Raw genomic sequence first — 72,089 nt, 5'->3', positions numbered from 1 at the left:
GCCATTTACTGAACTGATGATTAATAATTGACTGGTTTCAGTTTCAATGTACTGAAATTATTCATCATCACAGGTTTTTTTTTTTTTATCAATTAAAAGGAACACGTTTTTACCTATTTTCATATAAGTACATATTTGACCTCTGAAGGATTAAACAACAAAAGAAGGCTGATTTAGAAAAAAAAAAAAAAAGAAAGAAAGAAACTGGAAATGCTTGATTTTCAAATTCACTGATTAAATGATATTTTTCTCCATCTTTTCGGTAAGGCGAAATTTGGTTAAATGAGATTTCATTGTATTTCCATTCACATTCGCACATTACAACCTAATTTATGCGAACATGAAAAGGTGAAAGAATTTGAGATTCTGCTTTAAAAGATTATCTCATAAAAATGAGCCGAAGTATATTCTTGAATGTGCTGCTTTCTAAAATATCATTTTTAATACTTTTTCATAAATTAAATTTTAAAATATATGTTTTAGATTTTTCCTGTTTTCGTTTAAATTATTCTATTATGAATTTTGTGCGTAGATCGATAATTTTAGTGAAATTATATGTGAAACAGTGGTACTCTGTGTAATGTAACATAAAAGGCTTGAGAGAAACGAAGATGTGCCGGAAAAATAAGAATACAGGGGCAAGTCTACTTAACATGAGTGCATGGCTATCCGCCGAGCTCGCAACTGTTTTGAAAACTAGTTTTTGTGGCCAAATTTGGCGAGAAATCTCAAAATGTTGCCAAATTTGGAGGCATTTTGTTTTGGACCCTGTATAAAGTATTTTCTTCCTTCTTTCCACATGTCTTCGTGGTGTAATTGGAAGCATACTCGACGCATATTCGAGAGCTCCAGGGTTCGCGTCCCGGCGAGAGCATTGCTCGTTTTCACTTCTACACAGCATCAAAATAGCCTAATGACTCTACAGGTGGCGCCCGAACTAAAAGGTGATGGACGATAATTCATCACCACCAGAATTGGGTCCCTTCATTCTCAGTCCTTTAAAAGGGGGCGTATATCTCCCTTCTTTCCGCATGCGTTCGTGGTGTAATTGAAAGCATACTCGACGTGTATTCGAGAGGTCCAGGGTTCGAGTACCGGCGAGGGCTCTGCTCATTTTTCAAAGTCGCCAACTCGCACCCGATGAGCACGTCTCCAACATCAAAATAATTTTCACGTCTTTACCCGATTTTCACGTCTGCAGCATCAAAATAACCTTATGACTCTATTGCTGCATAACTGTAATGGCTATTATAATTGAACAATTGTAATTGATTCCTATATTAGCTGTAACCGTATCCGGCCCTCATCTGCTTTTCAGTAATTTCGAGAAGCAAAAAGTGCTAGAGCTTTCTCACCGGTTGGGAGAAAACTATATAAGACCGGACAGAGCATCAGTTTCTCAGCTGTTGTTAGTTCAAAGCGATTTCGAAGTAATGAGATACCCTTGGGAGCTTCATCTTTTAGATGTAATTTGCATTGCATCCTGTTTAACGCTCTCAGTAGGAATCTGTGATATTGTGAAGAGCTGAACGAGCATTTTTGTGGAAAGTTACAGAACTGTAAAATGTTTCTTTGGATAAAATAAATTTTATCAAGCTATCATCGGCTCTGTGGGCATTCAATCTAGTGTTACGAATGCGGTGCAATTTAAAACCTAAGTATTTACAAAAAGTGGCGTGTTTTAAAAAATACCTGCATGAAAAGACTCTTAATAAACTACATAATAAAAAAAATGTTTCAATTTTAGAAATCATTTTCTATTATCCCACTGGCAAGTTTCCCCACAAAGTGGGAAGTCTCTTAAACACAGTAAGAAGTTTCTTTTTTAATTAATTAACTGGAACTTTTGTTGTTTCCGTATCTAGTAGTTTCTTAACTTCACTAATAAATAATGGGAACCTCTATACAGCATTCAAACTATAATTGATATAAATCCATGAGTGAATATAAATATTTGAATGTATTCCTTTAACAGGAAATTGTGTATAAAATACGCAATTACGTGAAAAGAATGAAACAATAAAAATAATTGTCGACTGAGCTCGAATCCTGCCAAACAGGCTGGTTTCATGGGCATTTAATGTTATTTTTTCCAATGTAAATAAAAGCCAGTTTTTATTGGGAGACATTCCCTTTCCATGGATAGATAGCCCTCTTGTAAACTGCCGTATTTAATTAAAATAATAAAACATGTTCTTTTTTTTTTTTTTTTTTTTTTTTTTTAACGTTCTAGTTACGCGGAAGACTGACAAACAGGGTTTTTACTAAGCTTAGGTTTTGTATATGAAGAGTTTTTATTATTTCAGAATTCTAACCTAAATTATGGGCCGCAAAATTAATAATTGATAAAAATTATTATAACTGAAATGTAGCTTTAAATATTTTATTGTAACATGAAATAATTTATTCTTGTATATTATTACATGAAATATAAATTAGTTTTTTATTTGAGGGAAATAGCCCCCCCTCCTCAGATTTCTCCGCCTTTCTTTATAAAATTCTTTTTAGCGCTAATTCAGAAGTCATTTTGATTTTAAATCTTCAGAGTCTTATAAATATCTATCACCACTTTGCTATAAATTTTAAGTTTCATAATTTGTTATTCAAATCTTATTTGAAAATTACGGGAATTTTTGCAAGAAATATGGAAGTTCTAATGATGAAAAAATATGCATCATTTACAATAGAATCTTGAAAAGCACTGTGCAACCAGATATCTCTTGAACATTTCGTGAAGATATTTCACGAAACCTATCTATGTTCTACCTATGTATCTGTTTCATAGCTTCAATTTAAAAACGAATCGAATAAGGCAGGGTTTCAGAATATGACAGTTTTTTCATGTGACACACTTTAGTAAAAGTAAATAAAGTTTTACACTTTTCCTTTACGAAGAAAGTTCCAGTTAATTGGTAGATATGGATAAGTTTTTCACTACAGGCGTTTAACCAATACAGTCTTCCTTATCTACTAAACCAATGTTCCGAGTAGGGAAGAGAAAAATGTGATGAAACTGATCCAGTGTATGTAAAATTAGTATTGTATTTAAATTATTATTAATACTACTATTAATAATTACTACTAATAATTACTATTACTATTATATACTATACTCACTATTATAATAATTACTAAGTACTATTAATAATTATTAAAATTATATGTCGTAATTCGCTTTCATCGATTAAAAAGAAAAGTGAAAAACCTCTCTTCTGTGAGTCGAATAAAATTAAATTAATACAAAATTTCGGATTTAATTTTTCGACAAAAGGGAATTTGAAAACAGTTCTAAATTTAAGTTTCTTTAGCGTAAAAGATAGCTTTTAGAATCACGAGTTTGAAAATTTGAAATGCATAGCAAGCCCTTAGCAATATCTCCCTCGCATTCAATAATTATATCTCAGGAAGTTTTGATCACTTCGAAAAGAACAAACATAAATTTTTATTAAAAAAAATTCAGAACTCAAACCGAATATTGGTGAAAAATCAGGAACAATTTTTAGAAATTTAATTGAATTTTACATATAGCTTAATTTTCATCTTTATTTTAAAAAAAAGGGTTTGTTCCTCTCTCTCTCTCTAGTTTTTTAGTGTGTGTGTGTGCTGGAAAGAGATAGAGAGATGGAGATGCACGTGTATGCAATGCGTGTTTAAATTCTCGAATACAATGGCAGGCCGTCACTTCTTGCTTTCCTTTTTACATAAAACTGGCATTTTATGACTTTTTATTAGGAAAATATAGCGTTATAATGTAAAAAGGTATTCTATCCTATACCTTTTATGAAAATATTAATGGCTCGAAGCCATATAGTATTAAATAACATCTTTAAATGCCAGTAGACATTAAAACCGTTATCGAAGTTCAGATTCTTTATATATGAAATTCTAGGAAAGTACAATGCTTTGACCCGCTGCTCAGACGGATCCAGTTCAAAGCAGGTAAGACTGAGTTCGCCGTCAGCTCTTTTTGGCGCCTTCAGGTCTGGTAGAATTGCCTTTCTGGTCCGCTTTCCTTTCTTTGGATCTTTCATGCGTGCCTGTCTCATTTAGAAACAGCATTTATAAAAATAGTGTCATCGCTTGGCAACGATTGCTTACCTCTTCTTGGAAAACGATCACAGCCAATAAGAGAGAAGGTGCTCATGGCAATTGAGTTGACTAAAAGTTTCAGGATTAATATCGCCGAGTAATTATACATTACTCAATAGTCGCGACGAATTTGATGATACATACGAGGTCTGGATGGAAAAAATAAATTAACTAGCATTTAATTAGATTGAATTACCTGGTATATATGCTACAAATGAAAAACGCATATGCAGTCTTTCTTTTTTTCTTTTTTCTTTTTCTTTTTTTTTCTGATTATATCCTTCCTATCTCACATGCAATTAATGTCATTCATGTTCTTAATTCTTCAGTGGCAAAGCATTGTTTTCAGGAATATATCTCGCATAACTCAAAAATGATTACCTTAGAACGTTGAAATTTTGTGTATGGGACAGCTATAACATCTAGTTACGCATTTCCTTTTTACTTCCTTGTACGAAGTAAAAAGGAAGTATTGTAATCGCGAAAAGTTTCAGGAGCATATTTCAACGAAAATATCCATTTTGACCGTTATCGAATGCAATTTAACGATGTTTTTGCGTGATATCTGTACGTAAGGACAGAATAAAAGACTCGTTTCCTCCAAAAAAATTATAAAACTGCTTTAAAATGAATTCTGAAGAGAAGTTTTCGTGGCATCTGTACGAACGTATGTACGTACGTATCTCGCATAACTCAAAAACGAGTAGCCTCAGAACGTTGAAATTTTGTATATAGGACTGCTATAACATGCAGATGTGCACCTCGTATTTTGGTTGCAATCGGCCGCACCAAACGTATATAAATATATTTATGTATATATCCACTCTGTTACCCGGCTCAGTGATCTCAGTTTCTTTACTCTTATATGTTTGTAAGCTGTACATTTTTTGCTTTAAACATGATTGAATTATGTTGTTTTTATCTTCTGGTTAAGGTTTTTATGCCTTAGTTTAGCAAATCTGTATGCAATATTTTTAGAATTATCAACAATTTTAAAGTTGTTTAATTGCCGCTAAGCCTTCTTCTTTTTTTTTTTTTTTTTTTGATGGCGGCCATTGATTGTTTACATTTGAAACAACAGCAGACTAGTGGATTTGTTGCCAATCTAGAGAAACTTAGCTTAGAAACTGCAAAAACAAAGATAACGCCTTCATTTATTTTTGCCAATTAAATCATGCTTAATCATTTCTAGAATTTTTTCGAGGAAATAAGTGTTTAAGATTTACTTCGTAATTTTTAATATAGATATTTTGAGTTTTTATGAATTTTTGCCTTCTCGCGAAGTGAGAACTGAATTAATTGAATGAGAAATACTCAATCGTCTGTGAAAAACCGTTTCTTTTTTGTTTTGTTTGCTTAATTTCTTTTATACATCATTCTAGCTTTATTATAGTATTTGAATAGAACATGTGGCAACGATTAGATAATTCTATTCTTTAAATGATATAAATTTTGTGCATTCTGAGTTATAATATTAACGAAATATAATACTGTTAAGTGAATCTAGCCCCAGGGTGTCGCTATGGTAAACAAATACTAGGGTGAATTTTAAAGAATGCATTTATTCTATTGTGGTTTATGCGCTGTCGGCGAAGTAGATTTAATTCAGTCCAATAAGTTTAAATGAAATGCAAGAAAAAATGCGTATAATTTAACATTCCGTACAAGGAAGTCATGTGGTGTACACATCAGATTTTTTTATTTCAATCGACAGAACCAAATATATGAATTTAAGATCATACAAAATATATATATACTATATATACCTATATCCAATCACTTACCTGGCTTTATTTTCGCAATTCTTGGCCGTAGTCATATATTTCCAGTTACAAAAGTGTTTTAAATGACAAAATATTCATGTTTTGGCAATTTCAAATTAAAAAAAAATCTTCGACATACAGCGATGTCTAACTTTTAATGTGGGTCCCAATTCCTATTCCTCTCTTTCCCGATCCGCCTCGACTCGGGGAATCCCCTCGTCAGATCACTCAGTGTTCTTTGATCTACGGGTTTGTGGGCTTGTGAGTTAATTGTTTTTTTTTTACTTTTAATGTAAAAATAATTATTTCACGATGACTCTCGAGAAGATTGTTGCCTCAGATAGTGCTTCAAAGGAAAAGAAGGAAGCCATAGCCTTTGAAATTAAGAAAGAAATCATAAGCATACGCGTGGTGTGAGAGTGACGGAATTGGCTAAGATTTACGACCGTTCGACATCGACGATCTGCACTATTCTGAAGAAGAAGGAAGAAATTAAGAAACTTGATGTGGCCAAAAGAGTTACCGTTACATCCAAGCACCGTCCAGATATTGGGAAGCTGTTGTTGGTGTGGATTAACGTGATTCAGTTAAAAAGACATTCGGTGTCGGAAGCTATCATTTGCTATAAGGCTAAGAATCTATACTTGGATCTTCTCCGAAAACACCAGGTACGTCGATTGAAGATGAGATAACAAGAGATTTTTTGGAGGTTCGGAACGGATTAACTGGATTTCCGGTATTTTCAATGGGGAAATTTGTGTCTAGATACGAGAAATCTGCTATACGAGTTCAATGCTGGAACAAATTAAACTTGCATCTCGAGGTTCCACTGTACTTATGAATTTCAATTTTTGGTCTGTGTGAAAAATTAGTTCAAAATTTTTTACTTTATGTCTTTATATATATATACATACACACTCTGTTGGCTCGGTGAGCTCAGTTTTTTAAAATTCTTTTATGTTGATAAATTGTGTATGGTTTTTATGTCTTTTGTTAATCTGCATGCAATATTTTAGAACTATTAACAATTTAAAAGTTGATTATGTGCGGTTAAGTCTAGTTCTTTTACCATAGCAGCCATAATTGTTTACATTTGAAACTTAGAATAGTGAATTAATTCTTTCTGCACTTCGTTTTGCCAAGCGGTGTCGTTTTGCCAAGCGGGACCAAGAGGAAACTTTTAGTTTTGTGCACTGAAAAATCTGCCTTCTTGCCTACTGGCCGAAATGCTTGTTTTTGCTCAGAAACTGTAATTTTAATTGTAAAAATTGTTTTTAATTGTTTTAACTGTACTTGGTGTTTTATGTTTTTCTATATCTCGGAATTTTTAACGAAAATATTTCGAATTTTTATGTATTTTTGCTTTTTCTGGAAGTGAGAACCGAATTATTTGAAAGAGAAATAGATCTCTAATGAAACTCGAGGAGATAAGTATTCCGTATTAGCAGCAAATATTCTCGCCAGTCTGTCTCGGACAGAGGAGAATGTTTACGAGTAGCGCATGCGCATTAGGTAAGCGTCTGTAAAAAACTGTTTCTTTTTTATTTGTTTAATTTCTTTCATGCATCTTTTTAGATTTATTACAGTATTTGAATATAGTATGTGGCAACGATTAGATAATTCTTCAGATGATATAATTGTGCACTCTGAGTTATAAAACGAATGAAATGTAACGTTGTTAAATGAACTTAGTGCCATAGTGTCGTTATGGTAAATAAACATAGTGAATCGTAAAAGTACATTTATTCTTTTGTGGTTAATGCGCTATTGACAAAAAAGATTTAATTCAATTCGATAAGTTTAAATGAAGTGCACGAAAAAATGCGTATAATTTAATATTCCGTACAAAGAAGTCATGTGGTGTACACATGAGCATTTTTTTTTTTTTTTTTCTTAATTTTCACTTTTGGCGGATGCATGGTATTCATCGCATTGTCTGAGTAGTTGACTGTTAATAGAAACTGACGCTTAAAAAGGACGTATAATCGATTCCAATGCATATCAATTCATTTCAGATCCATTACAATATGTTATTTCCTTTTGATTGTACAGTATTTTCTGGATATCAGTTTTATTTAGTATAAATTTTATAGCAAACTCGTCTTTATTTTTGAACGAAACGCACACAGCATTAAAAATGCAATTATATGTACGGCATATTATATTATTTTAGATTAAATCACGTACTGATTTCAGTATATTGTAATTATGACTGTCTTGTATTGTGACAAATTTCTAATTAAAAATGTTATTTTTTGCTTATTGGATCTATTTTTACGACCGATCATCGATAGTTTCGTGTTACGTGACACCTTTTCAATGTTGTTTATATAAAATAATCAAGATTTTATTATGTTTTATGATATACTTTTTCTTTTTATTTCTTGAACACGAAGCTTAGTGCTCTGAAACGTGGATGAAATATGATTAACAAACACGGTTGGACTATCACGATAAATAATAGGCATAATAAAAAACAGTACTGTGCGGAATTTATGAAATAATTAATTATTAAAATAGGATATGTACATAATAAAATTACGATTTTTTGGAGATCTGTCTTAAGGTAGTGAAACCTGGAGTGAAAAAAGACGTTCAAACGGTTTCGGATAAATAATTACGGGTATGGAAAACATTCAGCCGTATAATAAGACAAAATACCCTTTTTATCATTACTTTCATATTTTAATGAATCTGATACTGCAAAACAAAAAATGAAACTATACATTCACACTTACCTTTCTCGCATTTAATGCATTACACAACTGAACAGGTACAGTAGTTTTGAGCAGTGCGTATGTTTAAGTATGTGTTGTTGCAATTATATTTCATTGCGAACAATTTCATGCACATTGAGACAAAATAATGAATAATATTATTAAAATTTGTTTACAGTTTATAAAAACAAAATTATAAAAATAAGTAGCGAAAAAACATTTAAAACGCATATTAAATTGCTATGAATTACCTTAAAATTATCCCTTGGATTTCTTTTAGTGTTGGATTTATTTTAGTCGTTGGTGTTTTAATGCCTGAGATTAAACGAAAGTTGGATGTTGTAGAAAAAATAAAACAAACAAAAGATTTTACACATGCACATATATTTTATTTTATTAGCCCAAACGGGAGTTACCGTAGAAGGGCTATTACTCTCAAAACGTCATTTTGCGTCAAATCTCCCTAAATGTCCGAATCACTTTTCAAATTGTTGCTCCCAAATATTATCGCCCTATATCATATTTAAAGAAACTAAACAATGAAGATTCGACATAAATGTATGTGAAAAAGCTGTGATAAAACAATGGTACCTGGAGTCGTCAAATTTTGAATAACATAGTTCTCCATCCGAGCATCGGCACCTGGTAGCCCGAATTTGGAATTTCAAATTTGTTTTACTGTCTATTTCGTATTTTGTAAAATTTTAACGAATGTTTTATTAAAAACTCAACAATTTCAAGGCGAGCAGGGGCAACACTATAAAACACTTTTATCTCCAGCGTGCGAGACTGTTTGTCGGAAATACTAAAGATATGATGTTTTTAAATATTTCGTGATATTGCTGCTGAATAAATTTTATGTGGTTTAAGTGAACATGATATTTAATAAATAAAGGCAACGCACAAAATGTTAACGCCCCTTTAGGCGTAATATAAAATCTGAAAGTTTTCGGGTTTTACATTACTATTTTCTATTATTATTTTAGATATTTATTTTGTGTGTGTATATTTGCTGATGCGTTCTTTCATCTATCTAATGATAAGTTTAGATTGATTGCAACATTTGTAGTTTCGAAAATATAAGCCTTCGCGCACACCTCAAATAACGTCTTAATTTTTGCCCTCCTGTCCGACCATTATGGAGGAACGTATGTTAAGAAAATGAATAAACAAATAAATAAAAATCTGAAAAGTTAAAGATTTTAAGGGTCGTCCAAAATGCTTATTTAAGGTTTTTCACGCTCTCACTGAGCTCGCAGTCTACTAGTTTGTTGTTACACTCATTCCTACTAACCCATCTTTCTTTGTTAGATTTATTATTAATCATCATTTTCTTCTCACTTATGCCATATACATTCAACACCAAAATTACAAACGTTTTAAAAGCTATACAGCAGTTTAGAATTCCCGATGCACCGTTAAGTGTTGGCATAAAATTTCCCTTTTTTTTTTTTTTTTTTTTTTTTCAGTCTTCTTTCAATTCTTACTAAGATGGCTTTACAAATCCTTTTCTGTCTTTTTATTATTAACGTTTTGTGTGTCTACTTTATATACTTAATATCACATCCCGTGCAGTGTTGCCACCTCTCGCTTTGAGATTTTTTAGTTTGTTAATCGAAAATTCATTAAAGTTTTACAAAATATGAAATAGAAATAAAAGAAATTCAAAATTTGGGCTTTCAGGTGCCCCTGTTCGTGTGGAGGACTACGTTATCCAGAACCGACCGCTGGTGGTAGGAGACCTTGTGTCTGTTCTTAGGAGAAGAACTGCTGACACCTGTCCCGGAGGACGGATGTCTGGAACCGGCTGGAAACCACTGGGAGCGGCGAGAACCGTGCGCGGGAGACCATCGTGAACAGTGGCGGAAGGCAAGAGGCCCAGCGTTCGATCAAAGGGTAGGTGTCGAGAGATGAAGACCTAGTCTCGTCTCCGTCAGTTCAGCATCGGCCTCCTCGTGGCGCCCGCTGGAAACCATGCTGGCATTAGGCTCGATATAGGCTGTCTTCGGACAGCTCTAGGCTCGATATAGGCTGGCTGGCATAGGCTAACGGACGCTGGACAACGTTCTCTGTGGTTCGGCTGGAGGGGATTTCCGGAACCGACCACTTATGGGAGGAGACACGGGGTTCCTTCAGATCACTGGCTAGACTTGTATCTAGACAGCTCTGGACTGCAGAGTAAATAAACAGTCTTCACGCTAAAGACTAGAGCCATGGTTCATTCGGTGGTGGTTCAGGCTTGACAGTGACCATATGGTACTGTCTTGTTGGTGACCAAAGCTGTGGGGACGTTACATGGTGCGGTCACACCATCCACCATGTAACTCCACCTCGGTCGGTGTGGAGGGACGTATGAACTCTGGTTTAAGCATACTGTCCTGGAAATGAGTACTGCGAGAGGGAGTGGTGCCCCGATCGTGGGAAATTTAACTTAGTTTTTCACTGTTACTTTGCAAAGCAGTCGGTGTTGGGATTGGCCCTCCCTTCACTGGCGATTTAATCTGTGAGGGAAGCTCGGTCCTGAGGTTGCGGTTCTATTAAACCTTGAAAGGGAGAATCCTATCTCCCAGGCCAGGGGCCGTATCCTTGATGTTAATGTACTACGTTATTCAAAATTTGATGGCTGTAGGAAACGTTGTTTTACAATGCAAGAAACACGCATACATTCTTGCAGATTCATTTTTTAATTTCTTTAAATCTAATACAGGGCGATATATTTTGGTGGCAACAATTTGAAAAGTGATCTGTCGTTTATAGTGATTCAACGAAAAATGCCGTTCGAGACTAATATCCCATTCTGTATTAGCATTCCTTTTGGGCTAAAAATAAAAGAAAAGAGGAGAAAAAGAAAAAGGAAGAAAGAAAGAAAATCTGAAAGGATTCAGATTTTAACATGGCATCAGAGGATTTGTTAAGGTTTTTTACACTCTCACTGAGCGTTGAAAGTTATCAATTTGCTTCTGAACCCATTCCTCCTAACACAATTTTTTTGTCTTTTTAATTTTATTTCTAAGCTTCACTTTCTTCGCACTTACGCTGTATAAAATTTAAGAGCAAAATCACAAACTATTTAAAAACATCATAACTTTAGAATTCCCCATCGAGTATTTAGGAGTTACTATACTTTTTTTATATTCGCTACATTCTTTCTTTGAAAACTAGACGCTGGAGCAGCCAATCACTTATAAGAGTTACCTAAAAAAATATATATATTGATTTTAATGTGTCCAGCTAGTCTCATTTCATAAAAATATTGAATAGTTCTAATTAGACATTTCATTATTTTAATACATCTTTATTTAAGTCAATCACAATAAAAATAGAAAAAAATATTCTTAAGAAAACTGTGTTTATTGTTTTTAAATCTTTTAGTTTATTACTGAGTATCCTACCAGATAAATCTGAAAGCATCTTAAGCGTTACTGAATGGCAACACGCTTTTGCGTGTAACAAGTGTTCTTTAAGATAATAAATATTCTATTTATGGCAGTGGCAGCACATTGCTTTCATATAACCGAATTTGTGAATTAAAACTGAAAGATAATTGTTTTACATTTTGCCGAATGGCTACATTCTGGAGTGCCATAAATAAAAATGTTTTGCAAAAATTCCTTAAATTTCTTCAAAAATGTGAACTAAATCAAAATTATACTTGAAATTTAGAATTCGGGTTTCGAAGTGCCCATGTTCGAGTCGAGGGCTGCGTGTGTTAAAAATTCACTGGCTCTAGATGTTTTCGTTTTCCCACAAATGCGAGGAAAAGTCAAATGCATATAGATTCTTCATAAAAATTTGAAAAGTTATTCGCACACAAAAGTGATATAAACAAAAGTGAGTTTTGGGACTAATACCACCTTTGCTGGTACTAAAAAGAAAGCAGGAAACGAATATTCAAGCATTAACCTTTCCAAAGACATTTGGAAGCTCGTGCCAAGATATGCACAGAACAGAAAAAAAAAAAAAAAATATCGGAAGACGAACAAATAAGGATAAGCTTCCAAATTCGAATTTGATGAAGTCGGTCTTAGAACTTCGAGCTGCACTGCTTATTTATATAAATTCGCTTATTCACAGAAATATGCAAAATTAATATTATCATGTCAAAAATCAAATAGAAATTGAATTGGATTATTTAATACAGGTAACGGAAACAATCCTAAATTAAAAACTCTAATCCAACAATTAATCGAATATCATACATCCGCTTAAGCTGCATCAGATATTTGATCGACTGCAATTATAATCATGCAAATTAATATTAACAATTGCAAATATGCAAACAATATTAATAATTACAAACATGTAAATTGTTATTAAATTATCAAGTTTAATTACAAGCATACAAGAACATAAATCATTCATTAATCATGCAAGCATAAAAGATGTCGCTCCGCATATGATCGAACAGTTATCAAAATTAACACCAAGCCTTGGGGCTTGAATTCGAATTCCGGATAAGGTATTTCTGATTACATTTCATAAAGGAAGCACTTGAAACCTGCTGATCCAAAAGTCTTCTATAAAAGTTAGTGGTAACGAAAGACAGATATGGTATCTTTGAACTGCACAGCCCCAAGTTTTCTCAATCAAAATTGAAGCGAAGCTGGAACTCAAAATTAAGAGAATTTGCAAATTATGTCTATTTTTATGAAAGTTATTGAACCAGAGGTACTAATTATGCAGCCGAAAATTATTCCAAATATTCAAATACGTAAACGTACACGTGCGTGTCTGCGGAACTATGATCGTGGAGGGGAAATAACCGTACGAGGGGTTTTTGGAGATTTGTATGCTCTTACTCCGACATTCGCCGTGTTTCTCACAAGACTTGTGTAAATTTTATAAGATACCAGGTAAAATAAATAGCTACCAGCGTGTGGATAACGGAATGAGATGGAGAATTGTCAGTAGATCGGAGGCAGGCCAAAATAAAAACGTAGGTGGCTGCTGAGTTCAATATAACTCCCAGTGCCACGTGCAATTTGTAGAAATCGTTTCAGGATATTGGATCCATATTAAGATCTCGAGAAGGTCAACCAATATCCACAACGATGAATGAGGATCGTTATTTGGCACTTTCAGTGTGGCGACACAGGACTGTTACTGGAACCCGACCTTCCCTGTGTACGGAAGGCTTCATGAGATAGAGCTGTATGCCAGAAGACCCCCTGTTTGCATCCCGCTCACTGCAGCACAGGAAAGAACGCGTTTAGCATGGCGCAGACAATATGCGCCTTCCACCAGATTTCAATGGAGCATCGTGCTTTTTATAGATGAGACGAGGTTCAGCTTGGATTCTGAGTTTCGCGTACCTTTATCTGGAGAAAGACTGGAACACGATACCATACCTCCCTCAACAGGGAAAAGGATCATTATGATAGTAGAGTTGAAACTGTTTAGGCGGGAATTGTGTTGGACGGTTACACACCCCTGCATGTGTTTGACAAATGCTCTCTATGAGGTACAGAGAGGCGATCCTACAGAGATCTGTAAGTACAGAGAGGAGATCAATGAATGTGTCACAAGCTGAATGTGATTATTGAATCAATGAATGTGTCTGTCACATTCTTGCCACTAGGCATCTCTTCCCTTACTTTTGCTGTAATTAAGTTCTTAGAAGCAGTCGAGATTGGAACCGTTCGGAGGAGCGTAAAGACTCAGAACTAAAAATGTACTGTCTTAAAATAATTATCACCTACCTTGTAAATAGTGTATATTAGCTTTTCTTTTCAATAAATAATTAAAAGACAAGATGGCCTGCTAATTGTAATAGAAACTCTTACTGGAAAACGTGATTATTAGAAGCCTGGCGTCGAGAACACTGAAGATGCAGCAGGTAAGGAATTTTACATTAATTTTATTGTAAATAGAAGAACCTGATGCAACATTTTTATGGCGCCCGAACAGGGACGCCAGGTTTTTTGAAAAGTTCTAATAAAGTGAATTCAAAAGCTGAATATTAAAATTGAAGATTTTAATACTTGTTCTTGAAGTATTCAGCAGAAGAATAATTTTGTTTTCTAAGTAAGAGTTAAATATTTGTTTTTCATGAGACGTATATTTTTTGTGTAAGTGTTTGAATCTAAGAAAGATAATGGCTGAAGTAGATAAATTAAAAAAGAAAAGAAGTATCTTAAGAACTGCCGTTACAAAACTATTTAAGAAAATCGAAAGTGAATTAAATAAATCTGAATGTAGTATTAATGAGCTCGAAGAATTGTTAGAACAGCTTAATGCTAAAACCGAAACGCTATCTAATGCCGATGTGGAAGTTGAACCAATTCTGAGTGTAGATGAATTCGAAAATGAATTCGAAATTACAGAACAATATCGTGAGAAGATAACGTTATGGAAATTTAGGCTTAAGAAACGGATTAAGGAACTTAATCATGACTTAAATACACCGAACACACAGCAAAATATATAAGATACACCTAATGTTAAATTACCAAAACTTTCGATTCCCGTATTTTATGGGAACAGTAGTCAATGGCTTACTTTTTGGAATAGTTTTGAGTCCTCAATACATAATAACGAATCATTGAACAAAGTAGACAAATTTAATTACCTGAAAGCATATTTAGGAGGAACAGCTGCTAGCTGCGTTCAAGGATTTCCGTTATCGCCAAAACATTATGATTCAGCAATTCAAATCTTACACGACCGTTTTGGAAGGAGAGACATTCTTATTAATGCGCACATGAATAATTTGCTGAATATTGAATCATTAAAAAATGCGAATGACATAAAAACATTTCGTAACTTGTATGATAAAGTACAAACACAGATTAGATGTCTCGAAGCGTTAGATGTTGTATCGGAATCTTACAGCGCTTTGCTGTGTCCGATGATTTTGAAGTTATTGCCTTCAGAATTAACGCTTGAATTTCATAGAACACAAAATGTTGGCACCGATTATAACATAAAAGATTTAATGTCATTTTTACACGCAGAACTTTCATCCCGCGAACGCACAAGGTCAACGGTTTCGCAACAGCAAAAAGTATCCGATCGGCGACAGTCTTCTTTCCCCCCTGCAACGAAAAGCGCATATGGTTTCTCAAATAGACATAATAAACCAAAGATTCCGACCGCTACAGATTTGTTTACAAAATCTGAATGCAGGGAGGAAGATATGAACTGCGTATTCTGTAATCAATTCCACAAGATTCATGACTGTAGTTTCGTTTCCGGCTTATCATTACAAGAAAAAAGGGACATTTTAAAAAGAAAATGTGCTTGCTATAAATGCCTAAAATTACACCATTTGGCTCAAAACTGCAGAACAAAAATAACTTGTTCTATTTGTAAAAAACAACATGCAACTATTATGTGTAATAAACAAAATCCTTCTGTCGAAGTTTCGGAAATTAAAAAAGACAAACAGATAGAAAATAAAGTACTTTCAAATCAAGCAGGATGTTCAGAAGTATATTTGCAAACTTTAGTTGTTCGCATATATGGAAGAGGGAATAACCAATTTGTTCGAGCGATAATTGACACCGGAAGTCAAAACTCATACATAAGCAGGTATGCAGCAGAAAGGTTACAATTAAGAAGCTTAGGTGAACAAAGTGTAACCCACGGACTTTTCGGTGGCATAGAAGTTTCGGAAAAACATAAACGTTATAGAATAAAATTGGGTAGCGTAGATAAACGGTATAATTGCGAAATCAATGTATTGGATGAAAGAAAAATATGTTCTTCGGTCCCTAAAATCAAAAATATACACTGGATTAGGGAACTTAGAAGAAGAGGAATTTACGTCAGTGATGTTTTTGAAAATTGCAGATTATTCCAGGAGAACCCCCAAGAGATTCATTTGTTGTTAGGGGCAGATGTTGCTGCAAATTTATTTACAGGTAAAATCGAAGTTTTTCCTTGGGGAAGATTAGTTGCTGTAAGTACAAGACTTGGGTGGACAGTCATGGGGAAAGCGAACACTGACAATTATGAAATAGAAAATTCCTTTTCCACGCTTTCGTTATCTTTACATATTTCTGATGCCACGCTGTCAGAACTGTGGAGGCTTGATGTTATCGGAATAACAGATCCAGTTACAAAAAAGGCTAGAGAGGAAAGGGATTTGCAAGCAAAATTGCAATTCGAAAATTCTGTATCTCTAAACGAAGAAGGGCGTTATGAAGTCGCACTTCCGTGGGCGGAGAATCATGTACCACTCTCCACCCACAAGGATTTAGCGTTGAAACGTCTACAATCTACCACCCAGAAACTTTTATCTCAAAATTTATTTTCTTCATACAATGCAGTTTTTAATGACTGGTGTAACTTAGGAGTGATCGAAGAAGTTAAAGAAAATATTGCGGTTGACTATGGACATTATTTACCGCATAGACCGGTGATCAAAAAAAATAGCTCAACACCAATTCGACCGGTGTTTGATGCGTCTGCGATGAAACAATCGTCTCCTTCTCTAAATCAGTGTTTGAAGTGTGGACCAAATTTGATAGAACTAATTCCATCTCTTTTGTTGAGATTTCGGGAAGGCAAGTTTGCTGCTATAACAGACATTGAAAAGGTTTTCTTACAGATCAGTGTAAGGCCTCAAGATAGAGACTGGCTTCGGTTTTTCTGGTGGAATGATGTGGAAGAAAGGAAAACGAAAATATTTTGTCATACTAGGGTAGTATTTGGGGTTAAGAGTAGTCCTTTCCTTTTGGCAGCTGTTATAGAATTCCATCTACAAAAGTACATGAAAAATTCTTCATATGATACGGAGATAATAGCTAAACTCTTGCGTAGCTTCTACGTAGATAACGTTGTTGCCAGTTTTGACAAGGAATCCGAGATGATTCAGTTCATCGAAAAATCTCGAGAAATAATGAATGAAGGAAAGTTTAATCTTCGAGGTTTGTTACATAATGGAGATAACTTGAAACAGGAAACTATTTCACCCGTATTGGGTCTGTTATGGAACTGTCAGAAAGATAATTTAACTTTGAATCTGAATTGGCTAGAAGATTTTGAAATGGGTATAATAACGAAGAGAACAATTCTCGCTGTAACACACAAAATATTTGATCCTATTGGTATTGTGAGTCCTGTTCTCTTGTATCCTAAAATATTGTTGCAGAACCTATGGAAAACAGGAATTTCTTGGGATACTGAAGTTGACGAGAGTACAAAACAAAATTTTGTGAATTGGTATAAAAGCCTTTTTCTCTTAAAAGAAATATCCCTCCTACGTTGGATACATTCCAGCAAGGACAATAGGAAGTTCAGCATTCACACATTCTGTGATGCCAGTAGTAATGCGTATGCTGCTGCAGTTTTCTTGAGAACTGTGACGAATTCTGGAGTTGAAGTTCATCTGTTGGCATCGAAGTCTAGAGTAGCTCCCGTAAAATCTATTACGATCCCTCGTCTGGAATTGATAGCTGCCACGATAGGTGCCAGACTATGCTCTTCTGTTTTAAATGGTTTGCAATGGCAAAATATGGAAACGCATTTTTGGACGGATTCTACAACAGTTTTGACATGGATTCAAAGGGAAGAGATTGTCTGGGTTATCTTTGTGGAAAACAGAGTCAGGGAGATTAGGAAACTGACGGATCCGAAAACGTGGAAACATATTGCTGGAACAAAAAATCCAGCTGACCTCCCATCAAGAGGTTGCACCGCTAAACAACTTTTAGTAGTTAGATGGTGTGAGGGCCCCGACTGGCTGAAGAAAAATCAGGAAGAATGGCCTAGACAAAGGGAAATACCGGATATGGAAATAGTGAATTCAGAAAAAAGGAAATCAGTCATTTCTGCACTAAATACGCAAAGGGTAGAACATTTTTTTGAGAAATATTCATCTTACCATAAAATGTTAAGAATAACTGCTTGGATATGCAGATTTATCAACAACTGCAGAAGACCAGATTCTAAACAATCAGGAGAACTCACGGTCCCGGAAATAGAAACTGTAGAAAAGAAAATATGCAAGATAATACAAATAGAAGCATTTGGCAAAGAACTTAAAGTTAGCAACCTTTGTACCTTTTTTGACTCAGATGGCCTTATTCGGTTAAAGACCAAGATTACTAGAAGAGAGGAAGAAGAAAATTTTCTGTCCAATTGTATTGCCCTCAAATCATGACTTAGTTCATAGGTTAATTTTAGATTACCATTTGCGACTATCCCACGCTGGTGTGCAGTTCGTACTAGCCAATATTCGACAGAAATTCTGGGTCCTGAGAGGAAGAAAAACAGTACGTAAAGTTCTTATGAAGTGTGTTCGCTGTAGAAGATATAGCGCAAAGAATATAGAGACTGTTCCAGCACCTCTTCCTGAAGATCGAGTTAGAGATGCTCTGGTGTTTGAAGTGACCGGAGTCGATGTAGCCGGTCCTCTTTATTTACGAAAAGGAAAAAAGGCATGGATCTTGCTCTTTACTTGCGCGGTCTATCGCGCGATACATCTTGAACTGATAGAAAGTTTATCAACAAATGCGTTCATCTTGGGATTAAGGAGATTTATTGCCAAAAGAGGTCGTCCAAGTATTATTTACAGCGACAATGGCACTAATTTCGTTGGAACTGAAAATCTTTTAAGATCGATAGATTGGAAAGAAATAGAATGTAATTCAACTAGTATGAGAATACAGTGGAAGTTTAATCCCCCAACTGCTTCATGGTGGGGCGGTTGGTGGGAGAGGTTGGTACAAACAGTGAAGAAGATGTTGAGAAATGTTCTCGGCAAGTCCTGTGTCTCTTATGAGGAAATGTTGACTATACTTTGTGATATCGAATCAGTAATCAACTCAAGACCCCTTACGTACCTTTCAGAAGATCCAAATGATCTTACGGCACTAACTCCTTCAATGTTTCTACAAGATGTGCACGACATCGGAGTACCAGACTTAGACTACCTGGATACCATCAATCTGACAAAAAGATACAAGTTCTTGCGAACGTAAGAGAACATTTTCGCAAAAGATTTCGTGATGAATATTTAGCTATCCTAGTGCAAAAACCATCTAAACGATCTACTCGGACTATCAACAAAAATGACTTGGTGTTTGTCGGCAGCGACAACAAGAAGAGAATAGATTGGCCAATAGGTCGTGTTGTAGAACTATATCCTGGGAAAGACAACGAAGTACGTGTTGTCAAAGTGAAAACTGCAACGGGTGAACTCCTAAGACCTGTGAAACGTATTTATCCTCTCGAACTTGATAGACCTAACTTGTTTAGTGACTTCACCATGAACATAAAAAACTCTGCGGATAAGTGTTACAGTGATATGAACTATCAAACTAGATATGGACGTAAAACTGTAAAACCTCTTACATATTTTTAAATTGCTATACTAATTTTTGTTTCTTTTCAGTATTTTAGAAATTTAATTGTCCTAACAGTAGTCAATTGGAACATGTTATCTGGATATGGTATGAATGTAATGCAGAAAATGTTTAGATGTGTAATCCTTCTTTGTAAGAATTAATTTTAGAGCATTAGTTACTTTTCATATTTGTGAAAGTTGTACTTGAATTTTTGTTTGATTATTGATAAATTTTGTTTTGATTTTCCCATCTTATCGAGGTAAAATCAAAAGGTGGGAGGATGTCACATTCTTGCCACTAGGTGGCGGGCATCTCTTCCCTTACTTTTGCTGTAATTAAGTTCTTAGAAGCAGTCGAGATTGGAACCGCTCGGAGGAGCGTAAAGACTCAGAACTAAAAATGTACTGTCTTAAAATAATTATCACCTACCTTGTAAATAGTGTATATTAGCTTTTCTTTTCAATAAATAATTAAAAGACAAGATGGCCTGCTAATTGTAATAGAAACTCTTACTGGAAAACGTGATTATTAGAAGCCTGGCGTCGAGAACACTGAAGATGCAGCAGGTAAGGAATTTTACATTAATTTTATTGTAAATAGAAGAACCTGATGCAACAGTGTCATAAATTGAATAGATCATTGAATGTGAATCATAAAGGAACATTACAAATTAAATAAACAATATCGAAAACAGATCGTATACAAATTATTAAATTAAAATAAATATACAATTTAATGTTTCATAAGATCAAAATTAAATAACATTTTAAATTTACTTGATGGCATATAACTTGGAATGTCCGCCTACTTAAAAGATTGTAGTAGCAGTTCAAAAATTCGCTCTGTATACAGTATAATTCATAGCATCAGGCATGTACTTACATAGGTGAACATTTCTTGGCAATATCTAAAACCTGTCGTCTTTCGTTAGCTTTTCCCTGGTACTTTCTTCCTCTGCATGTTGCCTTCAACTTCACTCTCCTCGTCATCCTCGTCCTTTCCAAATAAATTCGTCATCAACTTTAAGAGTGTGACGGAAACATAATTTTAGATATCCTTTCAAACTTGCACCTCCTCTTCACTAATACTAACCTTCTTTGAACATGAAACTAAATCCAAGAGGTCAGCTACGGCCGCAGGATGCATTTTAAAACCAAGAGAATGTTCGTCACTCGACTTGCCATCTACAAACATGATCATAGGACATAACTTAATACAACGGTGAAGTAAATTAATGTGCCTTATATTTTTCGAAGCAGGAGACAAAGTATAGCTGACGTCTTTCACTGGAAACTGTTTCGGAAAATCATAGTTAAAAATTCGCTCTCGAGGCATAAAAAATCGGTAGTTCCTTTTAATACTCTGGATAATTCCTTGGACTATTGGTTGGATAAGGCTTCTTACGCTGGGCGGTAGAACTTAAGACTTCAATTTATTGTAACTTGCATTTCGAATGCATAATACTAGTTCCGTATTTGAAAATATATTAGGTGCTGGAATTTAATTTTATCAAAATAAGAATACTTGCGAGGCTTTTATTTGATTCAGAACACAAAGAAATTAAATTTGTTATAGTTAAATCACTAGCTGCTTAAAGATTTGTTAACAAACGGATTACATGGAAATCCCAGTCCGACTCTGAGATGGATGGCAATGTTTTGCATTAATTCAAACAAATGACAAGTGCCTGAGCCTGAACACCAAACAGATTTAGATTGTACAGAAACAGCTTTACATCAGTAGTCTTTTATTGACTGCAGATACCTCGGGACAACCATTCGTAATTTCTCCAACATGTCCAGTATTGCACAGACGAAATTCATAGGGAAGCTCATTGAATAATTCGAAGTTGAAGAAGAAAAGATAATGTCGGATCCCACAGAGTCTATTTCGCAAAATTCAAAACGAATTTCTCAAAAATTGCTTAGTATGGCAGTGCCCGTAGAACATGGGAGAAGGTCAAATGCTATGTGCAACTTTTCTCGTCTTAGTTGCGAAGAACAAAGAAGATTCAAGAAATTTCGAAAGGCCGCTAAATATGTTGCCTATTACATATTTTTTATAATATCATAGGTCTAAATTTAAATTTATATTTTCAAAGAGCCGTTATTTTGACATTACCGGCTATTCTGGTGCCAGTTACGATATACTTTACTCTTTCTCTCTATATGTATATAGTATGATTTCATGTTATGTATCTTGAGTTTATGAGGGTTCAGTCTTAAATTGGTAACCTTATCACACCTGTTTAGATTAAATCTATGTCAGACATTCAACTGAAATCTGTAATAAAAAAAGAAAAAGAAACTGTGCAATTTTATTTTATTAGTCCAAAGGGATTTCAGTCCCGAAAGACTATTGCTTTAGTTTTGGCATTTTGCGTCGGACTCATAAACGTCGGTTCACTTTTCAAACTGTTGCCACAAAATGTTAGAGTCCTGCATTATATTTGAAGAAATTAAATAATGAAAAATCTGCATAAATGATTGTCTATTTCTCGCATTGTGATAAAACAATGGTACATAGAGCCATCGAATTTTGAATGACGAAATCCTACTGCGAATATGGGCATCTGAAATCCCAAATTTGGAATTTGTTTTATTATAGATTTTATATTTTGTAAAACTTTAACGAATTTTTGATTTACAAACTCAATGCTTTAAAAGCGAGAAATGGCAACGTTATATAGAAAAAAATACTTTTATCTCCAGCTCGCGAGACTGTGTATATCGGAAATTCTAAAGATATGCTTAATTTAACATTATTTTGCGATATTGCTCTTGAACTGAATTTTATGGTTTAAGTGCAAAGAACATGATATTTAATAAATAAAGGTAACACTCAAAACGTTAAAAAAACGCCCCTTTGAACGTAATTTAAAATCTGAAAAATTTCAGATTTTTTTTTTTTTTTTTTTTTAATTCAGAATCTGGGGCCAATGCGCTATTTTTAACTCTTTGTTGATGGCACATTATTTAAAGATTTAGGGCATTTCAATCTTTTTTTTTTTCTTCTTTTACCTTTTCTCTCTCTCTCTCTCACTTTTTTTTTTTTTTTTTTTTTTTTGTGTGTGTGTGTGTGTGTGTGTGTGTGTGTGATGGTGTGTATGTTGTGTGTGTACGTGTGTGTGTGTGCGTTATTTCTGGATATTTTACTTTCAGTTTTGTTTTTTTTTAGATTTTGAAATTAATATCTCGTCAAAATTGCTTTTCCCATTTCATAACATATTAAATGATATTTGTTTGGGATTATCTGTAACAACTGAAACATTTATCGAACCATTATCTCTGCTATACTGCGCGAACAATTTTTATCTAACTGTAGATGCGAACAGTCTTACTGCGCCGCGAAGAGGTGGGGAGCTGATAATTGGCTCCAAATCAAAACATTGCCACCTATGTTTTGTTTAAACTTTACACAAATACCCGCCAGTGTTAAAATAAAAAGTTTAAAAAGCTGAAGTCCCATGTTTGTCTATCGTTCCGCTATTGTTTTCGACTTGCTCGAAGTGTTAATTTTTATGTGCAGAGTACATTGAAAATTAAATCATTAAACATGTCAAACAGCTCATCAGAGGCTGAGCGCTTAGATCGCTAAATATTGGTAGTTCGACCCGGACTCATCCTGCGAAAGGGGCTGGCTGCATGGGAGTTTTCATGTTCCTTTCCCCATGTACATCCTCCACGAAGGCATTCCTTCTTTTGGCAGACAGAATCCGTACCTTTTTCCTCAATTAATTAGCTGCTAACTTTACTAATATGTTTGCCCGAGATTTGAATGTGGAAGGAACTACCAGTGTTCAACAGTCTTAAGTACTCAGCGCCGGTGAGACGCCTAAGGAGGAGACATTTTCCCGCGAGATTTCCTGGGAAATTAGTTGATATTCCCACTGCGCACAAGAATAACAAATGATGACAAAGAAACAATTTTTAAATGATTCCTTTCGTTAAACGAAGTAACGTTTTAATGGGAAAGATTAATTAAAGGTAACATATTTCTTCGAATGACAGTGCCTCTGATAAGTGGCAAACTGTTAATTCTTAGCAACACTGCGTTTCAGAGTTCTCTGCATAAAAGTTAAATGAAAAATATTGTACTTTGGGAAAATGTAATATTTCTCAGGTCAAGTAAACTATAAATGTCTCTGCTATTTTAGCGATTGAGAATCCCTTGTCGTCCTCTCCACTGGTTTACGACGTAAATTCTCCTGTTGCTTTTAATTTTACAGTACAAAATTCAAATTTCGTGGATCAAAGGATATAGTGAATGATCAGGCAGATGAATTAGCCAAACAATCAGCTCTTAATCAAGATGGTATTGAAATCACCCCTCGATGGCCTCGTTCAAATTTCAGATACCAACTAGAACAAGTGCTTCAAAATATTGGTAAGATTTGTGGAATAATGCTTCACAGGGTAGACGTACAGATAACTTGATTCCCAGTGTAAGCTTATCAGATCTGTACTCGAATTTTTTTATGAAATTACTATATAACAGGACACGGACCCTTCTAAACACACTTCTATCCAAGAAATATGGCGAACTCCGATATCTGTAAATGCGGGAAACAGGGAACTCTTGATCATTGCACTTTTTCATGTTCCTAAATTACATAAAATCACCACAAAGTAATCTCCTGGCATTCCAAAAGGTTTCTAATTAAAGATAAGCATCACTATTCGAAGTTCCAAAAAATTATGTAACGACTTTCTTCCTGTGGCCTAGATCATTGTCAAGTATAAGTTCCTCAGGCTGCATAAATTTAATGACCTTTTACATCCTATGAACATGTTCAAAAGGATTACACTTGTGAATTTTATGAACTGTAATAACCTTTTTTAACTGTAATAACCCCGTGGACCCTCTTTAGTGTTATTATTACAATTCATTATTTTTTTCCCGGTACTTATTATATTTATCTCAATTATGTTTAAACTTATTATGTTTATCTGTTACTTTTATTACATCGAGACACATGTTCTCAGTTTAATTTGTGAATTTCAAACTGTATTGAAACTATGATGTAATCTCTTTAGGTTCTATATTACTATTTTTAAATACTAGATGTGGATTGTACGGTGAAATTACACGATGTACCATAATAGGTAAACTCTAGATCTTGTGGAAAGCTTCAGTTGCTCAATTCCTCAATCTTTCTTTGTAAACTCTTATAACGCTTACAGTTTTTTTTTTATGGTTTTTATGGTTTTTTTATGGTTTTTTATGGTTATGGAAACGTTATAAAGTATAGAAAGGCATTACCAGTTGACTCATGGTACGTCGCTGGTGTCCCCCATACTTTTACCTGTACCTGTGACGTAACAAAATTTAACGGTGGAAAAACTGAAAAGACAGGCTTTTCTTAGTCGAAAAACAGTTTGGATATTAAAAATTTTATGTTTTAGTTTGAAGTTCTTATATTTTTAGAAAATACTTTTCAATGATTTTATTTGGAATCAAATTTTGTTCATACAAAATTTAATTAAAATCGTTTGTTTTGCAGTTTAATGTTTATGCATCTAATAAGGGTATGCTTAATGTTTATGTATGTTTTAATGCATCTACTCATAACAGACATCACATCCAAACGCAACAGCATTTAGAGACTGAACAATAATCTTGAAAGACCGTAGCAAGAAGCGCATGGTACGTATGTTCGAGTAATCCATCTGTGTTTGTAAGGGTTAAAAACGTATCTCCAGCTGTTGAATAATTTGAATAATTTGTTGTACTAGATCATAGATAATACTTGTAGAGACAATAGGTAATTTTTTGGAAGTAGAAGATGTGAAAAATTAGCAACGCCCTCGCCGGGAATCGAACCACGGACCTCTGAAATATGCGCCCAGCTTGCAGACCAGTACACCACGAAGACACGCTAAGAAGGCAGCAGAAATACCTTATATACTCTCTCTTTTAAAGGGCGACTGGGATTTAGGGGACCCAATCGCCAAATCCTGGGTGTGGAGAATCATTATCCCCCTTTTAGTTCGGGCGCCGCTGTAGAGACATTAGGAATTTTCTTGTAAGCAGGAGAGTTGAAAAATGAGCAACGCCTTCGCCGGGAATTGAACCATGGACCTCTGTAATACACGCCCAGCGTGCAGACCACTACACCACGAAGGCTCGCTAAGAAGGCCGGAAAAATATCTTATATACTTACATAAAGCATATGTAAAAGTTAATTTTGCGTTTTATTAACTTGTTTTAATACAAAATTGGTTAATGTCAAACTACTTATCCTTCCATTTGTGAGGTTTATTAGCCTCAATTATTAGCCCAAAGGGGGTTAGCCCTGAAAGGCTATTAATTTCGTTTTGGCATTTTTCGGTGATTCTTTATAAACAGATCACTTTTCAAATTGTTGCACCAAGTATTATTGCCCTGTATTATATTGAAATAAATTAAATAATGAAGAACTTGCATAAATGTATGTATGTATGTTTCTGGCATTGTGATAAAACAACGGCACCTAGAGCTATCAAATTTTGAATAACGGAATCCTCCATCTAATACGGGCATCTGGAAGCCCTAATTTGGAATTTGTTTTATTATCGATTTCATATTTTGTAACACTTTAACGAGTTTTTAATTAACAAACTCAAAGAGTTCAAAGCAAGCAATGGCAACACTGTACGGATAAAAGCATTTTTATCTCCAGCACTCGAGACTGCATATTGGAAATTCTAAAGATATGCTCATTTTAAAATTATTTTGTGATATTGCTGTCAAATTAAATTTTATGGCTTAAGTGCAAAGAAAATAATATTTAATAAATAAAGATAACACACAAAACGTTAAAAAAAAGTCTCTTTGGGCGTAATGTAAAATCTGAAAGCTTTCAGATTTTTTTGTTTGTTTTTTTATTTTAATTCTTCTCTGTACTTATTTATTTTCAATTGACATTCACCATAAGGTAAATAAAGTTAAGCTTAACTTGCCAGTCAAAGCAATATTTTGCAAAGCTTACTTTGGCAAGCAAAAGTTAGGTGTTTAGAGTCGTGCCTAGCGAGCCGTTGTCTGGCGCACGCTGGTAAATGTTCTTGCTTTCAATAAAAATCTAGGGTCACTTGAAGTTAAACCAGTTGGAGTGAAGTTTATTAGGCAAAATCTGACCTAGTTTAATTCTTTAAATACCTTCGTTAATGATGGATATTTTTATCAAGTTTGAGTTCTGTAATGACTAAGAGTCATAAGCATAAGCTTATCAACGCTTATATTTTATTATGAGTAATCTCAAAATGATTTAACTCATGATAATTGGATTAAATATAATTTGAGTTGCTCAAAAATGAAAAATAATTAATTCAAGTCTGAATTTTAAAACTGAAAAATAAATTCTGGAAGCGATAAATGCTGTTAGGGGTTAAAATATGTAGACTGTTTCTCTGCAATACGTCTTAAAATAGTAACGTAGGAATGGCCTAATAATACCTCGTTAATAAGCCATCATAAATATGATGACGCAAGATATTTATGCATGCAAATTATACACAGGAAGCTTAATAAATTAATATCTGTTCATTACTAATAAAAGATAATAAGTTCATTATTGTATAATAATACTTAAGTTTGTTAATGACGTCTAAAATAAAAGAAAAAATGTGTGCAGAATGGGTTCACTGGACAAGATGAGGCAGAGATGATTCAGCTTCTTTAAGTGGACTCGTAAAGCTTATAAAAATTAAATATTTAAAATTAAAGCATATATTAGAGGATACAACAAATAGATTAGCGTATATATAACTTTTAGTGCTTCCTTTTCCTTATTATATCTAGGCTAAAAAAGGACATAACAAATAGATTAGTATGTAACTTTTACTGCTTCCTTTTCTTTATTTTATCTGGGCTAAAAAAGTGCTAATAAAGGGTTAAAATTTGCTTTTTTAACTTGAAGTTTCTCTCCCTTTTTAATTTGATCTTTTTATGTTTTGTTTGATTTTAAAAGAAGGTTTTTTTTTATTCTTTGATCAAAACTACTTTACCCCAACACATCTCTTTCTTTCGGACTTCAGAATTGCTTGAGTTTCAAATTATAGGCAAAAAAGGTCTTAGAGTGGTGCGCAATAAAACATATACTTAAATTTAAAGAAAAACACTGCTTTACTGACTGGATATATATTGATTAATCAAATATATATATATAAATTTTTTCCTGTTTTAATTTGCTTAAATTCTCTGTAGTCTATTTGGGTTTGAGCTATTTGTTAATGATAAAATTTGGATAAAAAGTACTGTATGAAGTTTTCCTACCTATTTAAATTTTAATTAAAAACTGATTTGTAATTGCAAGCAATAATGCTTAAATATTCATAAATTGTAAATTTTAATTCAACCAAACTTAAAATTAATGCAGTTTAAATATTGATGGCATGGGCATTTCTTTGTAGTATTCAAAGTATCAAAGTCCATTCGAAGTTAGAAAAATCAGCCCATATTTAAGAGTTGGTGGTGTCTGCATTATTTTATAGCCCTTTGAATCAATATGACTGGGAAATGCATTATATTTTTCATTTAAGAATTTACTCAGACATTAAAAATCATTATAAACATTACGCTATTTTGTAACATAATTACGTAGACTTGACGTTATATGTATGGCTTTCAAGGCTGCTATTCATTGCGAATGCTTCGTATCAGAGAGGCAATGACGACGTACCTGACCGTGCACTTGGTTGTCATGGAAACGGCTGGACTCTAGACAGAGAGATAAAGATGGAATACAGAGAAAGTCTAGAATCTCTTAAGTCTACTCCAAAGCAATTCCGAAGTTAAGAAACTTTTTGAGCTATAAAAACTGCGTCATGATGATTGATTAGCTTTGTTACAAGGAAGTCCTGTAAGTTTTGACAATATAGTAAAAAATTCTGATGTGGGCATCATATGACTTTCTTATACAGCCGATTAAATATTCATTTTAGAGCAATAAATTGATGTTAAATATTGTTAAATATTTACAACAATAAAATGATATTAAATATTGTTAGATATTTAAATAATAAAATGATAATAAATATTGTTAGATATTTATCGTTAGACTAAGTACATATATAAACTGTTATTATATATGTAGTTTATTTGAAAAGTAAACAAACTTCAGCAACTGCTATAATAGTTATTCTAATATTAATGCCCTAATGACAGAAATCAGCTTTAAAAAGCATCCAATATGGCTAACCTTAATGCAATACAGGAGAAAACTTAATATATCTAAATATTCGTTACAGGGGTACAAGCCGTAAAAAACAGTATAGTTTCATAAAAATACGAACAAGAATAAGGAGGTAGTTATAAAAATCCCCCTTGTTATGTAAACTATTTTAAATTCAATTTTATAATATAATATTTTTAAAATGTTAATTAAATACTGTGCATACTACAATACGATGTAGACAAAAGGTAAAAAGTTACTTTTGAGTAAATGAAATCAATTATATATTTTGTATCCATGAAATTGGAATAAACTGTAGAACACATTTTTATAGCAGTTGAGCTCTCAAAAATCTCTGAAAGACACAATTAAAAAAAAAAAAAAAAAAGCACTGGCTGAAGAAGCTCCATGCGATAATATGACGATCATGAAAAAGACAATGCCTTCAATATAAATCATCACAGAATCACAAACTTGGTACCCTCATACGCATAAGAATTCATACAACAAATGAGCACAAAAGAAACATCAATGAACGTGTTTTCCGCCGTACAAAAGGCAAGCAACAAAAATTGGTACGTTCGAGTAAGCGGAAGGCAATAAAGCAATCACAAGTCATGGGGAGGGTTTCCCCCATGTCTTACAAATGTTCCTATGTTACACATGGGGGAAAACCAAGAAGATGCCTGCCTATGCAACCAGACCGTTCGCCTAGAAACAAACTTAGGTTGAACTACCAGTATTCAGCCATTTTATTACTCGGACGATGGTGGACTCATTTTTTATTTAAGCATTTAGTCCTAATGTGCATAGTCGTATTTAAGTAACCAAATCACATTTTACTTGGACACAAAAGAATATTTTTTGTTTTGTTTTTGTTTGTTGTTTTTAGCAATCCTTAATGTAAGAATGAAGTGCAGGATGTCCATAATTTTAATCATCGGATAACAAAATTAAACTGGAGCATAATTTTACGAAGTGACAAGAAATAATTTATATCGATATAATCTTTAGTTCAAGAAATTTCGTTTGTTCTAATTTTTGGAAATGGCAACAGAGAATTTGTTTGTTTTTAGACAAAATGGTTTCATGCATTGAAAAAGGAATACCCGTTTTTTGGTTACAAGAAACGAAGTCTCGTAAAAAGTTTAAAGATGATTCCGACGCGAATTAAAAAAATCTCCACCAACGGAACAATCAATTAAAGGGTGGTTAAAAAGTTTCGAGAGAGCGTACATGTTTTGAATAAAGGAAGTGCAGATTAGCCAACACATTTGGTCGACACAATTTGGCCATTATTAGACCAAAATTGATAAACATATCTAAGAAAATATGATTTAAATATCTTAGGAAAACTGGAAGTAACAGATCAGTGATGAAAACGTTTCCGCTATTCTAGATGTGTTAGTGTGGAATCTTAGTAAATCCATTCACTGTTCCAGCCTGCAAACAGGAATTCCGATGTCGGCTGTTCATAAAGTTGTTCATCAACGGTTGAATCTGATTGTGTATAAATCGCACGTTTGTCAGCAAATCAAACCTAGTGATCGAGTAGTTTGTAAGGAATTTTCTGTAAAAATTCCAGGCCATATCAGTAATGATGATCAATTTCTTCAGAAAATCTTATTCGGTGATTAAGCAATATTTCATATATAAAAAGAGGTGAATCAACATAACTACAGGATTTAGATGTCAGAAAAAACAGCATTTTGTAAGGAAAATTGAGCGGGGTAGCCCTTAAGTTAACGTCTGATGCGCACTAACTCATAACAACGTGATTGTGATAACAAGTGGTCCCTGCTTTCCTCGGAGTCATCAATTAATTGGGATGATTACTTTGTAGAGTCATTAGGTTATACTTGATGACAGAAACTGAAGAAATCCACACTGCCATCACAGGGACTCAAACTCCGGACCTTCCGAATACGCGTCGAATGTGCTTCCAGTTACACCACAAAGGCATGCAGAAAGGAGAGAGAAAATGCTTTGTAACTTCGGTATCATGAGATTTTTTCGGATACCACAATCAGGAGAAATGCAGTCAAACTTTTTTTGCAACGGGAAAGGCCTCCTGTAATTGGCCTACACATGCACTTGCTTCTTGATAAAACATTCACAGATCGTTGGATTGGTACACGTTACACCACACTACTTCTTTTTTTGGGGGGGGGGATTAGCTGAAGAACCGAGTTCATGCTGCAGATATTTGCAGCATCGAAGAATTAAAGAATCGGTTCACCACAAAAACAACTACTGTGACTCCTCAAATGCTTAATAATCTCTGAAGAGAAATCAAGAACATAATTTATATATTCTAAACAGCTAATGGTGTTTATATTGAAATATATTAATATAAAATTCTTTGAAGTGTTATAAGGTATTTCTCCCGCCTTCTTAGCATGCCTTCGTGGTGTAGTGGTCAGCACGCTCGGCACGTATTCGAGACTCGGCGAGGGCATTGCTCATTTTTCAACTCTCCTACTTTCAAAAAAATACCTAATATCTTTACAGTGTTAAGTAAATTTAGTCAGTCTTTTCCCCCTATCTCTTATTCTGTATTATTTAAAACATATCTTTATCTGGTGAATAAATTATGAACACCCTGTACATAATACATAAAAACAGACATAATATGTATTAGTCTACTGCTTATGCTTCTGGTGAACAACAACTGTTAAGTTTATGCGGAGTCAAAGCGTGCATGCGGGTTCGAAACCGTTCGAAATGGTTTTCCTAACCGTGTACTTTAAAGATCAGTTTTATTTAAAGAATGTACATTTAAAGGGGAGGGAGAGGGAGAAGGGCGGGGGGAAGAGATAACACATAAAAATAATTTTGAAATCTTTGAATTTTGATGTTATGTCATGAAAAAATTGTACTTTGTATTTGGGAGAAAAACAGAACAGGAAATCACAAATGGGAACTTTGAAACTGGGTAAAAATTTGGACTTCGATCAAGATCAGTTGCAAAGAAATGCTCCATGCTCTCTCCTAAAATAAGCTACAGATGAAGTTTGAATTTTGCCCAGTTTCAAAGCTCAAGTTAAAGTATTTCTATTACATTTATTATCACAGTTGGTAACCAGAAAGATTAGCCCCGACCTCAAGATGTAACTTCCCTGTTCATACTCCAGACCTTGATCAATGCTTCGTCAACATTCTTAGATCTTATCGCATTTAACGTTTCTGTTGTTACTTTCGAATGTAAAATGTTTGTACTATACGCTAATAACTTTCCAGCCACTGCTATAAATTTTTTATATACATATAGCCCATTAGGATCTGACTAGTTCGAATAGCACTTTGCTTCAGAAATGGATTTAATCATGGTTGCATGACTACTTTCGAGATTCATTCAAGACTTAAAGTGAACATTAACTAAACTAAAGACATAAACCGAAGGTAAAACTAAATCAAAGTTACAAACCAAGGGTAAAATTAAACTAAAGTTATAAACCAAAGATATCTTAAGGTGTAACGGTGGTATGCTTTACATAACTAAATATCTAGCCTAGACCTTTTATTTTGATATACGAAGTTTTCGTGGTTTTAATGCAAAATTAAAAAGGAAAAGAAATGGCGCTATTTACATATTTTACATATTGATGAAAGATTTAAGCTTCCCTTAGCCATGGCCGAATGGATAAGACCGTTGACAGTTGCTTGTCGACATAGGCTCGAATCCCAACTAAATGGGCAGGCTGCATGGTCATTTTCGAACCGTTCTCCACATACGACTTGGCGTGTGTACTAACCACTTTCCCTTAGAAAGTCATCCCTTCCCTTAGACAGATAGCCCTCGATGCTTTGCCGTAATCAAATATACAAAACCAAAACCATATGCGATTTGAATAAGAGTCAGTTTGCCTGATGAAGTCTTCCATAAAGGTATTAGTTCGATTAAGCAGATATCCATAGCGTGTTTTTCTAGATTAGATTAAACAAATAGTTTTGTTTCCTTAAGCATTTGCAGAAATTGTGATTTAGGTAAGTCCCGCCGGAAGTAAAATTTGCGCAGAGATCATTTAGACCCCTTCAAAAAGTTTGAAAACACAATCGTCAACGCCATTTTCTAAATTTTGTTTCAAAGTCTGTATACAGAACTTAATATCTCTGGAAAAAAATAGATATATGTAGATACATAGTGATCACATTATCAGCGATTATGTGGGTTATTTCGCTCATTTTAGCCCGAAATAAAGTAACAAAATCATTTTATAAATGCCCTTTTTTATCACCTTGGACCTTGAAAAAAAAATTTTTTTAATGTTAAAATGGAAAATGTTAAAATGTTTTTTACTTTACATCAGTCCCATCCTTCCTTTGCTCAATGTTTCGCAGTCATTTAAGCATCAAAATGTCTGTGAGTGTAGTACTTTTCATATATTCAGTATGTAAAAGTGATGTTTCGATGATATTTAAACCATTTATATGAAAAATCTCACAGAGATTTTTATGGAAGATGCACAGCATTCCAAGAAATATATTATTTTCTACTCTAATAACGAGCAAACGTCTCAAAATCAAGGAATGTATAATCAAGTTTTTAATGTAATTGAACTAATATGTTTAATATTAGACTCCCAAGAAAATTCTGGCCGTAACAGAATGTAGCAAAAAAATCTCTTTACCGAAGTATTTCGAAATTTCTATTGAAATGGTACATTTAAAAAGGCAAATAAATTTAGATTTAGCATATCTTTTAAGCATGAATATTGACTTGGCTGTGTGTTATTCTACTTTTACTGTTGTTTACTGTACTGCATCAAATGCATAGTCGGGACTCTTGTTTAAAGTCATAGCTCCAATAAAAACTATGTGAGCGAATGCAATACAAACTATTGGTTCATTCGTATCTGTATTGGCAAAATATATCATGAAAAATCGGCCTACATTTAGATGGATGCTCAAACAACAGACTTAGTAAATCTATACATTACTTAGTTCATGACCGTACAGAGACTTGAAGAATACCCAATACTACTTGTGAGAGCTTAGCTTGAGCAGTGTTATCAGATCGTGCGATTTTTCCCAAATTTGCTACATTTGACAAACCTGTGCGACTAAAATTTATGTGTATGCAATTTTGCGACAGTTTTGTTATTCCATCATTTCATTGCTCTACTTTTTGCGACTTTAATTTTTTTAATATATCGTAAAACGCTTATCTGTTGTAATGTTCCAACCTAGAATTTACAGCAATGTGTGTGGAAACTTGAGAACTGGTAAACGAATAATCGCTTAGTTCAGAAAAATACAAAGGTAAACTCACAAGGTTTTAATTACCCTTTATTGCTCAAAATAAAGTTCATAGTCGGTCCTCTTGCAGAACGTACAGAAAAGCCTCTACTTGGGCTTGAACTCAAGAATACTGAGAAATAAAACTTAAGTAAAAATATATAGCTGAAGCTATCAAATTTTACAGGAGCTGGCCCTTTAAGGCTAACTAAACGTCGAAGCTATCAAGGGCCGGAAATACGACCGAGCTTAGTAATAGCTTACAGAATATAGCCAAAAGGCGAAAGCGCGCTGGTCATCTCTAGCTCTCTAACGAAGTCAGTGGAACTTCAACTTTAAATACTTGCTCTTCCTTCTTCGCGATTCTGAAAACAGATTCTGGCCGGAAATTAGTAAGCTGAAATTAGAAGCGGCAGGAAACTGGCTTTGACTAAAAATTAACTTTTAACAACTTAGGATAAACCTTACAATATTAAAATTAATTTACAATAGATAAAAAAACATTATTATTTAAGGAAAATAGTTTTCCGCGCCAGAACCTGGTGTTTCACGTACTTGAATGATTGATTTGTTTAATCTTTGAAGTTACAGCTGTAGAAAGGGTAATTTCAAGAGTCACTTCGACCAAAACCAAACATCGAAACAGAATGCTTTTGGAACTCCTTGATTCCATACGTCAAATGAAGATGTTAGAATACAGAAGGGAATTAATTTTCGCTGCTAATTTAATCTTTTTACATATTCTTACATATATATTATAATAATACGTTTTGTAATATATTTATATTAGTTCAAGTGCTAGTCGATTTATTTTAAAATGAAGAACAATTTTATCATACTTAATTACACGGATCAAACAGAATAGAATAATTCGATGTGAAATTTTACATTTTATTATTATTCAATGATATTATTTTTCAATGATATTATAAGGTATTTGTCCCGCCTTCTTAGCGTGCCTTCGTGGTGTAGTGGTCTGCACGCTCAGCGCATTTGAGAGGTCCGCGGTTCGATTCCCGGCGAAGGCGTTACTAATTTTGCATCTTGCCTGCTTCCAAAAATACCTAATGTCTCTACAATGTTAGATAATATATCTTCACATTTCAGTGGAATATGAATCAAATATGCCTATTATTATTTCGACGCAACCAATTCGGAAAATGGTCTGTATTTATAACATAAATTTACATTAACTCTTTTAGTCTATAAAACGATTATTACATTAATTATTATTTAATCTATAAAACGATTAAAACGTTACATTTTCCTGTCATAGAGTTGCACATTCAAAGGATAGACCGTCACCAGGTGAATATGTGATTAGCAGAAGTTTTTCACTTCTAACCCTTCATTCCTGCAAGGACAGAATTGTCTGAAAGTTATTGATGCTGATGGGCCTATTTTTAGCAACAATATTTTTTATTTTGCTTAAAATAAATATTCGTGCTATGCTCCTAAGCAGGCCCGACTGCATTTACAACGCACTAGGTGATGATTGTAATTGGCGTCCTTTACATATATTAACATAAATAATATTAATAACTTAAAATGAAATAAATTTTTATTTATTTGTTGCTTACAATAACTTAGTTGACGCCTTCCAAAAATTCGGCGCTTTAGGTGGCTGCTTACGTCGCCTATAGAAGGCCTTTAGTTCTGAACCTGACAGAAGTTTTGGATCACGCCAATATTTGTGACGAAGAAGGAACATTATCACATTTTACAAATTACATCCGAGATTAATGGGCAACTAACTGCCTTTAATTTCTAAATTAAAACACTTTTTTTATATTATCACCAATACAATGTTGAGTTTTTTTTTTTTTTACCATTCATCAATGCGTGAGGAAGTTTTTTGTACTTATTATTACTGTTACCAGAATTGCTGCACTCTTAAAATAAATTTCAGAAATCTTTTATACTGCTTCAGGCATATATCTTCGAATTCATGTTCTGCATCATGATCTGAGCATGCATCTAGCACGTGAATTTCCAGCCGTAGGCGAGAGTCGGTAATGTTACTTGCACGTGTTTGTCAATAGGATGGTATAGTTGACTGACATCTTTTCCCTGGAATTCTCTGCCCTTAAGAACTTGAATATAATTCGATATGGGAAAGATGTTTAACGTCATCAAGATCCGACAACCAGTGCATTATAATTTAGAAAACTGACGGGAGTTAAATGATCTCAAGTACAGCAAAATAAGAAATCCAATAATTCAGCCGTGCTGACATTGACTCTTTTTTTTTTCAGTGACAAATAATGATGTAATGCAAAATTAAAAAAAAAAAAAATTGAGTTCCAGACATTTTTAGTTCAAGAGACCATTCTTCAGTAAGTTTTAAGATGAAGTCTATCAGTATATTGTATCAGTATATAATCGACAAGGAACTTTTGTCCAAAAGTTTTTTTTTAAACACTCGCGCAGTATAAGCTCGATTATGGTTCAACTAAAACTCAGCTCATTCGAAATAGTATATAAAAATAACATTTAATGAATGTGTCCCAAAATCAATAACATAGCTTCCCTAAATCAATTTCTTTTTCATTTCTTCATTCTTTAGAAGTAAACCCAAATTTTAAAATGAAAATTAAGTGCAAAAATTGTCATATACATTTCTCTTTGAGTGATGGGTGCAGGTATTTCTTTTTTTAAATATCTGCGTGATGTTCATTGATGCATTGCACTGATTGCATTTTATTATGATTTAACCATGCCAAAAGACCACTTCATTTTTTTAAAATAATTAAAATTCTGTCTGTTCGGAAGAATATCTTCGTGAAAAACAGAACTTTCTAAGGGAACCCGATGAGCGTTTGCAATTGCATTATGTAAGAAACTGTGAAAATCTCTTAGTCATCCGTTTAGTTGCCGGAAGGTAAAACCCGGAACAAACAGGCATTATTTTGCGGCTTCAACCACTAATGCACGCATCATATCAATTTCGCACTGTCGGCTATAAAGTGTCCAAGACCTAAGCCAAATACAAGTGTAACCCTTGGCCACGATGAATTCGTAGACTTGATCTGATGTTACTGTCAGACAAGTCACAACACAAAAATATGAAATTGTACAAAAAATTAACCCGGAAATATTAATTTATCAAAAATAAAAATATTGTTTCCAATAAAATAGATATCCTTCTTACAATGGATTCTAAATGAAGTTCTGCAGTTTTATGAGGGAACTTGTCAATAGTTTAACTCTCCCGTTAAAAATATTCCAGGGAAAGAATTCTAAAATTTGAAAAGTTATATTTGTTTATGAGATATAATTTTTTGGCTTAGCGTCACTTTTTCTTATGAATATCCATGTATTTAAATTTAACTGCTATTAACTTTCGACATGTATTTTTCCTCTTCATTGATGTGACATAGATTCACTAATTTAAACTAATAATTATAGCCTTAAAATCTTTTATTATAATTAGCAAACTTCCTTAATGAACAATATTTCCTTAATGTGTCATAAATGACAATAAAAAACATTAAAATAAAATGAACAGACATGAACCCACTTCTTTTTTTTTATGAAAATTAACCTGGTATAACTAACTAATCAGGATAATGGATGTTGTGCTGAATTCACAAACAGCAACAAACTAATCAACTGTTTAGACGAGCATTTAACTAACATAAACATTTATTTAAGCGTATTGTAATACAGATACGTAAGTGTATTATAAAACATACTTTTGCTTAATTGTAACACTAGTATTTATTTCTGTTTCTAAGAGCTGAAAATAGTTAGCATCAGTTTTCCGAAATGCCTGCTATGCAATTCTTTAAGACAAATGAGATTCTGTTGTACTGCAGCAAGAAAGTTTAACGAAATTACACAGAGTAGTGAAAATAATGTTAATTATATAGATGCTTTGGAATATTTATCCGAGTTCGATCCATTTTTGCGGGAGCACATGAAAAAATATGTAAATTGCGGCACCAGTAATATAAACTATTTGTCGTCTACAATATGTGATGAATTTATTTCTATTATATCGAAAGATTTACAACTCACTATAGTGAACGAAATAAAGGAAGCCAAATTTTACTTTCTAATTATTGATTCAACACCTGATATATCTCACGTAGCTCAGCTGATCGTCATTATTCGCTATGTTCTTCCGAGTGGTATAATAGAAAGATTTTTGGGATTTCTACCTATATTTTCTCATACTGGTGAAAACTTGGAGAAAGGTATTTTAGAATTTTTAAATAATACAGATTTAGACATCCCTAACTGTCGGGGATAGAGTTATGATAATGTGTTTAATATGTCAGGTAAATACGAGGGTTGGGGCAAAAGTCATGGCAACTGTTTTTTTTCTTTTAGATATGTGAACGGATCACAAAACGTATATGTGTCGTGTGGAAGTTCTGCAGGCATAGTGTGTATGAAGAACAACAGATGGCTCTGTGGTAGCGAGGGCTCTGAAATCAGTTTCAGTTGGTGAGTGTCGTGCGAGATGGAAGTAACCTGTGTTGAGCAGCGCGCTTACATCAAAATAACCGTTCTCTGAGGAAGAAATGCGATGGAATGTCACAGTGAATTAGTAGAAGCCCTTGGGAATAAAGCCCTACCATATTGTACAGTAGCACGGTGAGTAGGAAAGTTTCAGCAAGGACGTAAGTCAACCAGTGATGAGCAACGTTCGAGACGACCGGTGAGTGTGTAGACCGATTTAGCACCTGCCGTCATCGAGCACCTCATGGATGAAGACAGACGATATACATTACTTTAGTTAGAGAGCGCAAGTGGCATCGAAAAACGCACCGTCCACAGGATATTGTGTAATGAGCTAGCGTCAGAATCCTTCCCCAGTCAAATTGATGGTGATCGTCGTGTATGACGTCAGGGGTGTCATTGTTTGCCACTTTGCTCCTCATGGCAGAACAGTGAACACAGTACTACAGGGACTTCCTGGTGCGACAGGTACGACGTGGCGTTCGGGATAAACATCCGGATCTTGTGAACAGTGCAATAATTCTGAACGACAATGCAAGACCACATAAAGCAGAGCGTGTATGGCAGCTACTCTGACGTTGGGTATGGGAAGAATTGGAGAACCCAAACCGGTACTCTCCTGTCCTTTCGCCCTGTAACTTTGATCTCATTCCCAAGGTTAAGGAACCAATACGAGGTAGGCGGTTTGCAACACGAGAGGACATTGCTAATACTGTGCGCCAACAGGTGACTCGATTCACACGTGATGCGGTAAATACTGAGGCTAATGGTATTCAGCACCTCCCACGTCGTTGGCAGCGTGTGGTGACAATAGCAGGGGACTACATTGAGGGTCTTTAGGTCCAGGTTTGTCATGTCAACTTTATGTGTATTGTGCTATTCTTTTGCACGGTGAAGGCCATATTGCCCTGTATACTACTGTAATAAATTCGTGTGTTACGATATTTCAGTGCTATTCATTGTCCACGCATGTAGTTAAGACCTTGTCCTTTCGTCTGTATTTGTCACATTTTCCAACCGGACTGGTATCTTCAAGAAAAAAAAAAATATTTGCCATGACTTTTGCCCCAACCTACGTATAAGGGACTCCAATCCAGAATAAAACAACATATTTTTCCTGCCCATTTTAAACCATACACAAATCATTCATTAAATTTAATTGGAAACGCTGCTGCCGAAAGTTGCATGGAAATGACCACTTTTTTCCATATCGTTCAGGAATTGTACATATTTTATACAATATCCATAGTTATACAGTTAAAGTTTTCAAAACATGTTTCATGTGCTATATTACAAAGAATTTAGCAGATTTGGTCTATGTTACGTAATTTTGCTAATACAGTATACATTTTAGGTAATTTTCACTTTTACAGTACGTACTGAGTATACAAAAGCAGTAAAGACAGAATGTATATGTAAGTAGAGATGATATCAATACAAACAGTTATAAAAGGAAGTGACAAAATAAGAATTATTTACATTACTATGTCAGCTAGGAAGTAAGAATTATTTACATTACTTTATATATGGATGCATGTTGCAGTTACAATACACAAAGACTAATGCAGACATTAATACAATAAACAAACACTAATACAATGTGCAAACATTAATGCCGGTTACATTACAATATTGCAGATTTCTAAGGAATAGGGAATAAATGTTGGGGAGAAAGACTTAAAAATGTACTTCTACCTTATCTAAACTTGTGCCTGAAATTAGTTGCGACAACCAAATTGCTGGGTATATTTCGGCATGGTATTTATTATTCATGTTCGCGTGGTAAGTTATCAAACTGAAACTTCGTGTTTTCTTTCAAAAGAGCTATCTTCTTTCTAACTTAGAACTCAGTATAAAGATCTCGTACTTCTCAACAATGCTCGGCACAAAATTTCTAGGAACACATGTGCTTATAGGAAGAATTAACAGTTAAAGAGTATCCGGTTCAAATGACGATCAAAGCAAGCTATCCTAACAAATTATACGGTATATGATCAGGATAGAGTTTCGGTGATTTAGACAGAATATATTGGGTTAGGAAAATTTATTAGGCAAAACAAATGAGGACTGTCTGTCTAAGGATGGGAGAGTTTTAATGGAAAAAGTTCTAGGTAAAACTTACACTTACTTAAGTTACGCGTGAGGAAAACCACTAAAATTCTGCTAGTCCGTTCTACTCAAGGACCAGGATTTGGACCCGAGTCCAACTACCACTGTTCAATAATCTTACCGCTAATGAGTTTAAATTACATTGGAAATCTGACAATGAACTTGTGTACTGAATACATTAAATAAATAAAATAATTTCAATATTGCTATGAATAAATAGGAATTATAAATGGTTTCGATAAAAACTAACGTTTAAATTATTCATCTATACAATTTTCAATGCATTTTTTCGAAGCTGAGAGTTTACAGTGGTATCTCAGACAAAACAAAAAGTCTTAGACTTGTAAACTATTCTCTTAACCCTTTCCGGCACGCTACCTTTTAAAGTTGGAGTTTTGATTTAAAAAAAAAAAAAAAAAAAAAAAAAAAAAAGGGTAGGCTGTCTAATCAGGCCTAGAGGAGTACACAAGTAAAATTTTGTGACGACAGCACTTATCTTTTAATTCTGTGGGTGTGCCCAAACTGGGCACACTGATTGAATAGAGCTTCGAAAAGAGTGCTGAAATGACCATTGTTGTCAATGAACTGACCGATGAGATGCGGAGAAACAAAGAATACAGACTTTCAGTTGGCCTAGATTATTGATGAGCCCCGTATGGGCACACCTAGGGTTCGCCGTTTGATTTTAGGCAAGATTTCAAGGTAAAAATTTAAAACTAATATAGAATAAGGAAATTAGCATACAGCAAAAAAATAACATAGAAATTTGCTTTCAAACAATTACTTTTATACCCTAAAAAAATTCTGGAAGGTTTCTTTGAAAAATGAGGGTCTTAAAAAACTAAGCATGGCTAAAATATATGGATTGGTTTGTGTTGAGCTGCCATCTACTATAAATAAAGAAGGTTCAGAGTAACGTATAGTAACCGATAAATCCTTTTTTATTTAATTTTTCTGTGCGTACAGAAGGAAATTTTTAGGTATGTTCAGACCGGACACACTGTACTGCAAATGGTTAACCAGACTACGAATGGTTCAGGATAGATTTTGTTCTAAATTGGGAAGGGAGGGGAGAACTGTACCGGAAGAATGAAAGAAAACAGCTTTGGCAGTTTATTCGGTTGAGCATGTATCCGTGGTAATTTTAAAAGTTACTATTTTCGATATTGGTTGTGAGATTGTAAGCGATTATAGCATTTATCGCAATAAATTAAAATTTCAGTTCAAAATAGCAAAAGAAAATTTTCCTTTTTAAGGGCAATGTCGGATGTAATATTTTTAGAATGGTAACAGCTGTTTGCAACGTCTGCCAAACTTTGCATAAATCTCCGTCAACAGTTTATTGCATTTCGGTTTAGTAATCACACATGGTGATGACTGATAATCACAAGTGGGCAATCATCAGTCATTTATTGCTGCGTTGTTAGAAATTTCCTAACGCCTATATCATGAACTTTACAATTGAGAAGTTGTTTTATTTACTTACAAAGAAAAAAATAAAAAACTTTTTGGAAATGAAATTACTCATTTATTTATCATTTCGTAAAATTACGGCAGGAAATCGAGAATCCTAGTATAAACTAGAAGATTGCGCTCAAATCGTAAAATAAAATTTAGTAACGAATATCAACTAAAAAGATTCTGACCTCATTGAAAAAGTACGAAAACCGTTTTTAATAATTTCGATATGATTAATGAATATTTCAGACTTAAAAAAAATTTACATTTTATATTAAATCTTGTGTTTCTTGTAACACCGTATTTTACAGCTAAAATTTCGCGAAAACTTATAGTGCGAGAAGGTATAGTATGAAAGAAAATAAATTGATTCTATCAAATTAGGAAAATATAATTTTAACTTTAGAAAGGTTAAATTCAACTAATCAAGTTAAAGTTGTGAGCTACCCTATTCTTGTAAATTCCCATTTTAGTGCATCTTTCCTCGTATTTTAGAAGTTCTCAGACAAAGTTAATATAAAAGCTAACGACGTTCAGTAACTAAAAGCTAACGACGTTCAGTAACTGAAATATGTTTAGTAAGTAAGTTGTTGCTGCATTTAAAGTTAGAGCGACTACATGGTTGTCTTTTCAAGTGGTTAACGATTTAAAATAAAATTTAAAAGTTATGTTACAGAAGTAAAGCGAAAGCAACTTAAAAATCCGTTCATAAACCGAAGCGAAATAAAGCGAAAAAACAATTTTCTCTAATTTATGTATAAAGTGTTTTAAGCTTTCGCGGACTTTAAATCATAGCAGGTAACCATAAGACCGAAAATGATATGATTATGCAGCCTATATAAACAGAAGTAAATTTTGAAATGTTTGTGCTATGCAGCTTTATAATCCAAAATTGGAAACAGGGTTATCAAATGTGGAGGAGGTGATGCGGTGTTGATGATGAGTTAAGGTGATTCTGAGAGGTTTGCCAATGAAAGGTATAGAAGGGCATGATGCAGCAGGTACAGAAACGATCATCTAACTATAACTACCTCTTCGCTAAATTGCATCCATAAAATTATTATGCCACCGCTCCTGTGTCCGCTTGCCGCATATCAACAAACGAGATTTCTCATCTGCTGTGGCTGATTTGAGGGCCTTGAAATACGACAGTATTTTTTACTCTTTGAGTGACAATTTTCTTAATCGTACTAAGCAATGAAAAGCATCTTGCAAAGATCAAAGCATCTTGCCTGCTAAGCAATGAAAACATCTTGCAAGATAGTACTAAACCTTCTTGAATCTCCACTATTAAAAAAATGCTTTTCGGCAATCATCGCATAAAACAAATGAGAAAGACATTTTAGATGTTCTTTTCTTCGCAATTGTGTGAAATCCAAGGTCAGTAGGCAAACAAAGTTAGGCTCTTAGCAACATTGACTTAATTTAGCTGCGCAAGTAGGGAGAGCGAAAACACAAAGGGAGTAGTTGCTTTTGAGCAGTCTAAGTGACGTCATACAACAGCAAATCTTGCAGCGTAGTAATCTGGTGTAAATTCTATGAAGAGCCATGCTGAATGTTCTTTGGAAAGAAAAATTCGAACTAAGTTTCTTAGAAATCATAAGGTGAGGGTTTTAAATAGTAATCGTCTCTTTAGTGTTGGTGACGTTCGATTATTTGAATAAGATAAAGTACGAGTGGGCTATCTGTCTCAGGGAAGGCTGTCTTCTAGGAAGTTTTCTAAAGGAAACTGTTTTATATTAACGTTACAGATGGAAAAAAAAATCCACGCAAACTAGCTTGTTTGTCTCGGATCTAATCTGGATTGAACTCGTAGTCTTTCAGAGTTAGAAGCTCAAAGACTTATCGAAGTGCTCATAATTATTTACCTTTACTCAGCTTACACACAAATATTTATCCGCAATAGACAGCTGATGTTTAAATCTGAAACTTTCTTTAGTTTGTTTGAAAGGATTGTATTTATCATCAAGAGTTATGCTTGCTCATGTATATGTGATAATTTCATGGTACAACGAGATATGATTTGTTTGTAGATACTAAGAAGACACTAATTAGCTCTGTAGTCATGGATAATTAAATTAGATGATAGCCAAAATACAGAGTGTGTAGCAGGTGGCTGAATTCTGCAAAGCACAACTAGCTTGATAGTTAAAATCATTTTATTTATAGACTACTAATTTCATAGCAAATATCTTCTTGATTGGTAGAACATTAAGAGTGCTATAGCACAATTTTGTATACACTAATCACATTCTTAAAACAATAGATGAAAACAGCCAAGCGTTAGTTACGTGCTTGCGAAGCCACAGCAGAGGAGAAAACGTTCTGCATAATATGATACTGAAGTAATATTTATAAGCTCGGCTTTTTTATTTGAATCCTGAGTAGCGACTGGGCGAGAGTTTTTCGCATTGCAGCAGAAGTAATGACAACAGTACCTTGGGACAGATCCTTTGAAAGGGCCATAGGCAAATAAAATCAGGACTATTGCCAATTAAGTTAGTAATTTTCTTTCATATCTTATATCTTACCTATATACTATTTAGCAAATCTATTATGCTTACCTGTATACCATATTTCGAAAATTTGGTTTTTGGCTTGTTTGATCACGGTAAAGCACGCAAGGGCTATTTGCCAAAGGAAGAGAATACCTTCGTGGAGGACTTTCTGAAAAAGGCCTGGGTTATATCTCCTTATGTCTCCTTATAGTTCCTTATGTATATACATATACTTGATTGTATATACATATTCATTATGTATGTGTATTATGTATATACATATACATAAGGAACAAACATGAACATGCAGCCAGGCCATTCTTTCACAGAGTTTTGAACCCGGATCAAATTGCCAGGGTTCGGCCACTTTACCAATGGGCTGTTGGTAAGGCTGTAGGAAATCGAAGTTAAGTTCTGAAATAGCGATAGCCAGATCGAAAAGGTTAAAATTTAGACAGTATATTTTAAGAAATAGAAATTAAAACTAAGTTTTAAAGAAGTGCGATTATGAAATTGCCTTAAAGATTATGATTATGAAATTGTGAAATAGCTTTCACAAAAATTATACTCTGCAGAATTATATAAAAAAATACAGAACAAAAATGCAAATTTTAAAAAATATTCTTTATATTAAATTTTAGATTTTATAAATATTTATGGCAATGAATAGAAGTAAAAATACTTTAATTAAATTTTCAGTTAAAAGATAACTGCTCCACTTCTTAAAATGGTAAAAGTTTTCTTGGTTAAAATGTAGGATTTTCAGAACAATATTTCTTGTATTTACAAATATGTATAGACAAAAATAAAGAAAAACCCCTTGGTATCTTTCTATTACGACAAAAAGTAGGATTATTTCAGATAATATCTATTATTTTTCCCTCGATCGCCATTTCCTGGATGAAAGAATTAAATACTTTTATAGATAAATTACTAGTTCTTTTCTCTATAAGCTGCTCAATAAATACTGTTAGCATTAAATTAACTTAAGAGATTATTCTGAATTGAAAAACATTAAATATTATATACTTTGTGCGTTTATATTCTTCTATTATTAATTATTTTTGTCTTATTTTAACCTTGTGAATTTCAAGGATCTCAACGTTTTAAAGGGGTCGAGTAAATACAAACCATTGGGTGTTAATAACGTTACCTGAAGTTAAGTTTCTAATATGTTACGTTGTATTTTTAGTAGCTTTTCACATGAAAAGTAAATTATCTGTCCCTTACAAAAGGCTGAATATGAAGTATCAGGACAATACTAATGGTGGTTACCTCTAATGGTAGAAATGATTTCGCACTAACCAGTTGATATGTTGATTTCTGATAAATGTTTACAGGTCTGGTACCTTCACCGAAAGATCTAGTACTTTCTTTCAAGATCATTAGACAAACAAGGTTATGTTCTTCTCATTGTTTGAGTTCGGTGATTTCATTTGACTTGCGGAAATGGGAGAAACGAAGGGAACAGGGAGTAGTTGCTTTTCAGCAGACTATCATCAGTGACGTCACAGGCTCAAGGATTTCTGATTAGGAAGAGCAAACCTTGGTACCTTGCTTTCTTCTTTCGGGTTTGTTTTCTTTCTTTGATTAAGGGAAAGCACGGTAGGCATATTTCACAAGTGCACATCAGCGAAGCCACTGAGGGAGGGGTTTCGAAAATGGACCAATGAGCTTCTAGTGCTCTTGTGACGCTAAATCTTCGAGCCTGTGAGCATATGTTGTTTACGTTTTAATTTGCATTTGTTTCGCAGTTATAAATGTATGGCGTAATAGTAGAAAATCTCGCAGTGATTTCATTTTATGAGTTTAATTAATCGCTGACATTTCACTTTCAAGATTTTTATCACGCATTAATATTTAAATTAATCGCTGACATTTCACTTTCGCGAATTTTTTTTTCGCATTAATATTTGGATTGATGTTCACGGCATATTATCGCTCTTTACATCGAGAAAATGACTCAAGCTACAATAAGCCCGAATATTATGCATTAACTAACACCTGTGGATTAAGAGAATTCAAGTGTATAGTTTTTTGGACTGGAAGTGTTACAATGAATCTAGTGTTTTTTTATTTCACTGCTTGCATTCTTTTGATTAAGATTCAGAATACATATTGTGTATGATCTGATTATATCAATTGTTAACATTAAAAGTTAATATGTGAACAAATTGAATATATTCGTTGTGAATAATATAAATTCATTCAGTTTGATGAGTGTTTCGTGTGCTGAGAGTACATGTAAGAGTGAGCAGTGAAATTTAACACACTAAATGTATACGAATCTAAATTAGTAAAGTTCACGTTGAATAAAATTCTGCATTGGTTATTAGAACATCTTTTTCATATAGACTGCAATAAAAAGTCCTGACTTCTATTTACATAGAAATTGGTATAAATATTTTTCTCATTTCTTACAATTCATGTAAAGATAGCATTTGGGTTCAGGTGTTTATCACATATTTCTTTCTTCATCTCATTTACCACTTATTAAGTAATATTTCACATAGATATTTTTGCAGAGTATCCAACATTTGTATTTATTTCAAATCCTTTCAACCAGGTAGTGAAATATTCACTATTGCTTATATTTGATCTAAGTTCGCAATGAAAAGTTTCAGAAGAAATAGACGATGTTTTAATTATTTTGTAGAGAAAATTGCGTGGCAGAATATTTTCAACCATCTTGCTTAAACCTTAAAGCATGCGAAGGGTCATGTGACATGACAGAAATATTACTGGATGTTCATTGGTCCACCCTAGAAGCCACTCTCTCGGTGGCTACACAGATGTGCACTCGTGAAATATACGCACGGTAGAGTTAGTTATCTGCCTAAGAGAAGGAATGACTTCGATTAGGACTTTTTAAGGGAAACTGGTTGTTGTTCACGTTACACATGGGTTACATCACGAAAACGACCACGCAGCCAGCCCTTTCGTCTGTAATCGAATTCAAGTTAAATTACCAGCGTTCATCAACTTGACCACTCGGTCGCTGGTGGGCTTTCTTCCTCCAGAATAATAAAAGCAATTACTTCAGAGATTATGGTATTAATTTGAAGGTATAGTAATTTAGAACTTGAGTGCCGTGGAAGATGGTAATAAATAATCTGAATCTGTTTTACTTTATATGTATCATTAAAGCATATTTTTTACTTCTTCGCATTTCATCTGCCAGCAATAGTAAATGCAGGTTTCGATTATCAAGGCAATGCATATCGGTTTTTCACCTGCTAATTTCATCAACAGAAAATAAAATATCAAGATATGTTTTTATGAAATCGTAATTTAATAAAAATACGTCAAATAGAAATATAGATTTAACCGACGATGCTCACTTTTTAGGCCATCCGCGTGTAAAAGAATTTCTAGTTTTGAAACTGTTGTGCCATTTTATAGGGTAGCGCTGTCCAACTTATCAATGCCCGCGGGAATATTTTCTTCACTAAACATTTCGGGGGCCAAGAAAGTTGATAAATGAAAAGTCAGTTTATGTTAATTAAAAAAATATTTTATTTATACTAAAAAGAAAACTTTAAAATATTCGTAATATATTAATGAGAACATTGTGGCCGTAATTGTTTAGCAACAATATCTTTTATGTCCACATCAATATTTGTTACGGCAAATCTGATTATATCTTCAAGAGCGGAATCTTTCAAATTGTTTCTATATTTGACTTTATATATTTCATATCGGAGTATATGTACGCAGATATATGTACTTCCGAACACTGTTACAATTTCAAGTCCAAAATCTCTCAATTTTGGATATTTCTCTTTATCTAAAAATTTGAATATTTCTGTTCCAGTTACTCCACGAGATGTAAAAAATGGTGAGCCTGCAGGTCGCATAATTCTGTTTGATATTTAATATCAACGAAATTGATATCTATATTAATTGGATCACAAAATAAATGAATAGACAGTTTAAGATCCACAAATTGAGAAAATCTTTCATTGAAATCTGTAATTAGCATATCCAATTTTGGTAGAAATATTTTAAAATTTGCTTCTATATTACATTCCTTCATTTCTTCATAGATCTCTTTGCAAGATTCAAAATGAAATAAATTATTTTGCTCCAAATTAAACCTTAACAATTTTAATTTGTTTCTAAATCCAGTAACATATTTATAAAGGCTTTGATCTTGTCCTTGCAAGGATTTATTCAAAATATTTAAATAATTTGTAATGTTCATTAGGAAAGGAAGTGAGTAAATAAAATTTTTATCAACTAAATTTGCTGTCAAATTTTCATTGACGGCAAATTCTGTGAGAAAAAAATGAACGTCTTTTCGAAGTGTAAAGAATCTCCTCAAGCACTTTCCAGCACTTAACCAACGAACGTTACTATGTAAAAGTAGATCCCCATACTCAGTTTCCAATTCATCCAAAAATGTTTTAAATTTTCGGTGTGTAAGAGAGCGATTTCCGCCGCGAATTAAATTAGTAATTTTGCAAACTTTGTTCATTACGTCTTTTAGTTGTAGGGATAAACCACATAATGCCTTCTGATGGATAATACAGTGTAACATACGACATATTATTCCTTCTTTTTGCAAAAGTTCCGCGAGCCCAATATTTTTGCTCGTCATAACTCTAGCACCGTCGGTTACAATAGCAGTGCATGATAATCTCGTTTACACGTCGGCTTACAGTCTGGTGAGAAAGTGATACTTTTTGAAATTTTCTTACCATTTCGTTGTCATTAAATGCTTGAGCCATTTTTATGACACATTTTTTCATGAATCCATTCAAAAATGGCTTCTTTGCCTTTACTATTTCTAAACGAATTTCAAACGATGCAACTAAGATGCTTCTTGAAATTTTGGTTCTTGATTAAAATAAATCGTTTGATGATCCAGCTGCTTTTTCATTTTTTTCACTAGTGGTATTTTCATGTCTCGCTTGTACGAATGATACGTTTTTTCGTGCATGGAAAAATAATGGCTCTTCAAGTTATATTCTTTACACACAGCTATGATTTGTAAACATTCCAAACACTGTGGTTTACCATTCTCGTTCAGAATAAATAAGTAATCTATCTCCCAACGATCTTGAAATTCTCGATTTTAGAGGTCTATTTTTCTTTTATTAGTAGTACTCATATTCAATAATTATTTTAATCAATAAATAAATACGAAATTAAGTTAATAATAATTAACACAGTCACCCCTCAACAAATTCTAGACAAGACTGCACTCGCACGATTGCATGAGACAACCAAATACCGCAGGGTAGTGTGCGCATCACATGCGCCAACCATAGATAAACAACAACCAACCACAAATATAAAATATGTGGCGCTAACGTTGAGCCAACCATCATCAGACGTTAAACGGATTGCTGCTGTATTCAGCCAGGTTAAGTGAAGTTACGCAAACTAAATAGTATCTACTTTAAATTCAAATTAGATTTAAATTTTCACATAGTAAAATAATTTTAATATTAATAATAATAATTTAGTAACATAAATTTATTCTTAGTAAAATGTACTCCCGGGCCGTAAAAAGAGTTTGGCGGGCCGTATACGACCCGCATGCCGCCAGTTGGACAGCCTGTTATAAGCCTGTTATAGGGTATTGCTACCCCACCCTGAATAATTTTCAAAAGGAATTATGGCATTTTACGCAAATAAACATGCAATTGTCAGGGGTTCTTTTTGGGGCACATTAACAATGGTCTAATTACTGAGAAATGGCCATACATGCCCTTCTTAGAAATTCTATTCTATTTTGGAAGGGTCATATTTCTGTTATTCTAAAAAAAAGTATGTCAACTTTATTTACAAAATCCGGGAACATTTACAGAATGTGGGACATTTCCCAAAACATATCCTAATGCAGGACGCTGCATTGAAATTCAGGATTCTGTCACATAATTCGAAATATATGGTCAAATTATTCAAAGGGCTAATTGTTCTGGCAATGTTAATGCACCACAGTTCATTTATTATGATATTTTGTTTTATATAATAAAAATATTGCATGAAAATGCTAGAAATGGGCACTGCTTTTGAAAACCCGTTTATATCCGTTAAATTGCATTAAAGTAATCAAGTTTTCATAACATAATTATGAAGGGTGAATGAGACATACAATGGAATGTATTTTCCCTCAAAAAGGGATTTGTTTTCGTAATGCCTTTTGTTACACAATCAAAATTCTTTAAAGAAAATTTGAGCTAAAGTTTCAAACTATGCTATTTCCTATGTTACGATTTGATTTGCAGCCATGAAATTCTTAATATGTTTTAAGCAAAATTTGCTACCTTATTTGATAAACAAGGTTAGAATAGCATACATGAATTTTATAACTAACCTTTCACTACTTAAAAATGTCGTGCTTCGATTACTGCGGTATTTGCTTCAAATTGCTTATAAAAATATTTGCCAAATTTTCTTATATGTGTGCTAAATCTTTTAAATTAGGACTGCACGAACATTCCGGTATCCAAGTAATAGTAATAAAATGCATGAGTAAATTTATTTCCTCGAAAATTTAATCGCTTGTCGTTTCTATTATAAAATCTAATGCTTCTACTCCAGTTGCTATGCTATCACTGCTTATTTTAGAGCTTCTTTGATCAACAGCTGTTTGCATTACATCATTTGGGCAACTTAACAGAAGCCAGAGGCACCTTGAGCGTATTGTGACATCATTTTAATTGGCTGGCGCAAGTTCTCTTTCCCGGTTATAACCCTGAGGAAAGGGAATTCAAGAACTAAATGAATAAACAAGCAAATAATAATAATAAAAAAAAAAAAAAAAAGGTGAGAATGAAAAAAGGTCTTCCTACACACCCGTACTTCGAGTTCTGACGCAAATTGCCTAGTAGTCATGAAAAATAGAACCATCCCATGTAAACAACGTGTTCTAAAATAACATCACGATGGGGAAATACGAGTAGCCATTAGATCTCTTGCGAGTGAAGATGAACGGCAAATAGCTTACAGGTGTTGTTTTAAAAGATGTCGATATTTGAAATTCTCCACAGGTGCTGTCGGTGTTTAAAAATTTTGCACATCGCTCAGAAAATCAGAGATTCTGAACCCTTGGCCGAACCGGAGGAAGGAGAAACATAATATAGCTCAGAGAAAAAAAAAAGGGGGGGGGCTTCCTATAAAATTTTGCTTTTATTAAATTTATATATTTACGTAAGATATAATCTGCAGATATATAATAATAATATCTTATCTAATGTAATCTGCAGCATCAGATATATGAAACTCGAAAATGTTGAAATAAATCCCAGTTACGTATTTCTAAAATTATAATACTTTTTATTAATATTCGAGAAACATTACATAGTTCTAAAAATATATATTTAATATTTTTTGCGTAATTTCTGAGAAACAGTGTTATTGGTTCACGTTTTATTCGATATTTAGCTAATTTTAGAAAGGACATTACTCTAATTTAAACTCATACATTAGTTTTTTAGTTTGATTCTAACAATGACACATATCATATTTTATTGTGTTTTGTTTAAAATTAATGTTTCTAAAGTTATACTTGGATGATGCAAATTTGAAATACAAAATTAAGCAAAATTTGGCTTGCGATATGCATTGGTTTTGTAGAAAAATTATAGGAATTTCGAGAAACTTTTTCACATATAGATTTTTTCTTTCCCGAGGAAAAAATACGCAGCTCGAACAAATTTGCTACTTGAATAAAACGGACACTTTTTAGCGCTTTTGAAATGACGGTCGAATTTAGTCTTTTTTTATAATTATCTGCCGTTGAATCATCATTCTTGTAAACTGCATAGTAGCAGAATTTATTTATTACTAGCGGAAGTACCCGATGCCAGGTGTTAGATAGACAGTAAAGCATCCAACAACAGAGAGAACGATACCGCTATAATCCTACTCTAATAACGATGCAAAAAATACTATTCATAGTCATACATTTTTCAGTCTGACACGATATGGAACCCACATAAAAAATTTCGATAGAAAAATAAACCAATTCTCTCTCATTATATCAGCAACAATGGCACGCAGCTTTTAATGATTTTCGTCTTTCTGATCAAATGGTCGAAAAAGCTGAAATTCCATCCAATATTTCCCCTATATTCAATTTTAGTCCATTAAATGTGGCAAAAGAATGATCATAATGGATCGGAAATCGATAACGCGAACAAACACACAAACAGACATTCTTCTTTATATATATACAGTGTCTCACAAAAGTGATGGGACACTTGTGCTTTACGAAAGGAAACTGTAATAAAATAAATTAAAAAAACATGTAAAAATTTTTGTTGGTATGTTTCATACTTAAATTTAGTAACAATTATTACATAACATACATTTTCTCAAAATATTAAAATAATAATTTAATAAAAATAGAATTGTTTAGAACGGAGCAAAAAATGGCTCACATAAGTGATCGGACACCATTAGATACTACTACGTACTACAATAAAAATATTTTTTGGGGTTTTTATTTTTACTCAAAAGCAATTAGCAATAATTTATAAAATCGTCTGCAGTCTTTCTCTCCAGTTTGTTTTGGAATTTTTGTGTTTTTTAGCTCTGTGCAGCCATGAATGCTAAACGAAAAGAAACTTTGCCTGAAATTCGAAAATTAGTTATTAATTTGCATATTGAACGTGAAAAATCTATTAGAGAAACTGCTGAAACAGTTAACATGAGTCATTCAACAGTTTTCAATATCATTAAACGATATAAAAAGAATCATATGATTCAGGATAAAAGAAGACCTGGCCGACCATCAAAGCTATCCAATGGAACAAAGCGAATTATTGTTCAAAATATTAAAAAAATCGAAGAATGAGTGCTCCTAAAGTTGCTGCTGATTTACAAGCATTATATGGAGTAATTGTTAATCCTGAGACTATTAGAAGAGTAATTCGATCTGCTGGATATCACGGTAGAGCAGACAGGAAAAAATTCTTCGTAAGTGAAAAGAATAGAAAACTCAGACAGGCTCTCGCAAAATCCAACATAAATAAGAACTCTGATTACTGAAATGAAGTTATATTTGCTGATGAGAGTAAATTTAATATATTTGGTTCTGACGGTAGAATCTTAGTGTAGAGAAAACCCAGGAAAGAATTTCACAAACAGAATTTGGTGCCAACAGTAAAACATGATGGAGGAGGAGTTATGATATGGGGGTGTATGACGTCCGCTGGAGTTGGTAATCTTGATTTTATTGACAGTATAATGGATCAGTATAAGTATATTGACATTTAAAATCAAAATTTGAAATCTTCAGCACGAATATTGACCCTTCATAACGATTTTGAATTCTACCAGGACAATGACCCCAAGCACACTGCTTTGAACGTTAGACTCTGGCTGCTGTATAACTGTCCTGAAATAATAAAAACACCACCACAATCTCCAGACTTAAATCCCATAGAGAATATTTGGCAAGAATTGGAATCAAGAATTCGCAAACACACCATTTCTTCGAAACAACAATTAAAATCATTGCTTCAAGAAGAATGGGGTAAAACCACTCCAGAAATCACAAAAAAATTAGTCGAATCCATCCCAAGAAGATTAAATCACGTTTTAAAAGTAAAAGGAAATCCAACAAAATATTAAAACATTTTAAGAAGTAAAATTTTTGGATAAATATTTGATGGAAAAGTAAGTGTCCCATCACTTATGTGAGCCATTTTTTGCTCCGTTCTAAACAATTGTATTTTTTATTAAATTACTATTTTAATATTTTGAGAAAATGTATGTTATGTAATAATTGTTACTAAATTTAAGTATGAAACACACCCACAAAAAATTTTTACATGTTTTTTTAATTTATTTTAGTACAGTTTCCTTTCGTAAAGCACAAGTGTCCCATCCCTTTTGTGAGACACTGTATATAGATTTTTGTAAAACTTAAAAATTTTTCATTTACGAACTCGACGATTTGAAATCGAGCAGTAGCAACACTTTTTGAAATAAAACATTTTTATCGGAGATCGGAGATCCTTCGTTAAATGGTGTTCGACCCGAAGGCCTTTGCCACTACATGTTTATCATTTCCCTAAGGACCTGTAAAAATTCGTTAATTCCATAAAAATGGAAAAGTGCAATGTATTTAGTAGTGAAGAAGTTGATCAGGCGTGGTGCCAATCGGCCACAAATTGAGTCTTCTTTGAACAAGCAATAATAGCAATTAGATATCGTCAGGCATAACTTTAGCATATCTTTTCGCAATGGCATATATCGTAGATTTGACACAGTATCCTACTACATTTTTATCTCCAACGCGCGAGACTGTTGCCGCTGAGAAAATGAGTGCAGAAACTAATTTTTAATTAGTATTTCGGCTGACTAAAGTCGTACGAAGATAGCAACAGTCGAAATGGCTTCCCACGAATTTTTGGAATCGAGAATAATGTATTTAATGTTTGGCAATGCTAATTTTATTTCAGTATAAAATTTAGAAATTTTTTATTAACAAACTCTAGGATTTGAAAGCTAGCAGTGGCAACAACTTTCGAAATAAAGAAGATTTTCATCTCCAGCTTGCGCGATTGTTGCCACTAGGAAAAATGAGGCCGAAAATTATTGTTTTCCCAGTTTTTAATTAATATCTCTGATTTTAACTACTTTTTTTTGGAAAAAACTGGACGTCGACCGTTTTCGTGACCCTTAAAAGAATTGAAAGTTTGGTGATGATAGCTATTGTAGAGACTGTAGAAGACAAACAAACAGACTTTCTTCTTTATATATATAGATTAATAACACGCAATTTTTAAAGCCAGTTATTCAATGATACAGCCAGCAAGTAATCTAGATTTCTAGGGTATAACTAGGCATTTTGGCTTCATCGGAAGATCTAGGATTGCAGCTGCAGATGCGAAGTTGGCTGTATAACATCTGTTTAGGCTGCAACATTTTCTCAATGTTAGCACAGTAATGGAAGTGATGTGATATGATGGAAGAGATTTATAAATATTATTTGAAATCTTAAGTTATTGACATTTGGAAGTGATGACTGACTCGGAACCCGAAATTCAAAAGCAGGTACACACAGTCTGCACACAGAAAAAGAAAAGGGCTAACACAGTATTTACTAGTTTTCCTACTTGTAATAAAAGTTTTATCTTTTGGGAATCAAGAAGGGAAAATTACGCTGTCTTCTGAGTCACATGCTGAACAGATTAAAGTTAAGTGCTTAACAGATTAAAATCGAGATGAAGTAAAATTACTATTATATATTTCAAAAGGAACTTACATATTATCTCGCAGACCGAGGAACTGTCGCCAAGCCGTTTCGATTTAGCGCCAGTTATGGCTAAGCGTAACATAACTGCACACTCATAACTTCTGCGCTTTAGTTTGATGAAACTGATCGATTCCCGAAAATACACGTTTTGTTTTTAATAAATAAAGATATAAATTTACTGTTACTGCTGCATTTTTTCTTGCATTAAAAAAAATTATTGAGACTTGTGCCCTGTTTTTTATGGAATAGTAAGCAATGGATTATTTTCAAAGTTGTGAGATTTTATCATAAAAATGTATGTGTATAATGATATGGTATGTATTATGATATGGTCAGCTGAATATGACCCACAAACACTAACAGATTGGATCAATTACCTGCCGGTAAATTGCACTCATAACTTTCTAACCAGAGCGTCTTGAAAAACCGGAGCGCCTCACATAACGGTAGAAATCGGTGAAAGCCTTTTTACGAAGCTGGAAAAACGAAGCAGATATCAACTGGTCAACATGCAAAACCTTATTCTCATTCCTGAGCAGTCAAGCGGCAATCACGTTGAAATTCAAGGAAAGAGCACTGTTGCCATTTCAGTTATCAGGATGAGAGGTTCAGATCATCTTACACTGTCAGGTGTAAAGAGACTTTCTGCTATATACTTTATGTCGTTGAAGGATCGATTTGTGATATTTTTCTTTAGAAGTAATCCAGTATTGAACTTCGGTTATCAAACTCCTAGTTCACTTTTATTTGTAACTTTAGTTATCATGAATGTATCTCAGTTTCTAGCTTGTGCCTTTGGAGAAGATTAATTTTAACCTGCGTCATTTGCAAATTAGTTTCTAAATTGTATCATTAGAAAGATTAATTTCGTAATATGTATTGGAAAAGCTTTAGAACTTAGTGCAGATATCACATTTCTATCTCACTTTTTAAGTTATGTCTTTAAAGATATCAGTTTTTGTCCTGTGTCTTTTGGAGATTAGTTTTTGTTACGTGTCTTTGAAGAGTTCTGTTTGTAACCTGTGTCTCTGATGAAATCAGTTTGTAACCTGTTGTTGGCGAAGTCTTCAAATTTTCTTTAATTATCGTAAGTTTATTCTAGCTTCTAACAGCGGTGTTTGGGGATAATAATTGTCCAGCTTTTGCCTTTTGCCTATCAATTTCTTCATTGTACCTTTGAGTTGAGTTTCTGACCTGAGGCGGGTAAACTTACAATTTTCTTTAGCTCACAATCTTACTCTCGATAATAAAGTATATTAAATTAATGAACCTATAAAAATCTGAATTTAGTAACTTTTTTACATAATTTCCCGTAGTGTCGAAATGCTGTCTTACTCCAGTCTTCTTCCCCTCCTGTGTATGCTTTTGTACCCTATGTTAGAAAAGAATATTTAATTATTTTAATAAGATACATTTATTTTAGTTAAATGAATATCAATTCATTTTTACATTCTCTTGGTTAAAGTCAATACAATCAGCCGTATAAAATTGATCTTTTTTTCATTCTAAGAATGAGGAAATGAAAATCAAATAATGGGAAATTTTTTAAACATTACTGAACAAGTTCCCAGAAATACTAGATTTTCAACCTCTTATTTTAAATGATTAAGGGATAAAATATTTAAATTAAAATTGAAGTTAAAATATTTTTAAATAAAAGCATTAAATAAGAAAGCGCTTAAAAACATATAGAAACACAATTACATCCTTCTAAACTAGAGATTTCATCAAACATTTTCATATATTGATTGAATCTGCGAAATTTGGAAGACATTAGAAAATAAAACAACTGACCCAGAAAACTCAAAATTAACGTAAGTCTATCACATTAAATAAAGAAGGTACAGCTTTCGATATCTAATCAAACTATCGAATTACCAACCAAAGTATCGAATTATCAAACCAAACCAACGCTAGAATATAAAACAACTGACTCAGAAAACTTGATATTAACGCAAGTCTATCGTATTGAATAAAGAAGGTATAACTATCTAAAAATGTCCTTGTTGAAATAATTCCTAAAGATAAAATAATAAATGCCGACCTGGATACATAAAATTTATCAAGGTTAGATAGAGGTGCATATCCAGGCAAACTGCCACCGTCATAAAATTAAAAATCGACGCCCCCTTAATAGATTCGACCTGTTTTCAATTATGAATTTTTTAACTTTGGTAATAGCTTGTTTTTTTAACCAGGCTAATTTTTTTATTTAGTATAAGTTTTCAAACAAACGCTACTGTGTAGATAAATGAAATATTTGTTACGTGATTTAAATTAAAGCTTTAAGATTCAGTAATGAGCTACTAATTAAAGTAAGAAGATTTTAGGTCAATTCTCCTAATTTTTTTTTTTCTTATAGAGCAATTCTTTTCAGATAAACTCAGATTTTTTCCATATATTATTTAAAATATTTCTATATTTTAAAATTTAATTTTGTTTATTTGTGGTGCACTGTATTTTCATACTGGACGAGATAATCACTAATTGGTCAATTCCGACCAAGTGTTTTGATGGCGAGAAAAGAACTACCACATTATTATCACAAGAATTTCATATTTAGAACTTCCATATTATTACAAAAGGAATTTCGTATTTTTAATTAAGTTAAGCATAAGTAACATTTAAGTAATTAACTAAATTAGTGAAAACTGCTTTCTAAAAAAGGTAGTTATTTAATTTTTAGTTATGTTAGGGAGTGAAAAGGGAGGATTTACTAAAATCTGCAATATTGAAGGGAAACTCCACACAAAGTAGCATACCGACTCCCCATAATGTTAAGGATAAATTCTTTCGATCTGGCACCGTTAATCTCACAATCAAATTTCTCTGTAATGAACGGTTTTTCCTCTTTCCTTTTCGAAGATAGAAGTTTTTGAATACTTAAAATAAAAGACTTTGCAATATATATGCAAATGGAAATAGCATATGCAAATGGAAATAATATATGCAAATGCAAAATAAAATATGCAAATGGAAATAATATATGCAAATGCACATAATTAGAACTAGCAAACATATTTCAAGTATACCAAGGCTCAGATTTTAAAACTGTTGGAAGATGAAAATTTTCGATACATCTAACAAAAGTTCCAGTGCAAACAGATACCGCCATTTCTCAGAAACGAAACACTAGAAGAAACGGAACATTAGAAAACTAATAGAACCACGTATAAAATATAGCAGTTAAAGAAGACCGAAAGGGAAACAACACAAAAACTATTCGAAAACTTTTGCTACGAATTTTATAATGCGATTACTTAGCTTTAATCCTTTTACGAGCTGGAACTGTCTTGTTATCACAGGGAGGGAGATAACTTGGTTTGGAACTTGATATACAGTTGTACCTCGGTATACGTCATTAATCCTTTCCAGATCCTTGGACGTATACCAAACTGAACATATATCGAACGAACATTCCCAGTATGAAATGAACGGAAAGTATTTAATCTGTTCTTATAAAAAATCCTTTTGCTATTATTTTAACATTGTTTAATTATAAAATACAAATGCAATAAGTAAAATATATGCTGTACAAAATAAATGAAAAATTTATCAGATTTTTTTTACCTGTATTCTTCTGCTACTCGGACCTGGCTGAGGATCACCAAGTCTGACCTTTACTAAAAATCTGTCCAAACAACTTTGCTTCTGCTTTCTCCTCGGGATGTTTCGGAAATGTGACAGTGTGAGAACTCACAATTTCTTTCCAAAAGAGAATGTAAAGCATACTAACTCTAACTGTTACTTTTCCCAATATGTATCTTTTCACGGACATTTTCTGACAAAATTTCATGCGAGGAATACATTTTTTACAGAAATCCGTGCATGTGGGGAAACAGGAGAAGGACATCACTACATCTTTAACTTTCCTTTGAAATTTAAATTTCATATAAAGAACTTCGCTAACAGTGAGCTCGCTTTAAAAAGTTACCTGATCAAAACTCTACAACTGATAGCAAAAATAAATAGTATCATTGTAAAATTAGCAACATATGGGGCAGAACTATGTCGCGTCTCAAACTAATGCTTCTATGAAATGTTATATTCAGAGCTATGAACTACAGAAATAAGTAGTCTCGAAACGGCATTTTGCGTCGAATCACTATAAACGGCTGTATCACTTTTCAAATTGTTGCCACCAAATATTATCGCCCTACATTATATTTAAGAAAACTAAATAATGAAGAATCTACATGAATGTATGTACACTGCGGGGGGGGGGGACTGTGGGACAGTTCTATATCTCCTGTTCTACTGGGCCGATTGACAAAATTCAAATTGCGTTTTTCATGTCTCGAAAGCGCGACTTAGGATATATATTAGATTTATACATAGCATTGTTCTAACATAGGTATTTTGACACAAAATTCGGAATTTTTAGGAAATAACATACCAATTTTTTCCATATTTCGATTATACGACTAAAATTATGCCTAAAGATGAAATTTTGTAAAATTTGGTGCGAAATTTACGGAGAAATTCACAAATTTATATTGGCACTCTTTTTTTAGTTTGCGCTAAGAATAGTTTACTTGGCGAACTTCTTAATACATGGCAACCTATTTTCCTTTCCCTTTTTACATCGTGAGTGAGAGGAAAAAAAGTAAACACCATTCCTTTTTTCAAATAATATTCTTTATATTATATTTTTAATTATAATTGTTATTATTTTAAGCAATTTTTTCTTTTTCGAATTTCATTAGTTGTTTAAGTTGCACGGTTTCTTTCGAATAACCGTTTTAAAAATTTCTATTTACCCATTCGAGCTGCGTAGTTTAAATAAAAGGTGCATTGTTTATTTTTTTCCAAATAGTTTTCTTTATAATTTATTTATTTATTTATTTATTTATTTTTGTCTTAGCTATTATTTTAGGTAATTTTTAAATTTTTAGACTTTTATTTTAATTGTTTGTGTTGCATTGTTTTTTCAGATTATTGTTTTAATATTTTCTATTTATTCATTCGAACTGAGTATTTTAAATATATTTATTAATATAAATTTTCCAGAATTTGATTTTATTTATTTGAATTGCGTTTCCTTCGGAAGAATATTTCGTGAATCAGATTACGATGTATTTGAAAACTGCATATATTAAAAGAATAAATACAGTAAAGCACAGTTAACACGCCTCTCAATGTTCCGTTCAGAAAAGATATATAAATAAGAGAGATGTATAACCGACATTTTAACTTAGGATGACTTGCATATATTGCTTTAAACAGCTTATCATTGTGCTCATTGTTTTACACAATTTTATCATCCTACATTTAGTGTCTTAAAATGTTATTCATATTTCAATGAAATATTTTATTTTTGAAATCGCAAGAATCAAATATCATAAGATTAAAAAGTTTTAAATTAAAAAAAAGTACTAAATTTTATGCAAAAAAAAAATTTTTTTTTCTGCTTAATGGCTTGTCCTTTTTCTTCGGGCATTCTTCAAGTATATTAAAAAGCATCCAAATTTTCGAAACAACTTGGTATTTCTGACATTCATTTTAAATAAAGTTATCGCCTTTCATTTCATAAAGTCCCACAAACGGCCAAGCGGTAAAGTCGCTGAATACTGGTAATTCGCTCCGAGTTTTGAATCCCGGTGAACGGGCTGGTTGCATGGGCGTTTTCGTGTGTTTTCTCATGTGTAACGTGTATGCCAGCTGGTTTTCCTTAGAAAGGTCTTCACGAAAGCACCTTTCCTTTTAGGCAGATAGCCCTTTTTTCCCCCTAACTTAGTAATCCAAATCAATCCATTTCATCAGTATTTAGAGGCTAAGTATTTTGAAGGCATGAGATGAAAGGAAAGACTGGTTTCTTCAAGAGGGAAAATGTCTTTAGCTGATATCTGTGTACGTCACTGGATAATTTTCTGAATCTTCAAATAATTCGATTGAAAAATCATGGGATTCTCCGTTTCTGATGATATGATGTTCTATAACGTAATTTAAATTTATACAACCATATAGTCGAAAACCAGTCGCTCTTCACCTTAATCTACAATGATATCGTTTTTGCCTTTTCCTTTAGCACAAGCTCAGTTGATGGTATTTGCTGGTGTACACGTCCAAGTGTTTTCTCTATGAACACCAAATTCCTTGAAGTATTCTGAAAGTATATTCAAAAGCATCCAACTTTTCGAAACACGTTGGCATTTCTGACAGCCAAATTCCCTTTCAAATTTTTGCCTACTTTCTCCCTAATTTTTTTCTTTCCTTCTACACTTATTTTCAGTGCTCACACAAGAAAATTATCATTTTTCGATTGTTACACTTCCATAAATTTTGCATTCTTGTCAATTTTTTTAAAATATCAATTACATAAATTGCGTTTCAGCTGAAAACAGCTTTTCATTTTCTAGGCATTTTAACTATAAATAAAGTTTAAAGCAAAGTCCAAAGGATAAATATTTTAATTAAAAGATTTTTCGCTGAATGACAAAGAAATAAAACAGTCCAGCAGTGTTTATTCTGTACCACCGAGTGACCCGATTATTATATCGGCTGCAAACAATCTAAATCATATTAAAGAGCATGTTTTTTATACAATCTACGAGAGAAAATTAGCTTCTTAAAACATTCTTTCTAAGAGGATTAACGTAAAAACTTTTATATTTAAATATATATATTTTTTTAAAGCTGGGACATGACCCAAACTTTCAACGTCCTATTATAAACATTGTAAAAACAAACATCAAACGAACTTTCTCAGTTTTAGACAATTCAGTTGAAATGCAGTTAAATAAAAGTAGCGGACGATAACACGGCAAAGATAAAAAATTACTCTTACAAATATTTAAAAAAAAGGGGAAGAAAGAAAGACATTTTTTAAAAAATTAAAAAATTTGAATTATATCATCTATAATTTAAAAAAAATAGCTTTTCATATAGTATTAAGAAATATTTATAAAGTATCATTAAGGGAAAATATTTCATATAATTAATTCTATATAAAAATGTATTTGAAATCTAAGGTTAAAAATAGCCGTGGCAATTCACTGTAACAAAAATCCATAAACCACACATTTGGCGTTATTATCGCTCATAAAAAAGGGTGCCAAATTTCAAATAGCGAAAATTTGTAAATTTTTGTATATCTTAGAAAATTTTGAATAAAAATCTCCAATTTTTTGCAGGTATGCTTAGATATACACCTACTTTAAGGTGATGGTAAAAATTTTACAGGTTATAATTCAAAAAATTCAGATAATTCAAATTTTCGAAAAATTTATAGGCCCACCAGCGGCTGAGCGGTAAAGTCGCTGAACACTGGTAGTTCGGTCCGAGGTTCGAATCCCGCGAACGGGCTGGCTGCATGGGTGTTTTCGTGGTTTTCCCCATGTGTAACGTGTATACGAGCCAGTTTCCCATAGAAAGTCCTGCACGAAGGCATCCCTCCCCTTAGGCAGATAGCCCTAGTGTGCTTTGCCATAATTAAATACACAAATTAAATACACCGAAAAATTTATAAAAATTATTTAAAAATAGAAATTTAAAAAATAAATCATAAAAAATAGGTGAATTTTATTTGAAATGAACCTAAATTTCGAAATAAAAATGTGAAAGAAAGAATAGAAAAAGTTTAATATAAAAGAGATATTAATAAATATATACCTAATTCAATTCAATTAGCATTAAAGAGTTAAAATTTTGAGAGCTAATATTTTAAAATCTACTCGTGCGAATTTTAGAAATCTTGACAGCCTAGCATAATTTGAATCGTAGAATCGAAATATGTAAAAAAAATTGGTATGTTATTTCAGAAAAATTCCAATTTTGTGTCAAAATACCTTTGTTAGAATAGTGATGTATATAAATCTAATATATATCCCAAGTCGCGCTTTCGAAGCATGAAAAAAGCAATTTGAATAGCGTCAATCGACCCAGTAGAACGAGAGATATAGAGAACTGCCCCCCCCCTTTTTTTGGCACAGTGTACGTTTCTCGCATTGTGAAAAAACAACTGTCAATAGAGTCATCAAATTTTGACTAATATAGTCCGTCGCTCGAACATGAGCACCAGGAAGACCGAATTTAGAATTTGTTTTATTGTCCATTTCATATTTTGTAAAACTTTAACGAATTTTTGATTAACAAACTCAACGATTTAAAAGCGAGCAATGGCAACACTCTACGGGGGGGGGCTTTTTATCTCCTACGCGCGGAACTGTGTATCGGAAATTCTAAAGATATACTCATTTTAAAATTATTTTGCAATATTGGTGTTGAACTGAATTTTATGGTTTAAGTGTGAAGAACATAATATTTGATAAATAAAGGTAACACACAAAACATTAATAAAAACGTCCCTTTGGACGTAATTTTAAAATCGGAAACCTTTCAGACTTTTTTTTTTTAAAACAAAAGACTTGGGAAAATATGCACTTTTCACGCGGTAATTCAGATTCCAGTTACATTACGAAGGCACATGGAAAGAAGGGGAAAATATTTTATATACGTCTCCCTTTTAAAGGACGACTGGGGATGAGAGGACTCAATCGAAAAATCCTGGTGGTGATGAATGCTCGGCCACCAGCTTTTTGTGCCGTTTGTGGAGTCCTTAGGTTTTTATCAATGTCAAAAACTGAAGAAATGTGCAATGCTGTCTCTCGGATTCGAATTCCGATTATGTGTCGGACGTGCTTCCAGTTACACCACGAAGGCACGCGTAAAGGAGAGTTAAAATAGCTAATAAGCTTAATCTGGTACTGTAATTCCCTGAAAATATATTTATTTCATTCAGCTGTACAAAAATATTAAGGTTTCAATGCTTGGGATTCGCATGATGGGCTGCTGAAGATTGCGGAGCTGGCTCTGTGGCGTTGGAACAAATATAACTTTAAGTCGGAAGGATTCCAGTGCGGTTGCATTATTCTTATAGATGCCCTTAGAGCAGACATTTCTGTTACGCCTTGTTTGAGCTTTGCTAGGATGGTATTTCTCGACAAACGTTTTGATATCTATTTATTTGGCAAAAATGTGGCATCATATCTGGCATCAGTGGTTGCCGTATATTTATTATAATTAATTTTTTGCAAAATTGGCCTTGCCATTATTTAGGAAAGGTAAAAATGGTAGTGCGCGCAGTCATAACTCAACTAGAGTCCAAATAAATGTCGAAAACCAAACAAGCACTTTCGCCTCTAAATAGGACGTATATGCGGATTTATTCTATAGCGGCCGTATACTGAGTTACCACTGTATCTGAAAAAAATAAATAAAAAAGAATTTCATTTGATTGCGTTGTTAATTTGACTTCTGTATTTTGACTATCCATATTGCTCCAGAGCAAATCTGCGAACCAATGCAATTTTGTGTTCAGATGCGCTTTTTTATTCTTTAAAAGTTTACTCGTAAGCCTGATATTAAATCTTGAATAATTCTAAATTAATCAGGTAAAATTCGCATCACTGAAATGGAAGCGGAAATGCCAACATGGAGGGCATTTAATGCAATAAAAGCTATTGCCGCATCCTGGAAATTCGTGTCATCACAACACATACAGAACCGTTTCGGAAGAGCCTGGAGACATAAAGACATCAATCTTTTTAACGAGTTAGATTGTGACAACGATATCAACGAATGGAATATTGTACAAGACAATGAGAACCCTAGTGTCAGTTTTGAGGAGTTTTATTAGTGCAGATCACTATGTTGCCGAGTTTACTCTAGTGGATTTACAAGCAGTTGTGACTGAGGTGCAAGAAATATTATCAGAAGAAAGTGAACAATATCATTCCACCCGCTCCCACCAGGAAGTGGACACTTTAAAGTTTACACTTTACGCCTTGGACACTTTAAAACGTTTTGCTGCGAGTTCTGAATTGACCGTTAGCTTTACGGAAACCATGACTACCGTTGGCAGTCAACCAGTTGTCAAATGCCGTTGAAGTAACCAGGCATTTTCGTTCCCGTCTACGACAGCACAATATACTGGAATTTTTCACCAGAAAATTATCAAGGCGTATATTTTTTTCAAGTTGCAGTACAGTAATTAATGTATTACTGTAGTGTTTTCTATTAAAACATGCATAATATACTCTAACACGTATGTAGGTATTTACTGTAAATGATTAATATGTAGAAAAACTATTCCAAAAATAAAATTTGAGTTTCAGGTGAACACGAATTCTTTTAACACGAACTCTTGATTTTTCGGTCCCTTGAGATTCACGTAGTTAACATGGGTTTACTATATAAGTGAAAGACAATTTCCCATAGGTAGAAGTGAGTGGAGTATCAGAAACTTCACCATGGATCGCACAGGTAGAACCGCAACACACTAACTATCTTCAAATTAACCCCAACATGGGGTCATTATTTCAAATTGCTAAATTTGAATGGAAGAGTGATGAGCTGATGCTAGGGATAAGACTCCTTTACTTGCGCTGTACTATCCTTTAGGGAGTGGCAGGGATCTATATGTTTGGATTTTTGACTTTTTAAGTAGTGCATCACTATTGTTTGCATTGATGTGTAATCACATTTGAACACCATCAAGTGTTTCATTATTTATCATGCGCATAGCATTATTTGACACATTGATACTTTTCAGCTTATTTACTCTTCATACAATTACTCTTAATTCAGTTTCAAATTATTTCTTCGGTGAGTTTTTTTTGTTGTGTTATCACATTTGAAGACATGATGCATTATTGTTACACATGCATTATTTTCTGCATTGTTAGTACTATTTGAGTTCTATATACACTCATGTCCATAACATAAGGATAATGCAAAATCAGGCAAAGGAAGAGTTAGAAGTAAAACAAGTTTGACTTATTTGTAAAGCTTATTTATTAAACAAAAGGTAAAGAGCGAAAAAGATGCTATATGTTTGATATTATTAAAAAAATTAGCGATTTTTTCTCCCTGGAGCAAATTACAAAAAATACTATTTACAAAAAACCAATATTACATGGTTGGTATGATTGTTAATAGATTGTATGTCTCCCAGATGATGCAATACAGTCCATACAACGCCTAGGCATGCTGAGTATCAAATTATCGATCTGATCTTGGGGGATATTACACCATTCAAAAAGCAATGCTCTCCGAAGTTCCGGTAGACATGTAGGAGGAGGTTGACGGGCTGCAACTCGTCGGCCAAGCATGTCCCACACGTGTTCTACTGCATTCAAGTCCGGTGAGAATGCTGGCCAGTCCATATGGGTGATATTCTCCGATTGAAGGCATTCGCTTACGATGTTTGCACGGTGATGTTTGCACGGGCGTTGTCATCCATAAACACAAATTGTGCGCCCATGGCGACCCGAAACAAACGTATGTGTTTTTCCAGAATGACGTCCCGATAGATTTGGCTTGTCATGGTTTCAATTTGAACATGCAGGTCAGTTCTGGAACCCAGAATAATTCCACCCCAAACGAGCACTCCTGCACCACCGTAACGGTGTCGTTCAATGATGTTTTCTTGGTGGTAACGGGTACCTGGAGCTCTTCATATGAAAGTCCGGCGAGAATCAGACTGCAAGCTAAACCTGGACTCGTTTGAAAACATCACACAAGCCCACTGTTGCGGTGTCCACAATGCATGCTCTCTACTCCAGGCTAACCGCAGGCGATAATGAGTTGCAGTAAGTGGAACGCATCTGACAGGTCTACGAGCATATAGACCAATCTGCCCTAAACGCCTGTACACGGTCTGCCTTGAAATTGTCGTACCAGTGGCTGAAGAGAGCTGACGAGACAGGTCTGAGGCTGTGCTCCGCCGGTTTCTTTTGGCAGTAACTGCCAAATACCGGTCCTCATTCGGCGTTGTAAATCTGGGGCGACCTGTGCTGTAACGTCTACTCACATTACCATTATCTTAGAATCGTTGCCAAAGCCTGGAGATGACACTCTGGGCAGTTCCAAGTTCGTCCTATACTTCCAGTTGGGTACGCCCACATTCCAGACGGCCGATAATTCTACCACGTAAAAAATCATCCAAATGCGTCCTTTGTGTCATAACTACTCGGTTATTGCACTGAAATGCTTATAAAGCGCCTGCGAACAATTTTACTTCTTTGCCTGTATTCCTTATATATCACTCTCTTACACTCTCGTCATTGTGACGTACCACCGGTGTCATCTGGTTACTTCCTGAAACTTACATATGATTCTTGAAGATGTGTGTAGTGATTTTACAGGTGATATATTTATTTTATGGTTCGATTTCCGTGTGACTCCGAATTATCCTTAATTTATGGACATGAGTGTATTTCACAGATCGATTTGATATTGTATTATTCTTTTTAATTCATGAGTTCCATATTTATAACATCACAGTTGGGATCTTGCTATACGGTGTGTTCCGTACTAAATGTTCATCTGGTAATTTCCTGTTTCAGTGAATCGTACCTGTATAACCTGTTGTTTTATTCAGTACAGTGTGGTACATAGTCACATTTCCATTTTTCTGGAGTACAGCTGCATTTGCTGTTGGTCATAGTATGCATAAATCTTTTCATAGTTATCAGTTACAGATTTTGAAAATTATAGTTCTTTACGGAAACACTTTATTCGTACTGCTAATTACTTCGGCTTGCCTTGCGGTATGCTGCTTGGCAGAGTTCAAGCCCGTAATGGTTCTCATAGTTTGTGTATTTAACACAGTTAAGGCATTTTAGTATACTATACTCTATTTATCAGTTTTTATAAAAGAATCATAAGTTAGAATAACTATTAAATCTTTATTTAACAAGATATAGAGTTTGCTTAAATAGAACACAGATAGAATACAAATCAAGGCTGACAGTCTTTACAAACATTTAAATTGAAGTATTGAAGAAGAACTTACAAGACTCATTCATAAGTCTTAAATAGTCCAGTCTTACCTATTAGGCAGTATATTCCAAAAAGTGAACCTAACATGCTGAAAAAGAAATAAAACACAAATGCCAAGCTAGTAAAAAATCATTTTAAGACTTCTGCACCAGAAAAACCTCCATCCATAATTCTTTTTAGTTCCTGTAGGATGTGTCTCTATGTTATTATTTGACGTCTAAATGGTATGCCAGTGTTGGAGGCCCTTTCAGGTGGAATTCCTTTGTGAGCAGATATTTGAAAACGTAATGTTCCACATCACCTAAATACTCCGCATGAGTATGTGTCGATATTTGCCAGAGTCCTCTTGCAGAAATAATCCGGAAATGAACCGTGGCCCTATAAATATTATTTTAGAAAATCTTATGCATTTCTAGCTTTGTTGTCCCATTTTGGAAAGAATTTCAATGCGACGACCCTTGTCGCTTGTTCCATTCTTACTGCCAGATCTTTTGTGTGTACGTGTGTAGTATATTCATCAAATGAGGTTTGAGAAACGGCTCAACAAGGAATTTCCCTATTTGCTTTTGGGCTGATCTTTTGCGAATACATCTGCAGCATCGTTACCTGAATCCCTGAGCCTTTTATCAACATGAACGTATTTTGTATTTTGCATGTTTTTCGAGAATTGATTAAATTCGAACTGAATTTTAGAGTTGTTGACTGGGATACCAAGGGATACCTTGTTGTATAATTTAATTATCACGTGGAGATTCTCTGGTCATTTGCTGTTTTCAGTACTGCTTTTGTTACCGAAAGTTCTATCTAATGAATGTTGTTATCGTTTTGTAGGTATCCTTGCCATTTTATACAATTGTTGAAGTTCTTTTGCATAAAGATGTAGACTACACATCCAACTTTCCCATCTATTTTAGAGTTCTCCCTGAATGCTGTTTCTTGTTAATGGACTCTGCTGTTTGTTGTTGAAATTGTATTCTTGTATGCGTGACAACAAGATGTCTGCTGTAAGGAGGGGAGCAACATTCGTATTCTTCAGTTTTTCAAAGCTAGCCATTAAAGAAAATTTTCTATTTCACTGCATGACTGTTCCATAAATAGATTCATATGTTGCTTGTAAATCTAGAGGAGTTGTTCCGGTTAGGATGCTTAGAGCAGCACTTGAAGTTGTATGGAATATAGGAGTTATACATAAAGTAAACTATCTTTGAGTTGAGGTGAGAATTCGTTTCTTGTGTTCAGTCATAGGAATTTCTCAATGGCGGGGCCTTAAGCTATTATTTTGATTTTTACGGTCTTATGTAGAATTTTTGTTACATGAGGTTTAAGCCCCAGTTGTATACGTGCATTCATCTTAGGTTCAGTCCTATTTGGTGAGTGATTGATTTGATCGTCTTGAAATGGTGGATAAAAGTTTGCTTTTTGTCAATATGAATTCCTCGATATTTTATCATTTTTAAGCTATAAATTCTTCCGCCATCGATTTTCAAAGAGGGTTGTTTAATAATAGTCTATCCTGGCTTGTTTATTACCATGACCTGTGACTTTGGGAGAGAGATTTGCAACTTGGGCTTTTTAATATATTTTCACGTGTATACATGCACTGGAGTATTGCATGCGAACGGCTGTTCACAACATATGTGACGTCGTCTGCAATCGTATTGATTTTGGAGTCGGACGTCAAGTCTTTATTAATTATTCCGCAGAAAACAATCTTCCAGAGATCTGCACTCATCCAAGATCATTAGGAACATCAACTTGTTTGCTTTCACAAGGGGAGGGTATTATTATACAAGCTGATGCTATCGAGATTGTTAAAGAAATCATTTATTATGTTGAAAATATTGTCTGGATGGCCGATGTTCTTTAAAGCATGGAGATTAGATGGCTACCGCAGCGAGTCGAAAGCAGGCTGGAGGTCTAGGCTAAGAATAGTGAAGTGATTTGCTGTGAGGGTCTTGTTTGACAACTGCTTGGATTGCGTAAATGGTTAATATTGCCGTTTGAAGCTACGTTGATTGCTGCTAATGGATCCTTTGTAGTTGAAGTGAAATCGTTGACGTCCAATAACGTCTCTTTCCAATACCTTCAAATACTTCTCAAGGCATATCTCATTATCGCACATAGCCCTCGAGTGCTTTGCTGTATTTATTAAAACTTGTAAATAATCGGCTGAAGCGTTACCGAAGGACTAAAATTGTGAAACATGGATAACTAATCCTGGCTTTTACTCTCCGGGCTGCATTGGTGTTTCGTGATTTTCCTCATAGGTATAGCAAACAGTGCATTAATCTCTTAGAAAATTCCAGTTAGATACCTCTGTCCTTTGGTAAATTTCCGATGTATGAAATATCTTAATGAATTCAGTTGTATTTGATATTTTCAGTTAAATAGTCTGGTGTTATGCTGCAGTTATTCCAAGCATTATATCCTACGTGGTATCAGATATAGTTACTGTACATTTTTCGGTAATGCGGCGTACTGTAGAGAATCCAGAGCCCCTCTTGGTACAGGATCAACAAGGCAGCTCAAAAATCGCTTTTCGACTGTATGACCGTGTAATCTTGTAAAGACCTTATTTTATTATAACCAATTATTTTTAGTTTTAGAAACTTTTCTTTCCCTTCTGATTTCAGTTTCTTGCCAGAATGTAAATTTTAATGACGGATATGCAAATCTAAGTGAGTTCGGAATCAGTATTTAAGCAACGGTTTTGTGATGAGTTTAAAGGTGACTTCGTTGTAGAAGTTTTAGTTCTGGATTTATGCCGCGTGTTTAAAGTAGCTTTGTACGTGAATAGTTGGTGCTTAACCACTCTCTTTAGAATATATTGATATTCTTTGCTTTATGCAGCCGATTTAGCGGTTTAGATAAAGAAGGAGCCAGTCGTTTAGCCAATCTTACTTTATTGTGATTGTACATCTTATTTTTCTGTTATGTTCTTAGCCACAAGCGGTGGTAGATTGTGATCACCAAGTGTGAGCATTTCTGTTTAGTTCAAATAAGAAAGTTATTTAAACCTTCTTCTGCAGTCATCTGTTTTTTTTTTTTTTTTTTTTTTTCCCAAGACCTAGCGATAATTTGCTACTTAGTCTTTCCAGTAGTCTTTTAGTATGTTTTGGAATCTACAGTGTATGATTCCTAAACATACTAAAAGACTCTACAAGTTTTCTGCCGGAGTTTCTATGCTGGTGTCAATTCTATGCAGGCACCCTAAAGAAATAATAGTTTAATTAAATTCTTTCTTTCTTAATTATATGCTGTTGCTAATTACATACCTCGGCTACATTATACAATATCCACAGCATGC

The sequence above is a fragment of the Stegodyphus dumicola genome, chromosome 7 (genome assembly GCF_044657685.1).
Source record: "Stegodyphus dumicola isolate Sdum_Otavi_A_Nest chromosome 7, ASM4465768v1".
In the NCBI taxonomy this organism is placed as follows: Eukaryota; Metazoa; Arthropoda; class Arachnida; order Araneae; family Eresidae; genus Stegodyphus; species Stegodyphus dumicola.
The sequence above is the reverse complement of the archived record's forward strand: the minus strand, read 5'-3'. Positions refer to the sequence as shown.